This window comes from Neopelma chrysocephalum, unplaced genomic scaffold (assembly GCF_003984885.1).
Source record: "Neopelma chrysocephalum unplaced genomic scaffold, ASM398488v2 Primary Assembly neopelma1_97, whole genome shotgun sequence".
Lineage (NCBI taxonomy): Eukaryota > Metazoa > Chordata > Aves > Passeriformes > Pipridae > Neopelma > Neopelma chrysocephalum.
Genome location: NW_020897760.1, coordinates 2,252,007 through 2,314,245, shown reverse-complemented (window position 1 = coordinate 2,314,245; position 62,239 = coordinate 2,252,007). Strand labels below are relative to the sequence as shown.

General features: G+C 44.2%; 2 protein-coding genes and 1 long non-coding RNA gene across 8 annotated transcripts; 2 read left to right on the top strand and 1 right to left on the bottom strand.

Moving 5' to 3' along the window:
* The first annotated feature begins 8,172 nt into the window (after positions 1 to 8,172).
* LOC113972840 (retinoid isomerohydrolase) lies at positions 8,173 to 28,228 on the top strand. Of its 5 annotated transcripts, XM_027694309.1 has the most exons (25): positions 8,173 to 8,239; positions 8,758 to 9,023; positions 9,645 to 9,789; positions 10,390 to 10,508; positions 10,881 to 11,011; positions 11,608 to 11,655; positions 11,788 to 11,928; positions 12,403 to 13,269; positions 13,853 to 14,025; positions 14,778 to 14,954; positions 15,172 to 15,357; positions 16,893 to 17,026; positions 21,382 to 21,464; positions 21,817 to 21,967; positions 22,249 to 22,356; positions 22,446 to 22,587; positions 23,247 to 23,394; positions 23,656 to 23,737; positions 23,925 to 24,057; positions 24,180 to 24,319; positions 25,208 to 25,337; positions 26,194 to 26,308; positions 26,405 to 26,499; positions 26,589 to 26,700; positions 27,399 to 28,227. In XM_027694309.1, exons 1-25 carry the CDS (start codon positions 8,198 to 8,200, stop codon positions 27,548 to 27,550), a joined length of 4,020 nt encoding a protein of 1,339 aa, XP_027550110.1. In that variant the 5' UTR covers positions 8,173 to 8,197; the 3' UTR covers positions 27,551 to 28,227. The 5 variants fall into 5 exon arrangements, with proteins under 5 accessions (XP_027550110.1, XP_027550109.1, XP_027550108.1 ...); XM_027694308.1 differs by having other exon boundaries at positions 12,430 to 13,269; positions 26,194 to 26,499; positions 27,399 to 28,228; XM_027694307.1 differs by having other exon boundaries at positions 26,194 to 26,499; positions 27,399 to 28,228.
* A 127-nt stretch (positions 28,229 to 28,355) lies between these two features.
* LOC113972842 (methylcrotonoyl-CoA carboxylase beta chain, mitochondrial-like) lies at positions 28,356 to 39,844 on the bottom strand. The gene is made up of 13 exons (XM_027694312.1): positions 39,655 to 39,844; positions 38,814 to 39,093; positions 36,585 to 36,781; positions 35,522 to 35,700; positions 34,751 to 34,831; positions 33,638 to 33,816; positions 32,718 to 32,910; positions 31,638 to 31,729; positions 31,296 to 31,452; positions 30,417 to 30,539; positions 29,866 to 30,011; positions 29,487 to 29,568; positions 28,356 to 28,555 (listed from the first exon to the last, which is right to left on the bottom strand). Exons 1-13 carry the CDS (start codon positions 39,827 to 39,829, stop codon positions 28,472 to 28,474), a joined length of 1,968 nt encoding a protein of 655 aa, XP_027550113.1. The 5' UTR covers positions 39,830 to 39,844; the 3' UTR covers positions 28,356 to 28,471.
* On the top strand, positions 39,125 to 47,813 carry LOC113972843. 2 transcript variants are annotated; one of them, XR_003536034.1, is made up of 4 exons: positions 39,125 to 39,379; positions 43,147 to 43,237; positions 43,804 to 43,871; positions 44,902 to 47,813. It is a non-coding gene; the product is annotated as an uncharacterized LOC113972843 (long non-coding RNA). The 2 variants fall into 2 exon arrangements; XR_003536033.1 differs by lacking the exon at positions 39,125 to 39,379 and having other exon boundaries at positions 41,175 to 43,237.
* Positions 47,814 to 62,239: the final 14,426 nt, after the last annotated feature.

Genomic DNA, 62,239 nt, shown 5'->3' with positions numbered 1-62,239 from the left:
CTGGGGAAAATTCTGGGGAAAATTCTGGGGAAAATTCTGGGGAAAATATTAGCTGCAGTGCCTCGGAAGCTGGCAACAGTAGCCTTGCTACTCTACACAAATATTGATGCCATGATATCATTACATCCTGACATGAAAATTGCATGAACATTTATCACAATCAACATGTTGTCATTCAGCTGCATTTAACAAATCAAGCTGTTCTTGTTTCTCCAGCTGGTCCTGGAAATAACTTCTCGAGATAACTTCTAGGAAAAAAGCAACACCACCACCGTGTGGAGGGATCAACCACATGGCAGGGAGGGGAAACAAGAGGTCAGAACTTGAATCCAGGAAAGCAAGGGCCTGTTTCTTCAGACATCCTGCAGTAGATTCCCAAAGTCCCCCTTGTCCTGTCACTGTCTGCCTGTACAAAAGGCCCTCTCCCTTTCACAAGCCCCCAGTTGGTTTTGATATTGATCCCATTATTCCAAGCAGCCAGGCAGAAACAGGCTATTTTTAAAGCTTTTCTTCAAACAACATTCCATGAACAGGGTGGAAGCCACAGCTCACACCCAGGGAATAAGGAAACAATTAGGAAATTACCTTCCCAGAAACCTCTGCAGAAACTCGTAGTATTTGAAAAGACCATGGGCTATTCCCAACAACAATTTGTGCTTTGTATTTTCTTGATATATATTTCTCTTACTGGTTTTTTTTAAGCTGTTTGGGTCTTCCGAGCCTTTTTAGTAGGTCAGGAGAGAACTGTATTTAACGTTTTTAGTTTAAGCAGTGCAGCCTCAGCTGAAGGAAGGAGGACAGCAAACAACAGTAACAATCAGAACATGCAAAACCTGCTCACTCTGGCTGGAATCATTTAGGCACTACAGAATATCCAGGAAAATCCTGGAAAAATATCTTTGTAAATGTTTAGTTGTATTTCCTAGTGAACAAATCAGCTTTTTCCTTGGTTCCTGCAAACATTCCCAATTTTCCAGGCCTAAGCTGCCACCTTCTATTGGAGGACCATCTGCATTTCAGAGACTTGCAGAGAACAAGTGAAGCACCAAGAACCGAGATAAATGCCTCAAATATGGACAATATTCACATTCCCTCACTGCTCCCAAGTAGCACCACAATGAAAACCCTCCTCTGGGCATTCTCCCCTTTTAATTCCTTTTTCCTAACAGCCAGGAGTTGAGAACACACATGGTAAGAGCTCCATCCTCCGATGTATCCCATCCTTTGAGCAAGTGCCTTCCAAATTACTGCACTCGAAGCATTTCAATGGATTTTGTACAGATGGTTACAACCAAATGAATGATTTAGTTACAAAATGTTTGGAGTAAACCAATTGAGTAAAGCTGGAAGGGCAGCTGAAATCAGGCTGGATTTGAGCAGCAGCTGCTTCACATTTGTGGAATAATAGAGCTGGTGGACTCATTTGTGAGGTAACTGGGCACAGCTGTGCTCAGCTCACACTGAAAGGCAACACATCGGGAGCAACTGCACAAAAGGATCATTTTTCAGCCCAACTCCACTAAAACTGCACATAGTTGGGTCTGGTTTGTTTTTTTATTAATTAACTAGTTTGGTGGACAAGGGAACCAGACAGAAAACACCTACATCTGAAGTAACTGCTTGTTAAATGTTTGTGTTACAGAGTCAGAAAATTCATTTTCTTTCATAGTACAGGAGTAATTCAACGAAGTTCAGTCAAAACTATGTGAACAAGTAGACACATGGAAGGCAAATTTCACATTTTTTCCAAAGAAATACCATAGTTCTAATCTCTTTGCATAGTAAGTACAGATATTAAATTACCAAAGCAAGCTTCATTTTCCTGTTACACCCAATAGGAACCCATGCTTTGCATCTTTCCTTCTAAAAACCATCTCAAGAGTGGAAGTCACAAAATACAGGAATCACAGGCCACACATTCTATTCATCCGAATTCCCTCCTAGAAAGAAAATCTGATTAAATTCCCACAGAATTAGCTGCTTTCCCTCCATTTTCATCTATTTTACTTTACTAAGAAAGTAAAAGGTTGTCCACCCTTCCTGGAAGAAGCTGTTGGATAATTTGAGGCACTGACAGTTTCCATCACATATTTTCCAAGCCTTCTTAGATTAGCACAAGCAAGAACAACAGGCACTGATAAGTCCATAAAACACCTAAATGACTGTTTTTATTATTATAGCTGTAACAAAAATTATTTGATAATTTTTTTTCCAGAGATAAGCTAAATCTCCAGAGGAATTTTCTCCTGTTTTAGGCTGGATCCCACACCATGGAAGGAAGTAGTACCATGGAGTGAGTGACTTCGGAATTCAGCCAAACCAGCAAGAAGCAAACTCAGCTGTTTCCCTTTACTAAATTATACTTAACATCCACTATTTAATTAAATCTTAAGCCAAATGACTCAGGGGAAAAAGCACAAGTTAATTAACATATCATGACACAGGATATAAAAACCCTTTGACAGGCTAATAAATAATATACCAAAGGCAAAGTAAAGGGCTCTAATTTAGGATTGGCTCAAAAATACCTCAAGCTCACTCTGGCTGTATTAATTAAGCATGTTTGAAGCTAGGACAGCTCGTGTCTACACATGCAAAGGCTTTCCCTAAAGCCAGAGCTTCAGAGACTGAGTTAATATCAATACCTAATCTCAGGTATAGCAGCTGAAATCAGTATTTCCGTGGCATTTTTGTACTTGGCATCTTTGAATCCCATTAAAAATAAAGCAACTTTTCATTAAAGGCAGAGCCTTCATCTACCAAGACTGTTTCAAGGACTAGTTTTTAATTATAGATTAAACATTCCTCCAAGACTTTGAACTGTGCTTGAAACTAACCCAAATAAACTAAGCTCAGTGTTCCTGAATAGTTATAGATCACACAACTTTACCCACATTTTAATTGTTTGAATATATTTAATATCACAGGAATTTTCTCTTCCAAAATGCTCTCTTTGCACATCATCCTGTAGCAGGATAATGTTCACCTTACAACTATTCCTGCTACAGCTACATATAGTTACACACCATCTTCTCATCCACTTGATAGTTTTCTCCCTCTTATAACAGTTAATAAGTAGAATGTTGTGAATTATTTCAACACTAACTGTTCCAAACATTCCTTCTTGACATGTTTATTCAGCTCAAAATTTAGAGCTATTTACAGTTTAAGAAATATTTACACCCTTGAAGTAATAATATACAAATTAAACTCCTACAAGGTTAAGGGATTGTACAGCCATTAAAAAAAATATTTTTCAAGATTTCAAGGCTTTCCTTTATGGCTTCTACAACACTTCAGCACATTCACACATTTTTATAAGCTACTGGAAAAGAGCCACTCAGAATCTCATATGGGAGAAACAGGACTAAGAACAGTGAGGGAATAAAGCAACATTTTCCTACCAGATTTCAGGATAGATTGTCACCTCAGGGACCACTCCCAGACCTCCAGATAGAAGAATTCTGTCAGGAGCACCCAAAAAGGTCTGGGACAGAAAACATACCTCATAGCCTGGGGGTTACTTATATCAACCAACACCCTGGGGGGAAGTGACCTCACCCCTCAGCAGGTGGATCCGAACTAATCAGCAGAGGATGGGGCTGAAGGGCAGATCCTGAGCAGCTCAGGTTGCTCTTATTAACTCATTAAGGCAGGAGGAGGTGGGAGCTGGGTAAATACATTGATTTACATAAAAATTGAGTGAGGAAAGGAGCAGGGTGTTCCTCACTGTGCCAGGTGCAGCAGGAAAAGGTGCTGATGCATCATCACTCCAAAGGGAAAAAAATAATGCAGTGCTCAGGTTGTTTGAGTTTAAAGGGGGAAGATGCACAGAATTCCTTAACTTTTGTGGGAGAAAGGAAAGTGCTTGGGGATCCTGAGTTACTGAGGAGGAGAGCAGGAGATTTCAGGTAATCATTCAAGGCTGAACGACAACAGAGAATCATAGAATATCCTGAATTGGAAGGACCCACAAGGATCATGAGTCCAGCTCCTGGTCCTGCCCAGGACACCCCAACAATCCCCCCTGTCCCTGAGAGCATTGTTCAAATGCACCTTGAGCTCTGTCAGCCTTGGTGCTGTGACCACTGCCTTGGGGAGCCTGGTCAGTGCCCAACCACCCTCTAGGGGAAGAATTTTTTCCTGAGATCCAACCTAACCCTCCCCCAACACAGCTCCAGCTGTTCCCTCAGGTCCTACTGGATTTATCTTACTTATTTCATTTGGTTTTTCTACACTATTGCATAAAACCTCCCATCTAAGTGGCTTTTTGTACAAACTACTGACAGGGGGTAAAGTTCAGCAGGAGTAGAAAAATATATGGTTCCAAACCAAGATTCTTCTTTTTTCTTAAATTCCCACGCAATTTTCATGATCACCTTCATAGGCATTCGCCTCTGTTCTTGTTCCCACACCAATCCTTCTGAAAAGTGCCTGTGGAATGACAAGTACAGTCATTCCATCTCCAGAAAGCAGCAAATCAGCTGAAATGTTGAGAGCTAGAAGCTGTGAAATTCCAGAGAATTGCTTTTCTAAGAAAAAAACTTCATTGCAATGAAATGGTGGCAATTGGTGCAGTTTGTCTCCAATGCACATTTTCTCCCAGTCACATCCAGCCCAGAATAGGTTCTTTGTCTACAAAATGTTGCTCTTTTACAGTCTGTATTAAAAAAATGAAAAAAGTAAAATCCAGCTCTCAGTTTTTAATATCCTCCAAAAATGATGCATAATGTTCTGGGGGGCAAAGAATTGCTTAAATGTTTCATTAATGTACAGCTGAGTTCCTACCTGGTTATCTCAATGAGAACTTTGCATTAAGGACTCACATATCTTTCAGCTGTTACACATTTTTATGCTGTTTGTTTCATTGCACTAAATATCAGGCAATTTGTTTCGCCTACTCTGAATATAGAAGCAATCTCCCCAGTCACAACTTAAAGAGATGTGCATAAAAGAGTAGCAGCAGCACAGTAACAAAGCCTGAAACCTCCATAGCACTTCACAGCACTGCTGGGCCCCACTCTCAGCTTTCCTACTCACTGTGCTTACACCAAAAATCCAAATATTTCAGTTTTCCATCATTGCTCCTGGTTGTCCCAGCAGCAGAACTGTCATAGCTGTTACTACAGTTGTATGTGCTTGGCCTTACTAGAGATCAAACCCAACACTTGGTTGTGGTAAAGAAACACAAAATCACAAAATCCCAGACTGGTTTGGGTTGGGAGAGACCTTAAAGCCCACTCAATTCCACTCCTGGCATGGGTAGGCACACCTTCCACTATCCCAGGTTGCTCTAAGCCCCATCCAACCTGGTCTTGGACACTTCCAGGGATGGGGCAGCCACAGCTTCCCCAGGGAACAGTCCATAATCTAATTCCTTTATGTTTTTAAATCAGTCCCTGTTTGAACTTAAGGCCAAGGATGTTAATTCAGCTGCACTAAACATCAGGAGATCAATATTAAGTGTTTCCAATTAGCTTTATTCCTATGCCTAAAGCCCACTAGAACAAAGACCTACAGCATGTTCAGCTCACACAGTGAAAAACAATCCAGAGGTACGGCCATAACCTTGATATTCCAAATGAACTCTATTAATCTCTCTTTATTTGCCCTTCCACTGTTGCTGGTAGTAGACACAATCAAATAATTATAAATGAGAAGCAGAAAATAAAGGTTTACTCTTCCCATTACTTTCCTTTCTGTGTTTTGCTGACCTTTGTATGGGAAGAGTCCCATTGGTGCTCTCAGTGTGGATTGATACCTGGGTAGGAATTTGTAATTCTCTAATGAGAATAAAGGAAAGAAAAAGACTGAAGCATAAGGAAATCTCATTGTAAAGCCATAAAAACTGGCTCTAAGAATATTTTTAGTGACCTGAAGGTGCCCTCCAATCATTTTAAAGGCTGACTGTATTTCCAGTTGATTGCATCTATTCATGAGTGTGGAGGGATAAAAATACACAACACTTTTACTGTATTTGCCAGACATGTCCCTAAAATCTCTTCACTTGCTCTAAGAGATGAAGCTTTACAAAATGTATTACATCATTTGTAAGCAGGAGGTTGGATGTAAATACATCAAGCATTACATTTTTAAATGACCTGAGAGAAGGAGTATGGGAAGCAATCCATTTAATCCATTGTAAAACAGTTGAAGTCATCACTTTTTGCAGGCTTTACTCATGGGGGGATTTCCCTAAGATAATCAGTAAATTGCATAGGTTCAGAGCCTGGGTTAGTGGGAAAATCAGCATTTGGGTCTTGGTTGTTCTCAGTTTGATGAGAAAGGAAAACAGGAGGTGAGTGGTTGTAACATAAGTGATGAAAAAGATACCTAAAGTTTTTGAATTAATAAGAGAATACACATCTTTCTTATTCTAATCAGTAATTAATACATCTTCACTGAGTTTTGAATGGTCTCCAGCAGGTGCCACAGCTCAAACACCTGAGAGAAGTTACCAGAAACCGGCTTTGAGTGGCACCTGCAAATCCTTTTGCAAGCACATAAAAGCAGCACAGCCATCCCTCTCTATACTGGTTATACAGTTGGGAAACCAGTTTTCCCAGGGGTGTTTGAGCCCTGGTTATGCTGGGAGGCACCACCTAGGTGTCTGTGTGTTTTGGATTTTTATTTCTATTATTTTCCCTGGGCTGTAGCTTTGAGTCTGATACAGCCATCCATTCCTTCAGTCTATTTGTTATGCTGGTGTGTTTTCTCACTGCAGTGATGGTTTTATTCTTTCTTATAAAAGTGTCTGAGGTATTTGTGTGTCTTTATTGACTATAAAAGAAGTTTAAGTGGTGTGACTAAAGCATCTGAGCAATGGATGGCTGCATCAAGGTGAAATAAAACACTTGTGGGGTATTTATAGCTCCCAGGTTACAAATATACTTGGTCTAGAGGGTCTGAGATTAAAAGCCAAACAATGCAAGCCATGCTGTTGCAACATTTGTTGGGGTTGGTTTGGGGTTTTTTGGGGGAGAGTGGTCTCTAGAGTACCTGTATTTGTAGGAAATGCCCAGGATGAAGAGGGGAGCTGAAAGGACATATTTTTTAGAGCAGTTAATGTTGTATGTAAGCTCTGTATTGAACCTATGGGATCCAAGAGATGTGTCAGCCCCACCTGCCTCTCCGGGTGTTGTCTGGGAAGATGCTCCGAATCCTGAGCTGCATCCAAAGGAGTATGCCACTAGGCTGGAGATGATTCTCCCCCTCTGCTCTGCTCTTGTGAGACCCGCCCTGGGTAACTGGGTACAGTTGTGGTGTCCCCAACATGGGAAGGATATGGAACTGTTGGCACAAGGCCAGAGGAGGCCATGAAGTGGGTAAGAGGAGTGGAGCACCTTCCCTATGGAGAGAGTCTGGGAGAGCTGGGGCTAGTCAGCCTGGAGAGGAGAAGGTTGTGTGGAGACCTCCGAGCCCCTTCCAGTGTCTGAAGGGGCTACAGGGAACTGGAGAGAGACTGTTCATCAGGAGCTGGAGTGGCAGGACAAGGAGTAATGGGTTCAAACTGGGAGAGGGGAAATTTAGTCTGGATATTAGGAAAAAATTCTCAGCTGTGAGGGTGGTGAGGCCGTGGCACAGGTTGCCCAGAGAAGCTGTGGTTGCCCCATCCCTGGAAGTGTCCAAGGCCAGGTTGGACAGGGCTTGGAGCAACCTGGGCTAGTGGAAGGTGTCCCTGCCCATGGCAAGGGTGGGAGTGGATGAGCTCTAAAGTCCTTCCCAACCTGAATCATTCTGGGATTCTATGCAAAAGATAACATTTCATGTAGGTTTTTATCTCATTCTCCTCTGACAATGAGGCCAAAGTTTCACAAACAGAACGAGTTTTATTGACATCCACTCAGTCTCCTGAGGCACTGCCAAGCCACACCTTCACCTCTGGAGCGGCTCGGACATGAGGTGGGGCCAGGTGTCACAGCATGGTAATTAATGTTAAGTAATTAGCTGGGATTAATTGATTACTGCTCATCGCTGTTAGGTAATTAACGCCTATGACGCCGCTCAGAACCCGCTCGGGGCGGGAACCGAACCCACAACCACAATGCCCCATCGGGCCGCCCGCCCTGACGTCACGCATCACGTGCCCCAAGGCTCGCCCAATCCGCGGCCGCCGGCGGATTCGAACGGCGACCGTTGGTAGCGTGTGGGCCGACAGGGGGCGCTGTGCCCGCCCTGGGCCGGCGGAGGGGCCGCGATGGCGGGGCCGGGGCCGGGGCCGTACCGCGCCACCCGCCTGGTGAGCACCGGGGAGCGGGGCGCGGCGCGGCGGGGGCTGCGCCGGGGGAGCGGGCGGCTGCCGGGGGAGGGGGCTGCCGGTGTCACCCGTGGAAGCGCTGTTAGGCAGGAGGCGGCTCTGCCCCTCCTGGGTGCTGTCGTGACACGTGGGTGCCCTGGGACCCCCTGCCCTTGTCGGACGCGTGGGTGCCTTGGGACACCCCGTGCCATGGCATATGGGTGCCCTGGTGTCTTATGCCCGCTGTCACGACATGTGGTTATCCAGGGACACTCTCCCCGTGCCTGCTATCACGATATATGGGTACCTTGCTACCTCCCATCCTGTGACTCCTGTCACGACATGTGGGTGCCTTAGGGCCACCCACCCGCTGTCGTGACATGTGGGTGCCCTGGAACAACCCCTGCCCACTGTCACGATATGCGGGTGCGCTGGGCTCCCCTACGCCGTGCCACTGATATTCGCAATGCTCAGCTTGAGGCTTTAATTTTCCAATTTTGGCTGCTTTGTTTCCCGTGCAGTGGAACGAGATCACCAAGTACTTCCGAGCGGGAATGCCCCTGAGGAAACACAGGCAGCACTTCAGGAAGCACGGGAGCTGTTTCACTGCCTCGGAAGCTGTGGATTGGCTCCATGAGGTGCTCAGGAATAACAGCAACTTCGGCCCCGAGGTGACCAGGCAGCAAACTGTGCAGTTACTGAGGAAATTCCTCAAGAACCACGTCATTGAGGATATAAAAGGGAGGTGGGGAGCTGAAAACCTGGAAGACAATGGTGCCCTGTACAGGTATTGAGATGAAAATTATTTAATGGCTCTTCAGGTTGAGAATTTGATTTTAAAATACTCAGATTTAGGCTGAGCAGTTGGGCCAAAAATTTAATTATTAGCACTGTTTTGCCTCTCTTAGTGTTTTACTTTGCTCTGATTCTCAGTATACATCCTGTCTGCTCAGGATTGTTTCCATTCTCTTGTCTGTCCAAGCTTTTCATTGGAATACGTTCTGCACTCCAGTGCTTTGAAGGAGAGCCAAGGAGTGGTTTGTAGTAGCTCCCGGATGCACTTACTTCTCCTGTACCTTTTACAGAAAGTCTAAATGGGAAACGGAGCCAAACAGCTCTAAAATGAAAGGTATTAAAGGCCCTCACTTCTCAAATTCTGGGCTCAGTGCTCTGTAAGCATCTGAGCATCTTCAGCTTGACTTTGGCATCACAAAAAATAGCCCGAAGTTAATTTATCATATGATAAAGAAAAAGAAAAATCAGTGTTTTCTTTCTTATTTTCCTGAATCTTTTCAGAATCTTAGAGTCACACTGGTATGGAGTCACAGGGTATTGTTTTGCTTAAGTAACTTATTTTATTTCTAATCTATTCTGAATCTATTTCACTCATCTCTCCCACCCATTACAGATTCCCTTCAACATCTCCAGTTAAACCTCTACCAAGCCCACGTAGAGAGAACTTGGAAAACTTCCCTGCAGACAAAGAAAAACTTTTTAAACTGCCCCATTTATCCAAGAGGACTGTGAAAAAACACGAGTTACTGCAGTCCCTGGTAATAACTTCTGTTTCTTACATAATTGCAGTTGTCTTGTATTGTCTTTATTCTTCAAAAACATAAAACTAGAAGCAATCACCTTTTAGTGTCACTGTTCTGTTGTGGCATCTCCCCTTTCAGCTTGAGAAGTAATTTGGTAGTTAAGAAATTGAGAAATATTAAGAAATAAATTGGTATGGGAGGATTTTTGTTTTCTTCTGGAAGTATCGGGAGGGACAAATAAAAGACACAAATTATTTAACTGGTCAGCTTTTTGGAAAAGACTGAATGTGAATCCCTTTATTCATTTGGAATTTGTGCATGTGCATAAATTCTGAATTTAGATTCCAATCCTAAAGGAGGATAAGTCACTTACAAATACACTTGGATGTGAGATGTTTCTACCTTTTAAATTGCTGGTTTGGGGACTGATCGGTCTTTTTTCAGTATCCTCTTTTGCTTTTTAGTTGTGTGTGCTTACATTTCAGTGCTAAAGCTGAAATACCATGTGGAATTTATTGTTCCACAAAATTCCCTATACTTCTGATTCCAGTTTTTACTTAATTTTGAATTATCTTGAGTCCCATTTATCTTACATTATAAACCTCTCATCTTCAGGAAAACCTAGAAAAAATAAAATGTGATGTGATAAAAGAGAACAAGGAAGACACACTACAAAGGAAGGAAATAAGCCAGCAATATGTGCAAGAAACTTGGAGAAATATCATTCTGATACAGTAAGTAATAAATTATCAATAGCACCTTCTCATACAAGTGCTTTGAGTGTGAAATAGCCCATCAACCTTTTAAGTTGAAGATTTTTACTGACTGTTCTCTACATACGCTTCCTAGTGTGTTTATTAACACTGAATTGTTGCATTTAAGGAATTCTTGATTATTTGCTGAAGTATATTTGAGTACCACAGATGCTCTTGCTGTTTGTCCCAGAGAAGAGCATGTCCTCAAATTGTTCTCCTGAAAGTGAGAATGTATTAAACAAACAGCAGATGAGCTTTTTAAGCACATGGTTTTGAATAGATAGGGAAAGAACTGGCTTTTCCTTCATTATTACAAACCTTCTAGATACCCCCTGCTCTTGCTCCCCACAGTTTGCAGACCATCCTGGGCCTCCCGTCGCTGGAGGAGGTTCTGCAGCCGGCACAGGTGGTCCCTGAGCACGTCATGTACAACATGAGCAACACCAGCAAACACGGGGTGGTGATTCTGCAGAACAAGTCAGGTGAGATTGATTTCCTTGGTTTTGCGTAAAGATTCTATGTGATGTAATTATCTTTTACAATTTTTTCCCAAACCACAGTACAGTTCAGTATATTTGTCTAGAAGATTTGTAGGTATATTGCATTCACTCTTTATACAACGAGATAGTCACAGAATCCTGGAATATTTTGGGTTAGGAGGAACCTTAAAGCTCATCCAGTCCCACCCCCTACCTTGGTTTGTAACCCTCCCTGGGAGGGAAATGGAACTAGGATAGCAGGACACTTTCCATTATCCCACGTTGCTCCAAGCCCTGTCCAACCTGGCCTTTGATGCTTTCAGGGATGAGGCAGCCACAGCTTCTCTGGGCAACCTGTGCCAGGGCCTCCCCCCTCTCACAGCTGAGAATTTCTCCCTAATATCTAATCTAAACCTGCTTTCCTTCAACTTAAAGCCATTCCCCCTTATCCTGTCAAAATTACATGTGTAGCAATATTTAAAATTAATTTAAAATTTGAAATTTTGTAATTGAGGTGTTATTTGTGTGCCATTGTTTGTATTAGTCACTAAATCTTTGGGCTTATGTACAAATAATGTCATTGTTTGTTTATATTTTAGAAGACCTCCCTCACTGGGTGCTGTCAGCTATGAAGTGCCTCGCATACTGTAAGTCACTGAAGAGCTTTTAAGTTACAGAAACCTATTTTGAGTGTTGAAAGTAAATATTCATTATTATTTGTTTTATAATGCAATTGTGAAATTTTTTTGTGTGAATTTTCTTTCTTCACCTCTTTTCAGGGCCCAGAAACAATGACATGAGCCAAGCAACTTATAGTGGGTTTGAACGGGACGTGTTCAGAACAGTTGCTGATTATTTTCTCAGTCTCCCTGAGCCGTTACTTACTTTTGAATACTATGAACTTTTTGTTAATATTTTAGGTAAGTATGAATTTAGAAAGGATCAGTGAAACTGTAAGTTCATATCAGCTGGGGAACAAATCTGTAAATCAAAGCAGACCTTGGTCCCTCATCTGTGTGGCAGCTCGAATCTGAGGAGGATCATCACTGCTCTCACTCTGTATTACAGTATTAATTGAAATGTAGTTCTGTCTCGTGATTTCCTATTTAAATTGCTGTCTGAGCGCCCATTCTAAATATTCAGTAACTTAAAAATACAGCTCATTCTGTCTGTCCTCACTATTGCAGTGTGTTACCTTTTTTATTCTTGCATGTTGTTTGCAATTATCTTGTTGAATTGCTTTTGGACTGAGCTAAATTCTTCTTAGGTTTTACTAACAGTCAACTATAAATTAATATCTTCCCTTTGTTGTCTTCTCTGCTCAGGTAGCAGCTTTCAGAACTGGTCCATTTTCATACCACTTGCATCTTAACTTCTATTTCATTTTCTGATAGTTATGTGTGGCTACATCACAATTCCAGATCTGTGCAGTGGAAAACGTTCTGTCCAAGATGAGAAATGTGACCCACAGCCTTCAAAAACTCTTCACTTGAACTCTTTCAAGTCAACTGAGTCTCTTCTCCTAAGTCTGATCCACAAAGAGCCTGACAAGAAAAAGAAAGATGAAGCTTCCAGGAGGTTTTCTTCAGGAGAGCTGACTGTCCAAAACCAACATACAAAGAAATGGCAGCAATATAAACTGAGACATCAGCAAGGTAGTGCTGGTAATCTGATAGGAGGAAGCTGTCAGAACCTTTCAGGTTTCAGGAAGGAACAAGCTCCACGTGGAGCATTTAGGACAAGGTGTTACTCCTTGGAAAGAATTGGAGTTCTTCCTTCAAGTGTGTGTAGTAAAGGAGGATGTGATTCCATCAGGGACAGTGGTGTGAACACCATCACAAGAAATGGAAACCAGTCACTGCTGTGTGAGCACAAAGCTAAATCTGTGTTGGAGGTGGGCTGTGATAACATCTGTCAAAGACAAACCCAGGGCATCAAGAGAGTGTCTGCCTCAGCTCTGCAGGACGAGCTGTTGGATGACACTCACGGGTCAAAGCAGATGCGCCACTCTCTGAGTTCACTGGGCAAGAGGAACTGCAGAAGCTGCACAGGCATTAACAGACCAGTTGCTGAAATCACAGTAATGCCAAGAGCTCAGCTCTGGGGGCAAGGAAAACCAAATCCCTCTGAGGTGGCTGCTTCAGTGGACGTCAGGACTGAGGATTCCGAAATCACCATCAAAAAGAGACTCTGCAGAAGCAGCACAGAACTCTCAGAAAGCTCTTTCACCCCCTCCCCTTGTGTGTTGACTGGCACGCAAAGTAAGATGGCTTTCTACAGCATGTTGTACTGCTTGTTGTATGGCCTGACTAATCTCTGCTTCCTCCACCTCTGGCACTGTTGCTAGGTTTGTTGAAATGCATAGAACATGGGTTTGTGGTTGTTTTTTTTTAAATCTGGTTGCTGAATAGCATTTTTTAAATTGCTGTTGCTCTGCTAACAAATAGTAACATGTAGTGTCTTTTGAGTAAGAATTGATGTGTCGGTAACTGACCTTTCTGCTCAGGTAAGTGATGAGAGATCCTGCCCCAGACACTGAGAATGAGAATTTGCACAGACCTCTCTGTTGAGGATGATGTATTTTTTTGGTCTTTGAATAACATTTTCTGGGAATAACATTAGTGTCATTCTTTAATTGTATTACGGTCTTAATTGCCCCAGCAATTTCTCCTAATGAAGCAAGTTGAAGACCACACCAACAAAGGTCCTTACCTTATCTACTGTGTTACAGCACATTTCTCTGAAACATTGATAATCACCTTGGTAAAATAAGAGATTTTGTAAAAAATACGCTGAGAGTTGATTCAAATCTTAATGCCAGCTGTCTTTGCAATTGACTTGCAGATCTCCTGCAGCCTCACTTGGAAAGGATTGCTGTGGAAGCTCTGCAGATCTGCTGTTTGCTGCTCCCACCCCCAAACCGTAGGAGGCTCCAGCTCCTGATGCGGATGATCACCCGGATCAGTGGGAATGTTGACATGCCACGGCTGCACAGCGCCATGGGCAACAGGTCCTTGGTAAGAGAGCCGCAAGGGCAGTATGCCTGTATTGTAAGAGTATCACTGAAGTAATGCTCAGAATCACTGTGAGACAAGAACCTCAAGTTCAGCATGCTGCAAGTATTAACAGGCAGATTTTTCACCTCCAGAATACGCACAAAAATCTGACTTGAACAAGCACTTTCTTGTCTCCATCCTAAGAGACTTCAAATATTCACATTGCTTTTGTTTATGTTGGGAGGAGAAGAGAAATCACTTCTTAAAAGATTACTTTAGTCTGATTTCTCACCGGAGTGTCATTTGGAATTATAACATCCAAGAGAAGCTGTGGCTGCCCCATCCTTGGAAGTGTCTAAGGCCAGGTTGGATGGGGCATGGAGCAACCTGGTCTAGTGGAAGGTGTCCCTGCTCATGGCAGGGGGTGGAACTGGATGGGCTTTGAGGTCCCTCACAACCCAAACCAGTCTGTGATTCTATTCTGTGATTCTGTGAAGATGTACATTTTTCTGTAGGTTTCCATAGGTTCTTTATAATATATATTTCTTAATTGAAGGTGCTGTTCAGTTCAAGAAAAGTAGAAGTCTTAGGTTATAAGAAGTTACTTTAAAAAACCCTAAAATCAGTTTCCTTCCTTGCTTGACCAGTGGTGCAGGCAAGAAAAATTGCAGTGAAAATTGGTGTGAAGAATTTGTTGTGCCACTGTGTAGAGTGGAGAGAAGACAAATAAATCCACAACTGTGTGTACTTACTGATGTACTGGACTCTCCCAGCTGATCCAGACATTTTCCCGCTGTGTGCTGCGCTGTGCAGAGGAAGTGGACCTGGATGAGCTGCTTTCTACACGACTGGTTTCATTTCTGATGGACCATCAGCAGGAAATATTCCAGGTCCCAACTCACCTGCAGGTCGCTGTGCGAGACCACCTCGAATACGTGAGGGTGGCTCAGGTTGGTGGTACCAGGGGAGTTTAAATTCATTTGATGATTGTTCTGAAGGTGGGATGGGAAAATGCAAATAAACCCAGTATGATTTCAGTGTATAGATATTAATTATAATGTTTTGCAGCTGTGATGCCACTGTAAGTTAGTGGGTGTGGATGTTTGTGACTTCTTACTGAAATAGTACAGAATCAGTTGAGTATTTACAGACCCCTTTTTCTTCCAGTGCAAATGTCCCAAGGAAGAAATTTGTGCCATATTGCCAACGTATTCCTACTGCAAACAAATCACTCCTCAGGAGTTCGAGGAACAAAAGGTTTCTACCTCTCAAGCTGCAGTGACAGAGCTCTTGGAGAACATTATCAAGGATAAAAACTTGTCTGTGAAGGACAAAAAGAAAAAGTTAAAGCAGGTGAGGAACTTTCACCTGCTTCTGAAATGCCTTTGTGAGGGAAGGGCTCAGTCAACAAGAGCCTGGTGCAGAAGAGGGGGGGAAGCAGAGTGTTTGGTGAGAAATACTTGCTCAGAAGAGCTGTTGGATGTTTTGTGTGCTCTCTCTGGTTGGGATTTTAAAGACAGTGTCCAATACTGGGGGGAATGGCTTCCCACTGCCAGAGGGCAGGGATAGATGGGATATTGGGAAGGAATTCTTGGCTGTGAGGGTGGTGAGGTTGGTGAGGTTGCCTAGAGCAGCTGTGGCTGCCCCATCCCTGGAAGTATCCAAGGCCAGGTTGGACAGGGCTTGGAGCAAACTGGGATAGTGGAAGGTGTCCCTATCTGTGGCCGGGGGTGGAACAAGGTGAGCTTTAAGGTCCTTCCCAACCCAAACCTTCCATGATAACATACAGCATTTGACACTGGCTGTAGGGGTGTTCAAATAATGGCTTAAAACCCAGTATAAAGTTACTCTGAGATCCTGCCCTCCATTAAATAATACCTGATGGAATTATAGCCTGTGGTGCACTGGACAACAAGTCACCATTAACATGCCATAAGTGGGCTTAAAACCAATAGGTGTTAAAAGCAGTAATTTTTTGCTTTAAGAGACCAACCTCTTATCTGTTCACAATCCTGAATCGTTCTTTTTGTGGCCTTGGCTTTGTGTTTTGTAACGTTTATATTCCTCAAGATTATCTTGCACTTCTCTGGCCTACTAATATCTTGCCTAATACTAAAGCTAAAACACAGCAGTTCTGGCAGGATTTAATCCTGGAGGGGTTTTTCTTTTGCGGAAAAACCTTTGGCAAGTTCTTCTGCCCAATGGAATAGCTTTGTACTTGCCCTGGAATCTCCTAAGCAAATCTTGTGACTCAAATTTGAACAAGCAGCTTTTCAGAGCAGGAACTCTTTGGTGCCCCTCCTCCAGCTCCTGCCACAGAGTTTCATGTGTGTTGTGGAAACTTTCTGGGACTGTAAAAGTGAGGCTGGACTTTGGTTCAAGATCATTAAAACTTCCTGCCTGTAAAAAAGAGTTAATTGGAGTTGATTAAAACTTGGAATAAGTGAGCACTAAGATGTGATTCACAGCAACAGGTGAAGGAGGAGGAAGGAAATAAACTAAAATCTTTTAATAGTAAAACTTAAAGTAGATACTTGAATTTTTGATGAATTCTCACAAAGTCCAGAAGCAGATTGTACTGTGAGAGCCACAAGTGAGCAAAGCTGAGTTTTAAATTTCACAGAGCCATGTCATTATAGTCCTGCCATTTGAGCTGGGATAGCCATGGTGTGATAAATCACAACTTTTGCAGTGATTGTTCAGCTTTGGGTACTTGGGGTAGGTTGAATCCAGCAGTGGAAAGGTTTGGCTGATGTTCAGGTGTATTTACTGTATACCTCCAGAGCAAGTGAATCTTGGCTCTCAGTTGGGTAAAACAGACTTTTTTTAGCTGGAGTTTTTTGGTGGAGTGTGGGATTTTATTGTGATTGCTGCTTGTGTATGCTCAGTTCCAGAGGGAATACCCCCAGATCTACCAGAACAGGTTCCCAACGACGGAGAGCGAAGCGATGCTGCTGGAGAACAAACCCACCATCAAGCAGCCCATGCTCAGCCTGAGGAAGCCCAGGTTTCGGAGCCTGAGGTATTAGTGTCACCACACTTGAGGCATTTATCTCCTGGATGTGAGTCTGAATGATTCACCAGAGGAATTGCTGCAGGAATTTGATGCTGGCTCTGTGTAGAAGGAAGAAATGTTTACATGGATACGGTGCTGAAAGGTGCCAAAATACCCTTTTTTTTTAATGCAGATACTTTTGAATAACTTCTAAGAGAGAAATATTTATCTGTTTACAAATTATTACAATATAATGTATGTAGGAAAATGTGAAAATAAGCACAAAGCTGTGGTTAACCAAAAATTTATATATGGTTTTCTATGGGAAACTAATGACCTGCCCTTTTGTAACCTTTTAATATCTGGTCAGGAATTTGTGCCATTTATTGTAGTTTGTGTAGGTTTTAATGTCTCTGTATTGTGACTAAGTGCCTTCTCTATTCTCAAAATATTTGTCTTTTAACAAAAGAAGTTCTGTGAGTTCAGGACCAGGAGAGCCAAAAGTTCACCATGAACTATTATCTGCCTCCCTAAAATGCTTGTGTTTATCTCATCTGTAAAACTCCCATCAACTTTTCTATATTTATTTATATTAAAAGTAAAAGTCTTTAAGTATATTTCTGACACTTTCATGGAAAATTTATTTTGGATCTATGGGTGTGATTCTCAAAATAATAGGAGAGATGGATGATACATCAAGTGGGAACAATGGAACCAGCAACCACTAAATTTGCCTATTTCCAGAGTTAGGGATTTGATATTAATTCTGGTAAGACCAAGGCTCCCCCACAGGAGTATTTCTGGGAGAGAATAATTAATAATAATTAATTAATCTACTGCATGGCTTTGAGATCCCAGACTAGTTTGAGTTGGGAGAGACCTTAAAACCCATCTCGTTCCACCTTCCAGCAGACCACGTTGCTCCTTCCTTGTTGATGGGCAACATCTGGAACCAGCTGCTTTAGAGGGATGGGTGCTTTCCTTGGTGTTTGGCTGGTACCTAGTTCAGGTACCTCACCCAGTTCACAGCTGTGCATTGGAGGTGCATCCCTGGTGCTCTGTCATGTCTTGCCCCTTCCTAGGACAAGAACCTGAATTGTCCTTGTACCTGCACATGCAGGATTACAGTCATTGCCAAAAAAACACTCATCAAAATAAAGTAAATCTCAATTTTCCATCTTTTTACCTGCTTTGGGGTTGTTTGGGTGTTTTGGTGTCTCATGGGGAGGCTCTGTAAGAGTCTTGTGCAAGGTCCCAGGCTGAGTCAGACACTTATTCCAGATGAGGGTCTTGGTTGAGGATTGTCACTTCTACATCTGTGACCATGAGGCTGGGCTTCAGTTTTCTCCCAAAATATATCCTTTTGCTCTTTTTTTGAAGGTTTTGTAAGTGAGAAACCCAAATTAGCCCCATTTAACCTATTTTAATGATGCTTCAATGTCCTGTAGATAACTTTCCACTTGCAGGGCAGGTGCAAGATGTTTCTCCCTTGTAACACCTGCAGTCAACTCCTTTTAACACTCCAGTACCTGCCTGAACTTGATTCCAACACTTCCCAACCTGTTCCCTGTTGTGTAAATGCTTTGTTTATGTGTTCCAGTTAAGTAACTGATTAGGTGAGCAGCTCACATTTTGCAGGATTTAGCTTTTAAAGGCCTGCCCTCATTTTTCCCAGTTCTTGATCCAGGTTATTTAATGTTCCCTTCTAAGTTTTTGACAGAGCTTAACAAAAATGGGAATAAATGGACAAATTGACTCACTGTGGGACAATAAAACATTACAAATGAATGACAAAAATTCCATATATGGAACTTAAGGCTGCTCACACCTTCCTTTTTACAGCCTTTGAGTATTTTAATGGACAGAGGTCAATAACTGTTCCCTCCTTTTCCTGCAGAGAAAAGCAGGCAGAGTTGCTGGTGCTTGTGCCTCGGAGCACATTTTTTGCTAATTAGCACCAATAACTCCTTTCTAATGGTATTAATTGCAAGGAAGAGCAGTTCTGTAATGAGTTTGTAGGTTGTCTGCTGTCCTGTGCTGTTCTGGTGTTAGTGTCACACCAGAAGAGTTGCCTGGTCAGGCAAGATTCAGGAGGAGAACTTGGCTGCTGGTGTGTGGGACCAGAGATGTTTTGGGATCTCTGCCTGGAGGAGGATGTGGCCTGGGAAGATGCTGTCACCATGGAAACATGGAATTTTCATGGCATCAAGCATTAAGATGCTGTTTTGAGTCCTGGAATTAATTAAAAATCTCCACATGACTTGCAATGCTGAGAGGCCTTGATTTTGCACTCAAGTTTATATTATTTATTGCCAGGAGACTTCCACTGAGAAATTACCATATAATTATGGTTATTAATCCAAAGAGTTAATGGGAGGCCTCAGTCACAGCTCATGAAGGCTCAGTGCCTTCAGTGAGAAGCCTTAAATGAACCCTCAATCCAAATGGGAACACTGCCTTGAAAAGAAGGAGCAAACAAACAAAACCAGGGAAGGAAGCCAAGCTTCACGTGATGGTTGTGGCAGCAGATCAAACAGAGGGATGTTTAAAGTCTGTTTTTCTCCTTTCACCCCAGCTTTCATCACTGTTTCCATCTATATGGGAGGAGCACCCAAATGTACATGGTATTATGGAACATCTTCATCCTCTGCCGTGAGCTGCCCGTGAGGGGACAGCACTAAACTTCTCTGATTTCATTAATCTTTGAAATCACTCTTTACAGCACTGTTGTTTTCATAAATGTTGACTCTTGGTACAGGTGGTTCCTGATGATGAGCCTGGAGAAGGAGACTGAGGGAAACCTCGGGGTCTGCAGCTCCTCCTGAGGGGCAGCTCCGATCTCTGCTCTGGTGACCAGGGACAGGACCAGGGAATGGCTGGAGCTGTGCCAGGGGATATATAGTTTGGATATCACAAAAAGGTTCTTCCCCCAGATGGGGTTGGGTGCTGAACAGGCTCCTCAGGGCAGTGGTCACAGCAGCAAGGCTGCCAGAGCTCAAGCAGCGTTTGGACAATGCTCTCAGGGACAGGGGGGATTGTTGGGGTGTCCTGGGCAGGTCCAGGGATTGGACTCAATGATCCCTGTGGGACCCTTCCAACTCAGGATATTCCAGGATGTTTGACACTGGCATCTCCTTATCTCTGGATGTCTCTTATGTCCTGTCACTCCAAGGGGAGGCTCTGGAAGAGCCGTTCCCTGCTGCCCTGGGTCCATGTTGGATCCAGGCAGGTCTCCTGTGCTCTGTGGTGCCAGAGCAGGGCCCAGTGCCAGTGCCAACACCTGGCATGGCTCCAGCATGCTCCGTTTCACTCCTTGGGATTTTTTTCTTTGTAATCACTTCTGCTTGGGAAGAATTTAGGTCTCAGAAAAGCAGTCAAAGCCCTTTTTTGTGTGGAGGGCAGGACAAAAGCTCCCAAACCCGGGAGGATTTGGGTGGTGAAAGCCGGCTCTGTTCCCAGGGGGCTCTCACTGGCAGGGGCTTCCCTGGGTAGGGCTCAGCACCCCATAAATACCCTGCACACGGCTCTGCTCTGAGGTTGGCTGCTGGAGGCTCAGGCCCTTCATCGGGGAGAGGATGTACAGCCAGTGAGTATTCCTGAAGCTTCTGTCTATGGGAGAGGATCATGGATCACCATGTTGATGGAGCATTGGCTGGGGCAGCTGTGAGGTTGGGGGTCAGTGTGGTTCAGGGGGCAGGAGGAGGAGGGGGATGGTCTCCATGTGTCAGTGTCCATGCTGGTACTTCCCATCCCAAGGTGTGGTTCTGATCCAGGAGGATAGGCTCACCTCTGGGCTCCAGGGGATAGTCCAGAATTTGGAGTAGAATCATAGAATCCCAAATGGGTTTGGGTTGGAAGGGACTTTAAATCCCATCTAATTCCACTCCCTTTCCACTAGACCAGGTTGCTCCAAGTCCCATTCCACCTGGCCTTGGACACTTCCAGGGATGGGGCAGCCACAACTGCTCTGGGCAGAGCACACTGGTCTGTCTGCTGTGTCTTCATGGGCTTTGCAGTGATAAAATTGGAACCCAACAATTAATTCTTTGCTTAAAGAAAAAGAAAGAAAAAAGGCAAAAAAATGCTTCTCCAAGACATGGGAGATAAAAGCTGGATTCTGCTTCCTAATGATCTGGACTATCCTGGATTTATCAGTGGATGGGGGTGTTTTTGCTGCAGGGGTGCAGTGTGGGCTTTCCCCTCAGTGTTCCCTCTCCCTCCACACACTCAGCCTTTTCCCCCATGAAGTTCTAGTGCTTCTCCCTCCTGATGCCTCAAGTTCTTTGCAAATCATGGCTCAATCTGTCCAGAAGAACTGCCCCTCCCTGGCAGGGGGTTCCCAGCACTGCCCACCTCGAGCTAACCCAGCTTTGCCCTTCCAGAGTGGAGCATCCAGCTGGGGGCTACAAGAAGCTCTTTGAGACGGTGGAGGAACTGTCCTCTCCAGTGACCACCCATGTCACAGGTTGGTCTGGTCCCTGATCTCCTCCTGCCTGGCTTTGTTCTCAGAGCTCAGGGGCCTCCAGGGCTCGGAGACTTTACAAGTGCTGGAAGTAAAGGACCTCACAGGGCTGGGGATTTGGGGGGGAGGAAGGACAGATTGGATGGGAGAACCTGTGGATATTTCAGTACTGAATGTCTTGGTCTACAGCTGGTGTGGAGGGGAAGAAAACAGTTTCAAGACCTCATGCGTGTTTAAATAAGAAGTTGCATAAGCCTTAAAAAAAATTAGTTTGAAGTTTTGTTCTTTTTGTTGTCACCATAAAAATTCCTTGGTCTGATTTGCCGTGTGCATCCCAACGCTGTCTCTCCCACAGGCAGGATTCCCACCTGGCTGCGAGGAAGCCTCCTGAGGTGTGGTCCTGGCTTGTTCGAGGTGGGCTCGGAGCCCTATTACCACCTCTTCGATGGCCAGGCATTGCTCCACAAGTTTGACTTCAAGGAGGGGCACGTCACCTACCACAGAAGGTGTGTGGCAGTTTTCCAAGAAACGAATAAATCAGGAAGCATTTGCTTGACTGCGAGTGCTGGGACAGGCTCTGGAAGGTACCGGTTATCTTTAGTCCATGGGATTATTGGAAGATCTGTATCAGTGATATCATTAAACCAGCTCCAGATGAAACATGAGGCTGTGGGGACCCGGGGCTCTCATGAGCTTTATCACAGGAATATTCATATTTATTCATATTTAACTGCACAGCCTGTTGTGATTTTATGTGTAAGGGGATTTCTCCTCCTTACCCTCCCAGGTTTATCAGGACTGACTGTTATGTGCGAGCAATGACGGAGAAAAGGATTGTCATAACGGAGTTCGGCACCTATGCGTACCCAGACCCCTGCAAGAACATCTTCTCCAGGTACTGGGGTCCTGCAGCCACTGCTGCCATGTCCCACAGAGCTCCTGCTTCCCAGAGGCCCTGACTGCCTGTCCATTCTCTCTGCTCAGGTTCTTCTCCTACTTCAAAGGTGTGGAGGTCACAGACAATGCCCTGGTTAACGTCTACCCTGTGGGTGAGGATTACTATGCCTGCACTGAGACCAACTTCATAACCAGGATTAGCCCAGACACCTTAGAGACAATTAAGCAGGTGGGTTTTTGTCCTGGGCTGGAAAAGTTATGGAGCAGTAAACCTAAAATGAAAATCATGTAATCACATACTGGTTTGGGTTGGAAGGGACCTTAAAGCTCATCTAGTTCCACCCCCTGCCATGGGCAGGGACACCACACCTTCCATTATCCCAGGTTGCCCCGTCCAACCTGGCCTTGGACATTTCCAGGGATCCAGGGGCAGCCACAGCTTCTCTGGGCAACCTGTGCCAGGGCCTCACCACCCTCACAGGGAAGAATTTCTTCCCAATATCCCATCTAAGCCTGCCCTCTGGCAGTGGGAAGCCATTCTCCCTTGTCCTGTCCCTCCAGATCCTTGTCCAAAGTTTGTCTCCAGCTCTCTTGGAGCCCCTTTAGGCACTGGAAGGGCTCTAAGGTCTCCTTGGAGCCTTCTCTTCTCCAAGTGAACACCCCCAGCTCTCCCAGCCTGTCTCCAGAGCAGAAAAGTTCCAGCCCTTGGAACTCCAGCTCTATATTTGTGCTTGGGTTGGAGTTTGCAAATTGGAGCTCAATTGCGGCCTTAGAAAAGAACTTCTCACATCCAATGCAAGGATGTGTTGACTCGCAACAACTTGCAGAGCCAGTGATTCCCCATCTTCTGCCAAGGAAGCTCCTGATTGTCTCCATTTTGTTCTCCAGGTGGATCTCTGTAAATATGTGTCCATTAATGGGGTAACGGCTCATCCCCACATTGAGAACGATGGGACAGTTTACAACATTGGTAATTGCTTTGGAAAAAACTTTGCCCTGGCCTACAACATCATCCGGATTCCTCCACTGCAGGCAGGTCAGTCGATCCCGCCCCTGAGCCACCTGAGAAAATCTTAGGAATCATCTCTTTATCCTTTAAATGAGTTTTGCCATTGAGGATTGGTTTTTTTTTTCAAGCTTCTTTAGATTTTATTTACTTTTTAAGTGTTGTATTTAAAACACTTTCAAGTGGTTTCTAAACCATGAATTTCCTTTGTGTTGAAGGCAGACATTTGCTGGGTAAATAAGTACAGACTATGTGAGACCTTCTGTTAACCCCTCACCTATCCCATTCCAGATAAGGAGGACCCGATCAACAAGTCACAGGTGGTGGTGCAGTTCCCTTGCAGTGACAGGTTTAAGCCGTCCTATGTCCACAGGTAACATTCCATGGGGTCAGCAGGTCAGCTGGACTTGTTCTCACACATAATCAGCAACAAAAACTAGGTGATTTACCAAAATCAGGGTAATTGTAGGGGATGATCCATGTGATAAGATGAAGCACTTCGTGGTTGTTGTCCAAACTAAGCCGGTGAGCCTGATGTGTCCCCCTGCATTTCTAAACAGCTTTGGGCTGACCCCAAACTACATCGTGTTTGTGGAAACACCAGTGAAAATCAACCTCCTCAAGTTCCTCTCCTCCTGGAGCCTCTGGGGAGCCAACTACATGGACTGCTTTGAGTCCAACGAAACCATGGGGGTAAGCAGAGGGTTGTCCCCAAATGGGCTTGCCTGGGCAGCCAGCCCGACATTGGGAGGTCCATGGGATTGGTTTCACCTTCATTTCCCTGAGCCTAAGCGAAGCTGCTGGTTGGTCCTCAGGTGTGGATCCACGTGGCTGAGAAGAAGAAGGGCCGGCTCCTCAACCTCAAGTATCGCACCTCGGCCTTCAACCTCTTCCACCACATCAACACCTACGAGGACAACGGGTTCCTGATTGTCGACCTCTGCACGTGGAAGGGGTGAGTCCGAGGGGCCCTGGGCACCACAACTCCCCCTGCACGAGCTGGGGGGGCCAGTGGAGCCCTGCACCAGATACTGTTGGAATCACCTCTGGCACTTGGCACCAACCCATCTAAACACTAACACATGGGGACATGCAGACTACACAGCATGGAGTTATCCAGAGGTGCAAGGAGCCTATTTAACATTCATTTTCCAAGAAAAAAAATATTTCTATCTTTTATTTACTTTAACAAATGTCAGTGACTGCTGAAGGCTGATGCTATTTTGGCTGGGGCTGCATTGAGCAGGGTCTGGGTCAGATTTGAATGCTGCTCTTTGTGTAAACACAGAAATGTGGCACTGAAATGATGAAGCCCAAGCCTGTGTTGGCTGCATACCCAGGACACTCTGAGTTGAGTTGATCCTGGCATAAAATCATAGGATCCCAGAGTGGTTTGGGTTGGGAGGGACCTTAAAGCTCATCTCATTCTACCCCCTGCCATAGACAGGGACACCTTCCACTAGACCAGGTTGCTCCAAGCCCCATCCTGTGCTTGTGCTGAGCACCAGCAATTGCTGGTTTTCCTCCCAGGGGAAATGGTGCACACACAGTTCAGCTCTGCCAAGGAGCTGGACTGGGACTCGTGTTACTCTGTGTGCCCAGAGAAACTGTGGCTGGCCCGTCCCTGGAAGTGTCCAAGGCCAGGCTGGATGGGGCTTGGAGCAACCTGGGCTAGTGGAAGGTGTCCCTGCCCATGGCAGGGGGTGGAACTGGATGAGCTTTAAGGTCCCTTCCAACCCAAACCATTCTATGAATCTACTGAATTTTAGGAAAAAAAATCTGCACTTCAACTCCCACTTGCAAATCCATTTCTGTTTCTCTCTGTGATGCTGTTTCCCTGCAGGTTTGAGTTTATTTACAATTACCTGTACTTGGTCAACCTCCGGGCAAACTGGGACGAGGTGAAGCGCCACGCAGAGAAGGCCCCGCAGCCTGAGGCCCGCAGATATGTCCTGCCCCTCAACATCGACAAGGTACCCACTCTGGGCCAGCACAGGGCTCTGCCTGGTTCAAATTCAACATTTTCATGAGAAGAGGAAACTTAAAGTAGGGGTCCTCAGAGAAACCTTATTTTTGCTTTAGCTCATCAGTGTTATTCTGGTTTATTCTCCATACAACTGCTGAGAGCGGTTGTGGCTGCCCCAGCCCTGCAAGTGTTCAAGTCCAGTTTGGATGGGGCTTGGAGCAACCCGGTCTAGTGGAAGGTGTCCCTGCGCATGGCAGGGGATGGAAAGAGATGGGCTTTGAGGTCTCTCCTAAACCAAACCCTTTGATGATTCCATACATTTCTGTTCATAGCAGAGGCTGTGGGGCAGCAGTTAATCCTGGAAGGTACCACTCCTGGGAGCAGAGAAGGGGGCAGCCACAGCCCAATCATGTGTGGTTCAATCCTCTAGCTCTCAGTGTGAGGTCCCTGGAGCTGCCAGCCTGGCACAGAGCTCACTGGCTGGCAGCTGTTGGGTTCCTTTCCAGCTCTCCTGGTCCCCGGTGGGTGGGCCAGGGGCTGTCAGGGCTGTGCTCAGCTGAGCCGCCCATGGAGCTCATTGAGCTGCGGATCAAGTGAGAAGTGCAAGCCCACGTGGCAGTGCTTAATGAAAACCTCTGAATGCCCCAAGGAGGGGAAGAAAGTTATGTTTATGAGCACAGTGATGGCTGAGGAGCAGGACAGTTCTGCACCACTGCCAAGAACACGGCAGCGGTCGCCTCCCTGCAGCTCCTGAGGCTCTGCTGTGTGCTGCTGTCTTCCCTGGTCGATGTTTGCAACAGATCTGTGCAAAGAGACTCAAAAATGTGTTCCTCCAACCTCCTGGGTTTTTCTCTTTGTGCCAGGCTGACACAGGGAAGAACCTGGTCACCCTGCCCTACACGACAGCCACAGCGACGCTGCACAGCGACGAGACAATCTGGCTGGAGCCTGAAGTGATTTTCTCGGGGCCGCGTCACGGTACAAATGAGACCCCAAATCCCAACAGCACAAGTACTACCTGCACTCCCTGTCCCACTGATCCTCATGCTTTTATATATTTATTTTTTATTGTAGCCTTTGAGTTCCCACAGATCAACTACAAGAAATACAGTGGGAAGCCGTACACGTACACGTATGGGCTGGGGCTGAATCACTTTGTCCCAGACAGGGTAACTGTCAAAGAATGGGTGATGGGTTCAGTTTGAGGACAACAAAGAATATTTCTGAGCTGGGGTTTTTGGTTTTCCCCCTCCTTTAGCTTTGCAAGCTGAACGTTAAGACCAAGGAGACCTGGGTGTGGCAAGAGCCGGATTCGTACCCGTCGGAGCCCATCTTTGTTTCCCATCCAGATGCTCTGGAGGAAGATGATGGTAATGCTCATGGGGTTTGGGTCCACGGCATTGGGAGTGGGAAGGTTTGTGTCAGCTGGCACCAGGCTGGCTGCAGGGCTGGGCCAGAGGTGGGCAGGGGCAGAGCCCACAGGCAGCTCCTGGACCAGATGTGCCAGGTACTAACAGGGGTGCAAAGTTTCTGAGGAAATACAGGAAAATTAAGTTTGAATGAAAACAGAGGAGAAAGACCTCAAGGTCTAGGTGAACTGTTGTCTTCATTTTTTAGCTTTTTGGCAATTTTCTCACAGTTTTAAAAAGAACTATAGGAGCTGCTGTGCCACAGCACCACAGGCTGGCAAAGCCAGCAGTGGCAAGAACCCAAATAGTATGAAAAATAAATATACAATCATAGAATCATGGAATGGTTTGAATTGGAAGGGATCTTAATGATCATTTAATTCCAGCGCCCTGCCGTGGACAGGAACACCTTCCACTATCCCAGGTTGCTCCAAGCCCCGTCCAACCTGGCCTTGGACACTTCCAGGGATGGGGCAGCCACAACTTCTCTGGACTGCCTGAGCCAGTGTCACTCACCACCTCCCTCAGCACCATTGATCACACAATTGCAATGGGATTTAGAGTGTTCTGAGTGCAAGTGGCTGCTCTCCCATGCCCAGCCCCAGGGACAGACACCTCCCACACTCACCTGGGACATCCCCTTTGTGTTTTCACTGCAGGGGTTGTGCTGAGCATCGTGGTCAGCCCAGGCACGGGGCCCAAGCCCGCCTACCTGCTCATCCTCAGCGCCAAGGACATGAGTGAGGTGGCCCGGGCCGAGGTGGAGGTGAACATCCCTGTGACTTTCCATGGGTGCTTTAAGAGAGCATGACCCTGCCAGCCATGCCTCACGTGGGTCTGTTCCAACTCCCAAAGGGGCAGTCTCCGTTTACAGCCACTCCAGTGACCTACAATCCTTCAACATCCCCTTTCGTTTGTGTGGCTGCTTCATTCGCATTGAGCACTTCAATTTTGGCCACGATTCTTCAATATGCTTGATCAGGTATTTTTTAAATACAACCTTTGCCATAATTTCCAGTTAAAACACCACAAGTTTGGTGTGGTGGTGGTTCCATTCTTATAAATTTAATCCTTGTAGCTGCAACAGAGTGAAAGATGCCTGAAAGAGCAGAGTGTAACCTCAGCACTTGTACATGTGGTAACATTATGTATAACAGTCTCTGCTCCATTACACGTTTGAGAATTTTTAGCCTGTACTGAAGTATTATGGATTTAAATCCCCTCCTGGTCACTGCTTTAGTATCCTCAGAGCAATGCAAGTGGAGCCTTTCCACAGCTGCTTTGGAAGCCTGAACTTGGTGGCCCAGAGCTGGTGGCACGTAGAGTTTTGTTCTTCAGTAAGGCTGCAAACTGCACACACTCCCTTGTGTGTTTGCTCTTTCTCCTTTCTTTTGCCAAAGTCCATTTTCTTAATTTCTGTATTTCATGCTAAAACACGAACATGAAAAAAATCAAGCAATTGTTATCCCTTGGGCTGATTTTGCTTCCTTAGAGTGCTACAGATGCTCAGCTTTATCCTTCCTTCTCACAAAATAAACTTTCAGCTGATGTTAAAAGAGGCTCTGGTTGAAAATAAAAACTTCCTGCTAATAGACTTAAAATCTGGCCTTCTTGTGTGTCTTCAATTGTTCAACATTTTTATTAATAGTATCAAAGAATTAGAAAATCCTTTACACTGAGAGTTCTGGCAGGTGGTGCTGGCTCTGCAGGGCTGCTGGTTTGAGGGTGGAGATTACATCCTGATGATGGGATAGTGACATGGAGACACAGCCTGGTACTTCTGCTGTTCCATGATGTCCAAGCACTGGGCAATCACCTAATTAAAAACCAAAAAAACCCATATAAGCAATGAGCCTTAAACAAAAAAAAAATCAGTAAAACTTACCACTTCTGCACTTATTTGTTCCCTCTTTTTGTGAAGCACTGAACATGCTAAAATGAACAGTTCAACTCTCACATATTTTCTTTTCATGTGTAGCTCCCAGAGAAGGGAATTTCAGGGCTCTAGGACTAAAAAACACTTCTTGGTGCTTCCCCATTATCAAAGTTCCCATAAACTCCACGAAAAATATTTGAAATCCACATAGTTCCATAAATATGTACCATACTTAGAAGGGTTGTGTTGTGGTTTAACCCCAGCTGAAACCAGGACAGATTGAGATCTTCAAGTATTTGTGATCTTCATGTGAACAAACTTCAGAAGTGCAAAGAACATTTTTATTGCTAATGAAGGAAAAATAGAAGAACAAAGGCAGTGGCTTTTAGAAAGAATGGAGGGATGTCTGCCAACTTCAAATAAATACAAAGCCAGGGGAGCATCCCAAATGGACACAGCAAATTACAAGCAAGAAGAGAAAGTTGCAAAAAGCAACATCCTAGGACAAAAGAATGGAAACAATGGGGATGGTGAGGAGCCTGAACTTCAGAGAGTTGAAGATATGGGTGATTACATGAAAAAAAAAAAAGGATTCAGATACAGAATCAAAGGGTAAACTCAGTGAAGATGTTCAGTGAGGAAATGCTCTGGTCAAGTAACCAGAATTCAACAGAAACTTTGTGGATAAACGAATGGGGAAAAAGAAAGGATGAGAATTACAGAGCTAAATTCCACAATAAAAGGAGTGAGCAGTGGGAGCCCCAGGTCTGGAATCAACATGCTGCTGATCTTGAGTGAGTCATGGGCTTATACATTTGCTGCCAGATCCTTGTGAGATCTGGGAAAAAGATGTACTAAAAGGAAAACCCACCTTTCTAGTGTTTTGAGGTAGAATGATTCCATCATCCCAGAGTCTGGCAGAGGAGTAAAATGCACTGCTTTCTTCCTCGAGCCTGGAGGGGACAGAACAGGCTTAAAAGCATGATGAAAACATCAGGGCAGTGAAAAAGTCATAGGTGAAACAAGCAAATAGTTCCATGCAGTACTGCTGTTAAAATGAATCTGAATGCAGAAAATAATACAAGAGACCTGACCATTCTGCAGCACAGACCAGCTTGAGAAGATCCTAACAGAGAGACATAAAATTACATGGAAATTTAAAATATTTTTCAGTAGGTTCAGGTTTGCTTTATTAGTTTGGGATATGTTGCTCTGTAAGATGAACAAAAGTAGGCAATTAATGTCCTTACTTTGTCTTCAGCTGCTTCAGCTCTGATTCATCTGTAGAGTCACTGTCCCCAGCTTGTGGGACTGTGGAGAAATGTCTTGAATCCACAAGACCAACTCTTGCATTAGGCCACAAGAACAGAAAGTTTGGACTGAACGATCTCCCACACTACAAAGAAAAAACAAAAGCACGGTGAAACTCACTGAAGTCAATCACAAAAGGTATCTGTGGGATGGCACAATGAAGATCAAGGCAGAATGGAAAACACTTGGATTTGTAAAGCATTAATGACACAGCTCCTGTATCAGCACAGGCATCCAGCAGTAGGAACCGTCAACAACCATCCCCACTGCCTTCAATATTGCTATTTCGCTATTTGAGTTTTAACTCCAAGGACTTACATGTTTCATTCTTACATGTTTAATTTTCAGTAATCATGTCCTGTGCTGCATTTCTTACTTAAAAAGCAGTTGATAGATCGAGGTAACCGACTGTTTTAAAACTGCAGGGGTGTGAAGTTTTAGCACAGTGTGAAAGGTGTGTCCCAAGCCCTTGGGCTGATTCCACCCCTACCATGACGTAGCTTTCGCTCCCATAACAGCCCCCGATGACAATGGTGATTTTGGGAACAGCAGCACAAGCAACAGCAGCCATCATGGAGGCCTGGGCTTTCAGCCTGTTGGAATGAGCCTCTGCCTGGAATAAAAAGAGACATTTTAGATCCTTTAAGACTTTATTCTAGATCCCCTCTGCTCCCACCAAACTCGTATTTCTAAACATTTATTTATTTACAATTCTGTGTGATCATTTCTTCCACACCAGAAATGCAGCATCATTAACTGACTGGTATCATTAACTCATACATATCATAAATAACTCATATAATTAACTCATAAGCCCATTATGCACTTATTTTAATACTTTAATAAGTACAACAATTACAGCCAGGTGCAAATGCCTCCAATGCTGAGCAATTCATTTGTGCCAGGCTTTGTCTAAGGGCTGGTGACCTTGGGAGGAACAAGACTACAGAAACAGATCCGGGAATCTAGCGGAGCTTTTACTATGAGGCTTCCCCCAGCTCAGGACAAAACCTACTGTACTTTAATGTCTACACTTTTCTAAAAGAGAAGTAGCTAATTTTCTGGAGTGCAGTGGTGTCAGAAGAATCAATATAAACTATTTCAATGTAAAAAGCACTTTAAATTATAGGTTTTACAGCCTGCATTGCCAGCTGACCACTATAATTTTATATAGGTATACAAGCCTGCTTAAAATTCAAGAGAGAATGGAGAGATTTAAGAATAAAATCATTATGAAGCTTCATGATTTAAACCATCAAGAGTGGTTTAAAAAAAAAAATTTCCTAACAATTAATAACTGTGAAAAGGTAACTTCAGGCACAAGAAGAACTAGGAATTGTTTAAGTATATGGAAGCAGACATGCCATACCTGTGAGATGCTTGTTGGCTCTGCTGGCTGTGGAGCAGTATTTTGGAGGAAGAGGATGGGAATTCCCCGCTGGCCACAGAGCTGGACGAAGTGGCTGCCCTTGAGAGCAGCATCGTGAGCCAGCTCCCCGTTGTTGGCCACTATCCCCACCAAGTGCCTACAGAACAAGACACACGGACAGTTGGACTCGATCATCTTAGAGGTCTTTTCCAACCTTAACCATTCCACAATTTTCACTTTTGAACCCTAGAAATTATTAAAATAGTGTAAAACCTGATGGTGATCCAAAAGCTGTTCAGACACGTGTCCATCCATTTTGATAGTGAATATTCACAGCCTTACCCTTCCACATGGCCAAATCCTGTTACTAATGTTGTTCCAAAATTAGCCTTGAATTCCTGGAATCTGCTTCCATCCACCAAACGGCTCAGAATCTGCAAAGAAACATGCAGATTTTACTTTACTACAGAAACTGAAGTGAAATAGGATAATTCTGCTAAAAGAAATGCTCTGTTCAAATAGTAGGAGACCTGTGTTGTGCAAGAAATCCACCTCAATGAACACAGAAGGTCTTTTGGTGTCTTTCTAAATACTCAATATGCAGAAAACATCCAATTTGTGTTTAGTTTAATTACCAACCATGTATTTTGAGCCAAGTCCAACTCAAAAATTATTTCAGTGTTTCAAAGCACAGTTGTTCATATGCATAAAAATGTAAAAAACCCCAGCATGTGCAGTTACAGATTTTGTGCATAAGAAACACTCTGTTGCATATTACTCAGGCTTTTTTCCAATACAATTAAAAGCCACATCCAAAGCTACTCTGCTTTCTACAGTCAATCCCCTTAACTGCAAGAATTTACCACTGGAGAAGATACTGGATTCACATCCTTGGAGACTAAATCTCATCTAGAACACAACGAAAATAGCGTGGGCAGCTCTGCATTGTCTCTGCTTAAGTATTAGTGTCTGTCCCAACCTCAAACAAGTTTAATTTGAGCTGTGTTGTTTTTTCAGTCAGGCATTTCTGTTGCATGACAGTCTTGATTGCCTGGGGTAAAAAAAACAAAAAACAGGAGGAGGGGAAAACCAGACTTTAAAGGGGTGCATGTTCTCAAGGCAGCCAACACAGTACAAGCCATGCTGACACAACAGCATCTCAACAGTGCATGGAAACAGATGGGGATCAGCTGGCATAATCTAGAATTATCTAGAATGTATCTTATCTCCAGCAGGATTTCAATTTAAATATTTTCTATAATTCTACAGAACTGTTGCCATCCTGCTTTGTTGCAGACTCAAGACAGGCTGGCAATGGATGAGGTAAAAATACGTATTCTTCAAGAGAGAACAATTTGCTAATCTGGAGCTATGAGACAGAGCAGACAGAGGGATGAAGGAATGCAGTCCCTGTCCCCTTACCAGTTTGACAGGAAGAGTACACCTATAGTCCTGTGGTGCCAGTCCCAAGAGCTCCTCAGAGCTGTACAGGGGACTGTCGTGCTCTGTGCCCTCCTCTGGCACTGGGTCATAGTTTAACGTAGAGATAACATTGCGAATACATTCATAGGCCTCCTTTTCTGAAGGTGCAAAATGGTCAGTACAGCCACTGACTCTAGGATAGAGAGCAACATTGATTAGCATTGAATGCATTAAATGTAAACTCTGATAGAAAGCCCAAACCAAAGGAAAAAACCTTAATCTGTACTGTGGCTCTCCAAACTCCCTGCAAATAAACTGTGTGATTTTGTTCTGGATGAATGAGCTGAAAGCAGTAGCTCAAGGGAATTTCCATGCAATCCAACCCAAATTCACAGTAAGGAGAAGTTCTTCCCTGTGACTTTTGTGTTTATCTGGATTAAAGAAAGACCTTTGAATGTATTTTCATGAGGCTGTTGTTACAAACAATATCGAAAAGGGAAAATGGGAAAACAAACATTAGGAATTATTTCAAAATAAGCGGTTCCAGCTTGGATAAAAAGTAAATAAGACGTAGTTAATTAAATATATATATCCTGGAAAACACTAGGAAAACAAGTGATAGTATCTCTCTTCTGAGCTGGTCCCTCTGAGGCACAGAGAAACTGACCTGCCTGAAGTTGTTCAGGAAGTATGCGGAACAATGGAAATCCAAATCCAATTGGTCCAGTCTCTGCCTCACCCCATAACAACACGTAATTTTACTTCCATTTGGCTGATTTAACCAAAACCTCTGAATCTGAGAAGGAAAACCAGTGTAATCACAGGTTCCCCTTTTGGCCCTGCTCTGAAATGACAATGCCATGTTCCTATAAAGCTGAGGATGCTGAATTCTCTACTATTTTTGAGAATATTCCACATACTGTGAGTGAAGTTTGGCTCCTCCAAGGTCCTCAGGAGACACATATTCTCCTGTAGCAGCTTTTACAAGTGGTGGGCCAGCCAGGAACAGTGTCCCAATTTTATTTATGATCACAGCTTCCTCGGCCATGGTGGGCACGTAGGCACCTCCAGCAACACAGGAGCCACACACCACAGCCACCTGAGGGGACAGAAACCACACAGACAGTGCTGGAGAGGGGAGAGGAAAAGCCAAACCCAAAGCCCAAAGTTGCTCCAGAAATGCTCAAGGTGCTAAATCACAGCTTGGGGAAAAATGAACTGGAGATATAAAACCAGAAGGAACAACAATGCTGGTTTGGAGAGTTCAATGTTTACCCTGAAATAACCCAGTGATTTGATGCTTTTCCATCACAGTCAGTCAGGAAACAGAAGATCCTTAAGGCTGAAATGTTCCCTTATGTGAGATAATGTACCTGGCACTGGGGAGGCCCCACCTCCAGTCCTGTGTTCAGTTCTGAGCCCTTCTCACCAAGAAAGACACTAAGGGGCTGGAGTATGTCCAGGGAAGGAAATGGAGCTGGGGAAGGGTCTGGAGCACCAGGAGCAGCTGAGGGAGCTGAGGCGGCTCAGCCTGGAGACCTTCTTGGTCTCAGCAACTCCTTGACAGGAGGGTGGAGCAAGGTGGGGGTCGGGCTCTGCTCCCAGGGAACAAGGGATAGGACAAGAGGAAATGGCCTTAAGCTGCACCAGGGGAGGTTAAGATTGGATATTGGTGAAATTTTTTTCACAGAGAGGGTTTAAAGCATTGGAACAGACTTCTCAGGAAAGTGGTGGAGCCACTATCCCTGGAAGTTTTCAAAAATCGTGGATATGACACTTGGGAACATGGTTTAGTGGTGAACATGGTGGTGGTGCTGGATTGACGGTTAGTCTTGGTGATCTTAGAGATCTTTTCCAACCTAAACAATTCCATTATTCGATACCATTTGAGTCTCCCTTCCCCACAAATAAATTTAGGAATTTTTCTGCACGTTTGAGAGTTGTTCCTAGAAATTGTATTGGAACAAATATTTTTTTCAGAACTCAATTGATCACACAGACCACCCTCACTTGCCCTCCCCATGACATTGTACCTGAGGGATTCCCATGGCAGACATGACTGCTTCATTGTAGAAAATCCTGCCACCATGCAGCTTGTCAGGAAACAGCTCTGACTGATGTACACAGAAAAGAAAAAATGAATTTTAATATTAACTATAAAAGCTGGTGCCTCCTCTTCACTCCATTCATTCCCAAATATGTTGTAACTGAACCTGGGAAGGTCCTCACTCACAATCACACCTGAACCTTTTATATACAGCATGCACTATGGTACTTCTTCCAATGTGAAATCCCAAAAAAACACCCATGTCTTTCAAAAGAGGTTTCATGATTTTTTTGTGAAACTAATTTATTCTACACAAACTGAGACTGTAAACATGGAGAAGTGGAGGTTCATGTTCCTACTTTATCTGTAAAATGCCTTCAGCAGTTTCCCTTTTTATTTAGTTTTTGAAACAACTCCTTAGTCAGGTAAAAGCTTTTCCTGTGTGCTTGCTTTCAGTGTGGAGAGGATGACCTTTTCCATTGGAAAGGAACCTGTGCAAATTCTCCTTTTGTATTAAGAATTGCAAAAATTGCACTTTTAAAGGCCATGGACATTGGTGCATTGCTAGCACAAACAAGGCAATAAAACAGAGAAAACTATAGATTCTGAAGCCTCTCACACTATGTACTGGTTTATTAAAGACAAAAAAGCAGCTCTGCACACTCATTCAAGTTTCTAAACTCTGAGTAGATGCAAGATTAGCCAAAGGGATGAAATAATACAGATGTTTTCTCCTCTGCAGTGATGCCAGCATTACCTGCAGTGGTAGGAATGCTCCCCCGCTGTCCACAAGGTGCACAGACAGCAGTCTGTTCTCCATGGCAATTTCTTGGGCTCTTAACTGTTTTTTCACTCCAATTGGGTAAATAGTTCCTCCTTTCACAGTGGCATCACTTGCCATGAAGACACACCAGATTCCACAGATTTTGCCAATTCCTGTAATTCAATTCAAATCAGTTCCACAGATACTTATCATGACTCTCTAAAACAACAGACAAAACAAGGGGGACAAATTATAGCCAAGAGGTTTTTTTTCAGTAATACTGTCTCAAGAAGATCCAAATCAACTTGAAAATACCACAAAGGAAAGAAATCTATCCCTCTTCTCTGGAATAACCATTACATTTAAAAAAGTAATCCAAATGACAGAAGACAGAACTTCAAATAAACTTACATACTCCTGGTGACAATGAAAGAGAAAAACTTACATACTTTGACTCCCAACTCTTGAGATAAAAAAGGGGAGGCAATTAAAAATTACCCCTATAAAACCGAAAAAGGTAACAATCTGTGATAAAAGAAGGATTTCATACTCTGCTCTTTTAGGTTCTTTTTAAAAAGGAATTTTGAAGAGTGCTTTTTTCATTTTAAAATGAATTTTGAAGAGTGGTTCCAGTTTAAAAAGACAATGTTTGCACAGACAATGCAATTGTCTACGATTTGAAAAACATTACAAAATAAACACCACAGCTCCTGTGTCTCACAGTTACTTTGTACCCTCTCCTTTAACAGGCAACAGCTGATTTGACACATCACCCTAAATTTTTTGAGACAAAAATCAATAACTGGTAAGTAGAATAAATTATTAAAACTGGAAGAAATCAAAGACTTTTTTAAAAAAGGTTTCTCTCAGATTTCCCCCCAAAAAATCACATAATAATAATACAGCAGGGCTGAACTCTTCCCTGTTGGGAGCTGCTCCTGGCCAGAACTGATGTTCACCTTTCCTAGGAAGGCACAGATACTAAAATATTCCATAAACCTTATGACATGCACCCTTTTTCCTTTCCTTTTTCCTTTGCCATTCCATTTTCCATTACCAGTGAGGCACCCAGCAGCAGGGACATCCCCGTAGGGCATGTTGAGCCCTGCCAGAGGGGAAAGCTCCAAGAAAGACTCATCATCCAGCAGCAGCTTCAGGCGCTCCCGAACAAACAGCTTCTTGTTGCGCTGAGTGTGGCGCAGGATGGCGTTTTCTCCCCCTCCTTTCCTCACCCTCTCCAACAATTCCAAGTATCTAATGCAAAAACAAAGTTTCAGTTAATGGAAACAAAGCTGTGTGGTGTGGTCACGCTGGAGGGGAGGGACGGGGTCCAGAGGTATCTCAACAGGCTGCAGATGTGGGCCTGGGGGAACTTCAACAAGGCCAAGTGCAGGTGCTGCCCCAGGTCTGGGCAATCCCGAGCACAAATCCATGCTTGGCGGGGAATGGATTGGGAGCAGCCCTGGGGAGAAGGACTCGGGGTGTTAGTGGATGAAAAGCTCAACATGTCCCATCTAGAGAAGGCCATGGAGATGCTTCCAGGGCTGCAGCCCCTCTACTCTGGAGACAGGCTGGGAGAGCTGGGGGTGTTCACCTGGAGAAGAGAAGACTCCAGAGAGACCTTAGAGTCCCTTCCAGTGCCTAAAGGGGCTCCAAGAGAGCTGGAGAGGGACTTTGGACAAGGGCCTGGAGGGACGGGACAAGGGGGAATGGCTTCCCACTGCCAGAGGGCGGGGTTAGATGGGATGTTGGGTAGGAGTTGTTGGCCGTGAGAGTGGTGAGGCCCTGGCACAGGTTGCCCAGAGAAGCTGTGGCTGCCCCATCCCTGGAAGTGTCCAAGGCCAGGTTGGACAGGGCTTGGAGCAACCTGGGATAGTGGAAGGTGTCCCTGTCCATGGCAGGGGGTGGAACGAGATGGGATTTAAGATCCCTCTCAACCCAAACCATTTGATGACTCAATGATTCATTCTAAGTTACCTTTTAGTAGATTGAACATAACAAAATATATTGCACAGTTTTCATATAAATGGTAGGAGAAAGAAGACGAACTCACATTTTTGGATTACTTTTTCTTACAAAGTGTAATAAAAAGCAAGGATCTGTTATGTAAAGCACGCATTTTACTTTCCTTATTCAAAAACTGTCTAATAAAGGCAATAATATAATATATAAAAATAAGTCTAACAATGTGCTCATCCTATCTCAGCATGAACCTCCATTTCTAACTACTCTAGGGAAGAACCCAAACAAAGGCTTCCTCTGTCAACTCCCTTTAACAAGTTTATCTGACAAAAATCAGTAACTGATAAGTAGAATAAATTACTAAATCTAGAAGAAATGCACACTGCTGCATGGAAGATACGCTAACAGTAGTGAACATTGCAGTGGGAGGAAGTGATTACCAAATGTTATTGTCAGGGAAGCCTCAAGTTTAGATAAAGAATTGAATAAACTGTAAACAAATGTGGTCTCTCAAATAATTTTGGTCTTAAATAAACCAGGCTTTTCCTTTATTTCAAGCACAGCATTTTTCCCCCAGATGCATCATCTTTAACTATAAATGCTGTTTGACACAACTACTTACACAGCACTCCGTGTGTGACTCCATTATCTTAGTGTGGCTCCCTGCAGACCGTGGAGGTTGGAAAAGCTCTGAAGGAAAAAGCTAAGGATTTTGTTAAAGTCCTAAATGCCACCACAGGAGGGCACAGTGTGTTTTCTGTAGCTTTGCTTCCAGCTCATGGATCTCTCCCTGAACAAAGGCCTTTGCATTTTTGCCATCTGATCTTTCAGGACAAATATATAAAATGCATTTTCCTGCTTTTATCACTGAATCACGACTGACTGCAGTAACTGTCTCCTACTCTGTCAGGAGTGTGTGAGTCACCATTTATGTCTTTGCATTCAAAATCCAACACGAAACAAATGTTATGAAGGTCTAAAAAAAATACTTCTTACCAATATATGCAAAACAACACATGACACTATGTTAAATACAGTTTGCACTTCGATTTGGGTATTTCAGTCAACATTTCACAGAAGGGCTTCGGTTAGGAGGGACCTTAAAGATCACCCCATTCTAACCCCTGCCACGGGCAGGGACACCTTCCACTATCCCAGGTTGCCCCAAGCCCCATCCAACCTGGCCTTGAACACTTCCAAGGATGGGGCAGCCACATTTTTCCATGGGGCAACCGTTGTCCATATGTCGAAGTGCCTGTAAGTAATTCTCACACCATGCTACAAGCAGCAACACTTTTAAACCCCCACAAAACCGGTTTATTACCTTTTAACCACAGCCTCGCTGTTCCTTAAATTCTGTTCGAACACATGTCGGTGCACAGCGAGGACACGTCCGTCCAGAACCGGGTACGTTCTGGGGTGCCGCCTGTTTTTTGACTTATTACTCACAAATCGGCGTGGGAGCAGGTGGTGTGTCCTTCCCCAGCCCTGGCCATGCAACAGGAGCTCCCGATATTCCCTCTGGAACAGGCGGGTCAGGGAGGGCCCGGGGCGGCTCCTGCCCAGGGCGCACAGAGGGGCCGTGCTCCACATGGTCCCGAGAGCTGGGACACAACAAACAGCGTTTAGTGACGGGAATTACAGTGTGGATTCTCTCGGTTGAGGGGGAACGCGGCCCCCTCGCCTCGGGCGGGAGCCGTGAGGGGACAGCCCCGGTGCCTGCCCTGCCATGTGGGCCCTGCGGGGACACCCCCTGATGGACGGGGATCGTGAAGGGACAGCCACTGTTCCCGCCCTTCTCCGAGGGTCGTGAGGGGACATCCTGACTCCAGTCGGTCGTGAGGGGACACCCCTCTTTCCGCCCTTCCACGGGGGTCGCGAGGAGACACCGTAAGTTCCTGCCCCGCCAGGGGCCTCCTAAGGGGACACCTCCGGTTCCCACGGAGGTCGTGAGGGGACGCCGCGGCTCCCCCTGCGCCCGCGGGCCGGGCGGGCCCCGCCGGGCCTGCGGAGCGCGGCGGGGCCGGGGCCGTGCCAGGCAGGGAGCGCGGGGCTGCGGCCCCTCCAGCGGGGCTCCCCGGCCTGGCCTGGCCCTCTGCCCGCCGCTGGCTCCGATCCGCGCCCGCCGCGGCCCGGCCGTATCTGTCCCACCGCCCCTGACTTACCCCGTCCTGTCCGGGCCCGCCTCACGGGGCGGCTCCGCGGAGCGGCCCGCCCCGGTGTCCCGTGCCCCGGGTGTCCTGTGCCATGTGTGCCCTGTGCCCTTGGTATCCTCAGCCCCGAGTGTCCCGTGCCCCGTGTGTCCTGTGCCACATGTGTCCTGACCCCTGGGCGTCCCATTCCTTAGGTGTCCTGTCCCCTAGGTGTCCTGTGTCCCAAGAACAGGGGTTTCCCGTGCCATGTGTGTCGTGTGCCCTGTGTCCCAGGTGTCCTGTACTCAGGTGTCCTGTGCCCGGTGTCCTGTGCCATATGTGTCCTTTGCCCAGGTGTCCTGTGCCCCCAGTGTCCTGTTCCCTGGTTGTCCTCTCTCCAATTAAATTCATTATTAAAATATTAAAACTAGTGCGTTTTATTTTTCTCCTTCCATACCCCATCCCATCCCTGGGCTGCTTCAGTTTGCTACTGTCAGTCATGTCATAACCTTCTAGAAATTACTGTGTGTTGCCTTTCAGCGCCTTCATTAAAATGCATCCCTGCCAGAGAGCTCTTTATCCATATTATACATATTAATAAGGCTGGGTTGTGATAATTAAGTGATGACTAATATGTTCGTGAGTGAAAGTATCCAGCATAACATGGAATTTGTAGGTAAATAAGTTATATATGTTATTAAAAAATCTTGAGGATAATAATTAAGATTTGCTGAGCTATTCTAATTAAAAATATATTTTTTTTGTCCTTCCACAGTTAGAGCAGACAGGACAGTTTGGTGCTGTGCTCCCTTGTATCAGAAACTCGATGCAGGTGGAGCTGTGGGAAGTGACATCACTGCCTTGAGTGGCTTCAGCTGTCCCTTGGGAAGTGCCAGAGTCCCTTCTGCTGTCCCAAACCCTGTGACAGGGAGATGAAGGTCTGTGCTGGACCTAGGGAGAGCCCTAGGGTTTCTGTCAGAGAAAATGTAACACTCAGGGATAACAAGACACTGCAGAGGGTCAGGCTAAGTCGGGGATGGGATGTCTGCATATGTAAATAATCCCTTTAAAAAAATAGGGTCCCAGATCTGATTTGCATTTTCAAAAATGCTCATTAATTCTGGACCAGTCAAAACGGGGCATTTGTTACTGGTAATCACAGAATGCCAGGCTGGTTTGTGTTAGAAGGGACCAGCGCACCTCATTCCACCCCCTGCCATGGGCAGGGACACCTTCCATTATCCCAGGTTGCTCCAAGCCCCATCCAACCTGGCCTTGGACACTTCCAGGGATGGGGCAGCCACAGCTTCTCTGGGCAACCTGTGCCAGGGCCTCACCACTCTCACGGCCAACAACTCCTACCCAACATCCCATCTAACCCTGCCCTCTGGCAGTGGGAAGCCATTCCCCCTTGTCCCGTCCCTCCAGGCCCTTGTCCCAAGACCCTCTCCAGCTCTCTTGGAGCCCCTTTAAGCACTGGAAGGGACTTTAAGGTCACTCTAGAGTCTTCTCCAGGTGAACACCCCCAGCTCTCCCAGCCTGTCTCCAGAGTAGAGGGGCTCCAGCCCTGGGAGCATCTCTGTGGCCTCCTCTCAACTGAATAATGAAACTATTAACAAGCACACTAATCTGGACACGTGTTGTGGCACTGATGCAGCCATGAGAAGTTCCTGATGGAACCCATGGATGAATTCAGCAGCTGCTGCATCATTTGGTCTGGTTTGGGGCATTTGTGCCTTGAGTTGTTGCTCATTTCAGTTCACATCTCCCCTCCTTCCCTGGTATAGCCAGGACTCTTTTCTCTCAACAGTTTGAGAAACTTGTGAACAGCTGAAGAGGAGAGACAGAAGTAATTATGGAGATTTGCATAGATCTTGCATTTCCCATGGGATTTAATGTGAATTTTTGTGCTCTGTGTGGTGCAGGTGATAATGGGGAAGGAAAGAGTGGTGACAGAAATCCATGTAAAGCAGCAGAATACATTTGAGGAGGTGTGAATTTCAAAGAGGTGTTGTAGCAGTGAAAATGCTGCATACTCGTGTTTGGCTTGCTGGAGAAGGAATTGCAGGTGCAAATGCTTGGATATGTATTCCAAGTGAGATTTGGGCTTCCTGTTATTTCTGGGCTTTTTTTTAAAGCTGACCCATATATCATTTCATGGATTAGTAAGATTTTTTTCCTACTCAGTTCTGTGAATGTATCAGTGACTCCTGTTCCATTTTAATTTTCATGGTTGTTATTTCATTTTCCGTAATTAAGTATGTGGCTTCCATAAGAGACACTATCTCTAAACTGCTGGTGTTGTGTGGCAATTCCATCTTATGTGATTTTAATTTGCAGGTTTTTTTAAAATACCTCTTGCAGTTAATTTTTTATTGCTTATATTGTGGTGGCCTTGGCAGTGCTGGGTTAACAGTTAGACTTGATGATCTCAAAGCTCTTTTCCAGCCTAAATGATTCTGTGATTCTTTATTATTGTACAGGTTTTCCAGTAGATAGAATCAGTGTTTACAGGCAGGATTTGCTGTATGTAACTCAGGTGCCTTTTACTCAGGCTTAAGTGAGTAATTTAATTTCATTCTCATGAAAGCTGAATGCTGTTTGCACAGATTAAAGGATAAAGAAATACTTTTCCCTGCATTTCAGCCCCCACATATATGTGAGTGGATGCTTATCACAGACAGAAGGTATCAGCCACCAGTTTGTACTGGGAGACAGCTTGGTATAAATAACAAATCCTCTAATTAAAAGCCAACAGATCCTATTTGACTTATTTTAGTCCTCAAGCTGGGATCAGCCTTTCTCTCTTGCTATGGCATGGAGCATCCTTTGTTTAACAAACACCAAGGGGGAATCAAGTGAGGGAGGAAAAAACAGCCCTTCTGAGAGGCTGCAGCCGTGTGCAAGTGTTTGAAGTTGTTATTTTAAGAGCTTATTTTAGCGACTTTTGAGCTGAGCATTGAGAATATATAGAGCAGCATTTAGGGAAAATGCTAATGTGGTGGTGGCTTCCTTTACCATGAGCTGCAGCTCTGCCAGAAAAGCTGAAATGTGCCATTTAAGGAACACCGAAGCTTTGAGGGAAGTTTGAACTCAGCTGGATTTAGAAACTTGCTGGAGTGCACCGGATGCTGGGGGAAACCAGAACACACTTTCTGGATTGTCAGACCAAAGGCAGGAAGGTTCCCACAAAGCCCTCCTCCTTGTGGAGCTTCTGTTTCTTATTTAGATTTTGTTTTTTAATACCCAAAAAGCTTTTAGTGGTGTTCTGACAATGGGGGCCTGGAAATTGGGCTAAATTAAAACAGGTTTTGTTTGTTTACTTAGAAGTGCTAACAGACTCAGACAGTCCCACTGCATTTTCAGGGCTTACATCATTCTAAAATAGATTTAATAGATTCAAAACAAATTTGATAATGAAGTAACTTCCACTTGGTGTGTTTGCATCTATTCCAAAGGAAAAGCTCAGCCTTGTGAGGTGTGCTGAACTGCATTTGATATGAAATAGTAAGAAGTTTATTTTAGTTGCAGGAAAATTTAAGAGAACACGAGGAATAAATGAACCAATTGGAAGATGGGAGACTAAATGCAAGAGAAGTTGGGAACCTGATCCTCAGTAAGTAAATTTAATTTCCACTGAGAATGTATCAGATGCTCCCATACCATTTAGCTTCTTATTTTGGATGGCTTGAAGTTTTATAAATCCCCACATAGAGAGATGTGCAGAGCCAGGTAGGCCTTCACAAACTGTGCCAAAAGATGAGGGTGAGCAGCTGAGTCATGGAAGTTTTCTGCACATTTCTTCAAGTACAGATGTATTACAACACCTGTAAAAATACCTGTTAGCATCAAACCCTTATCCACATGTATTTTTCACATCATTTAACATAGTATCACAGTATTTTTTAACTGTAGTTTAGCCTTCCCAGGTTCCCAGTCTGTTGCCACAAAGACCTGACAAACCCATGAATAATTGCATAATAATTCCAATTGTGGAAACACAGCTGATTTGGAGAAGACAAAGAGTGTGTACACTTGCTTACATTACTGAAAAATGGGAGTTTCTGGTTTGTCTTACTCCTGCAAAAAATGCACAGAGCAAAAAGAGCAGAACTATCTTCTGGTTAAGAGATAATTAATAGTGCATACATAATTAATAGTGTGTACAATTCCCTGTTGCAGGGCCAGAGTCTGTCCTGAATTGCACTGCTACGAGCTGAAGAGCACAGAATTCCATTCTAAGAATGCAGGTAACTGGTGATACCCAAATGAGAAAAAAAGTAACTTCGGCTTTCCTGGGTTGAAGTGGCAGAGCTGCCGGATCACCTGTTGGTTTTACCTGGACAGGTAGGTGCAATCACTGAGTGGCTGCTGAAAAACTTGTACAGCTGCAATATGCAACAACTGTGTGAAGATCTGTTTCTTCCTCTGTTTATAAGGCCTAACCAAGAGTCTTCTGAAGTCATCAGAAAGCTTTTTGTAGGTCAGAGGAGCTGCAGATTCAGTTGCAAACCCTGGTGGATGATTCTAGGAAAGTGCTGATGGATTTATTCCCCTGTGTGAGCACTTGGCGCTGAGTGGTGACACCAAAGCCTCAGCCTGTGTCCGACTGTTTGGAGTGCCTTGAACATGGTTTTGTAAGGCCATTGCTAGCTAGTAATTGGGGAGTGGATGTGGTCAGGGCAGTCAGATAAACACATGGAGGGAGGGGATGAATCACTGAGTAAATACACTATCGATGCTGTAGGAGCTGCTGTTACGCACAGCACGTCGGGGGGATGTGACGTGTTTGTTTCCTGCTCTCAGGAAAATGTTACTTGAAAGAGGAATTGAGGCTAAATGTGTAGTTCCAAATTTGCAGCTCCACACCTTCCTCATGCCTATCTTGTCTCCTTTAGACTCTTAACCAGTTGCTAGTTTAACATACCCCCCTTCTTCTTACAAATCCCCTTAGAATTGGATCCCCCACTCTGAGGTCATACCAGAAAATTTTCCATTGCTGTAAACATCAGTGTAATTGCATCATCAAAAGCCCCTAAAGCAGATGGTCTGGTTTAAAGCAAAAAGACATTTATGCCAGTGAAACAGCATTATAGTTATTAGTGCAGTGTGTTGGCAGTTTCTGTCAGCAATTTTTGCAACCATGTAATATCTGAAAGGATAAAAACACTATATACTGTGATTTGCTTGCCACATAAAGATGCCAGAGTGATATAGTACCAAAAACAGGGAGAAAAGCCCTGCAAGTAGTCTTTTGTCCTCCCTTTTGCACATTACCAGGTTCTTGGTGGATACACTAAATCTACTTGAAGAACCTTATGCTCCTTGTGGGGACTGGGACACCCCCTTATCCAGCAGCCTCCAGGCAGCCTGAGCCATCCTGGATGATGATTATGATCTTCAAGATTCCTTCCAACCCAAGCCATCTTTGTGATCCTTGGGCATATGGAACCATCAGCTTTGTAAGGAGCAAAGAGGAACCACAGCAGGATGCTGGATGCCAACGTTTGTGCGCATCCAAGTAAAGGTCTGTTCATTCCTGTTTACAGTGTTGAAGATTTACCAATAAAAAGGCCTAATTAGAAGACAAATTAGATTTTTAATCACTCTGTTGCAAGATAAAAAGCATGGAGATACATATATATATATGATGTGTATATATATGCCTATGTGCTGAAATGAATTCTCCAATCCTCTAGTGGTTTTTTTATTTGTAATTAAAAAATCTTTGTTCAGAAGAAGGAAAGATCAACATTTGTTTCAGCAGTGGTCAGTACATTCTCTTCTCGTACCCTGTGCACCTAATTCACCATTTCCAGCCCCCAGTTCCCAAATGCTTGCTTCCTCTTTGCCATGGCAGAGTCCTCAGTCCTGGATTGTTCTGAGATCATGGAACACATTTTAATCTCAAAATCATGGAACACATGGAACACATTTTTGAAGACAAAAACCTCATTTCTGAGCTTGGAACTACATGAAATCTGCCATGATCTGTAGAATATCTCTACCTTGAGTTTTGGTGCCAAGGTTCAGCAAGGAACTGAGTATTAAGCAACAATACATATAAAATCACAGACAAGATGCTGCAGTAATACCATAAAATCCTTCTCCAGTTCCTGCTTTCCTGATCCACTTGGCATAAAATGTCTTCTTGACTTCTACTTACTATTCTAATAAAAACCACGGGGGTTTCTTCTCGCTGCTACTTGTTGTGTCAAAGATCCAGTAATTGGTACCATGTGAATTAACACTTTGCAGTGACAGAACAGAGTGCACAAACCACACTGAGAAATGGGGTTCTGGAAAATCACTTCAGCATTTCAATCTCTGGCAAACATCAGGGCTGGAAACCCACATCAAGTAGCTTATGTTAGTCCTGCTGGTAACCACCTATATGAGTATTTACAGCTCAGATGTAATCATGATAAAAAATTATTAAATTGTTATATTTTTGTGAAAATTCTGTTGTATCTTCATACTGGAATTGTTTTATCCTTGGTTTGCATGTACTCCCTTGCAATATTATACGCTTGTTATAATTTTAGTTATTGGTAACATGTTTAGCTTAGTTTGGTGCACTAAAAATTGAGTCTGTGGTTCATGATATTGACACTGTGAAACACAGTGAACAATTAATGACAGCAGAAAAAGAATGAAAAAGAAAAATCAGAGTCACAACACCCTGCAAAGTCTTATGGTATATTTTAAGAGATTGATAGAAGGGCTTGAATTCTCCAGCCTCCTGTGGGTTACCTTTACTCTCCAGGCTACTTGGATCATCTTCTCCCTGATGTCCTTGACTTAATTGAGCTGTAGTGTGAGAAACACTTGTTCAACAACTGCAGGCGCCGGCGCCGCAGGGGAGCCCTTCAGCTGGGCTGGAGAGGGAGGGCTCTGGGATTCTCCAGGCTGCTCAATCCAGCCCTCAACACACAGAGCTGGATAATGCCTTCTTGAAACCCCTCAGGCACTGGGTAGGTCTTTTGATTGGAAATCTTTTTGAACTAGAGTCACCTATTGCAGCTCTCAGCCTTGCTGTTGCATAAAAGAGGCCTTCAAATTTCCCCCCTTTTGTCTGACAGGATCCTTTTTTCAGCAGTCAGCCTACATGGCCACAATTTAATCATTTAAGGTGACAAAAAAACCTGACAATGGGTTCTCAATTCTAATGGAGTCATTTTTAGCTGGTATTGTTAGAAATGAAGTTAAAAAATGAACACAGGCTTTCAAACTGGAAGCAACCGGGTACTTTTAAGAAGCTGTTCTGGAAAACTGGCTGAGCAGTGCTAAAGAAAGGGAAGGAAATTTCAGTGTTGTCAAGACAAGTTACTTTAATCCAGTAAAATCAGGACTGTGAGAGCAAGAACTCTGTAGCTGGACATGGCAACTTGCTGGTTCCAGACCTGGCCCATCACTTAATCACCTCATCTTGGTTTCCGCTGGTTTTGGTGCTGGATGAGGAGTATCTATGAGTAAGGCTGAATATACCCATGATATGGGAAAAACGAGATGGAGCAGCAGTTTTGCTGCTGGCAGGTGTCACTGAGAGCTTCCCGTGGCACTTGAGGCTGGGGCACTGACTGTGCAGTTCTCTTTGCCCTCCCAGTAAATCCAGTCCAAACTGGTGACCCAGGGAACAAACAGGGAACTTTGGAACATTCAAAGAGAGATGTTATAGAAAGCCCAGAAACCATGGCTGAGATAAGAATTTAGCAGAGGGAATTTTTCCACAAAAACCTCCAAGAGATTTACAGTTGTCATGTTTTTAGCTTGGAAAATACAATCCAACTCTCTCATTTTCAGGTCTCTGACCATTATCCTCTGGTCTCAGCAGAAGAGGAGAGGTGTAATTAACAGATTCATTAATGCCAGAGTAATAATTATGAACTGCAGGAGTGGCAGGAATGCTTATTGTAGAACTGAATTCTGATTTTTCAGAACTCAGGAGAAACGTAGGGAAAAGTAAAAAAATTAGTGAAAAATATTATTTAATCTGAATCTAAAAATGCCAATATGTTTAAAAAAGAGGAAATGTAGCAGGTAGCTTACACAGTGTGTCTGTACATAAATTTCAATTATAACAGTACTTAAAATTATGTATTTTTATTTCTTTCCTTGCCACAACATTATCAGAACCTGTCTGCTATGAAGGGCACCAGGGCGGAGGGTTTGGGGTGGCACCAGGGCTGCGGCTGGAAGAGCCCGTGGCCCTTCCTGTCCCTCCTGAGCTCACCTGTGTGAGAACAGCCCCGGGCAGCGGGTGGGACAGACGGGAGGGCTCCGTGCCCGGCCCATCGCCTCACTGCGGCACTGCCCCTGCTTATTTGCTCTCTGTATCACTTCTCCCCAGGAGCTCAGAGGAATCAGCAAATCTCCCCCAGCAGAGCTACGAATCCCCAGTCCAGTTCATTCAGGCGCAGCGGGACCGCCGGGAATTAATCCGAGGGGGAATGCTGTGAATTCCTGCGCTCTCTTTCTTTGCTGGGCGCAGCTGGTGGCGGGGCCACTGCCAGATGAAAGCAGGGCTGTCAGCTCCCAGCAGCCTGGCTCCAGCTGCATTCCAGGGCACGGACTGGCCTCAGCTGGTCCCCGGGTGCCGCTTCCCTCTGCCAGGTTAGACACAGAAGGAGTACAAATTCCATACACCTCACTTTTCTAACTTTCAGTCTGTTTTTTGGAGTTACCAAATTCTCTGAGACAAAGCTAGAACTGAGCTATTTTTGAATGCTAGGCCACAGCATCACAGACCCCAGGGATGGGAGTATTTATTGACAGCCCATCATCTTACCACTTTGGAGTTGTTCTTTTTCTGATCTTCAATTCTCTAACTGAGATTTCCATGATGTAACAGGGAAGCTATTCTTAAAGGGCTTTTCATAGGGAATTCTGTTTTCTTTAGGATGTCAGTGCTTAGTTACTGGAACGCTGGCATGGGTTGCCCAGAGAAGCTGTGGCTGCTCCATCCCTGGAAATGTCCAAGGCCAGGTTGGATGGGGCTTGGAGCAGCCTGGTCTAGTGGAAGGTGTCCCTGCCCATGGCAGGGGGTGGGACTGGATGAGCTTTAAGGTCCCTCCCTACCCAAACCATTCTATGAGTCTACAATTCTATACATTTGGGATTTGAAGATTTATTTACATTTTAACATATATAATTCCAAAATTATATTTCATTGCTATTTTGTCACTCTGCAGCTATTTTTTCTTTCTGTCTTTGATTTAAAAGGCCATTTCATGGCCCCTTCAGCACCAGTCTTTGCAGAACAAAACATTTACCACACAGCCCCTTGTGCCGGGGTGGCACAAGGCTGGGGATGAGCAGCTGGAGATGTAAAGGTGTTGTACCCACTGCTGCCATTGAAAACTCTCTCATGAAACACAATCTGGGGGGAGGGAAAAATAAGCATTGGGATGAGATGAATGACATGGGGGAAGAGATTTTTAAATCAGCATTGCCACTGTTTTTGTGCATTTCTGCTGTATCCTCAGTGTCCTCAGGCTCCTGAACTTTTTGGCTGGGAAGAACGGAACAGGCCTGTTTGCTATTCATTATCTTTTTGTGCTTTCTTCGGTGTTCCTGAATATATTTATCTTGTACATGCATATGTAAAAACTTCTTATTCTAGTTATTTTTTACTTTCTGTCCTAAGGCTTGTGTTCCTACTAGTGAGGACATGCTGGAGACTAAGCAGGCATTGTTTAAACACTTCCCGTCTTGCTCCACGGGGACACTTCAATCTGTCTTGCTAAAGAAAAAAAAGAGATTAATCATTCTTGGTTTTTGTTTTTTTAGAATACTTGATTCTGACAGTGAAACAAATTTGTGTGGCTTAACTGTGTTGCAGACACTGTTGCTTGAGTCATACCATCTTATTTTATCCAAGTTCTTCGAAATAACTCTCTGAAAGGTCAATCTTACTTTAGTAATCGGGATTTTGGGGGTTTGGTAGGAACAATCTAGTTTCAAATAATTAACCTGGACAGCATGTTGTTCAAGGAAAGAAAAATAAATCCCCCATTTCTCTGCTTTCCTCTATGCACAGGTTACCAAGCCCGGGGGTCTCGGAGTGCAGGTGAACACTGCTCACCTGTTTACTCCTCTGGAGAGGTGAGGAATGATCAGAATATGCAACTCCTTCTGCACAGTGGAGGAATTATTTACTGCAGATACAGACTGACAATAAATTAGTACACCCCCAAGAGTCTGGAAGGAACAGAGGAGGAACAGTGAGTCACTCCTGAGTCATAGAGCCTCCCCGGATTTATCCTGGGATGATGTACTGCACGCACCACTCCTTGATCTGGTCTGTCTCGAAAGGACAACCCTGAATATAATTGTGGAAAAATAAATGCTAGCAGCAATCATTCCTTGGCAGCAGCAGACTTTATTATGTTTTGTAAGAGCCTCCCTGTATCAGGTCAGTATTTTGATAAGAAATAGTGAAAAAAAAAGCAGAGCAGGTTGGTTTGGCTGCTCAGTCAGTCTGCAGTCAGGGGCTGTCAGATCACCCCTCTGCAGCCCTTGGCATGAGTCAGGGGGGCTTTTTGTGATGGTTTTGGGGAACAATCAGAGATCCCTGCATTGTTAAAACCATGGGCAGAGGCAACACTTATTGTGCTTTTTCTTTCTCCTCCATTCCTCTAAAGGCTCTGCCTGCTGGGAGCTTTTTCCCTAGTCAGCACTGCTTGATGCCTGAGGCCACATGGATCTCCCAGCCCGTGGTGTGCTGGGGACCTGCCCTGCTCAGGTCCCATTCCTGAGGGCAGGGGATGGAAGTTCCAGACCTCTGGCACAAACAAGGCATCCTGTAATCAAAACCATCTGGGTTTTGCTTTGGGTGGGAACCACCACTGGAGAATACCAATTGTGCCAGAAGCTTTCTCAGTCCAACAAAGCTCATGTAAGGGATTTGTTACAGTCCTGCACTCCTGGTTACAGGAGCAGAGGTATCCAGAAAACTCTGCAGTCTCTTGTGCTTTGGGCTTAAGTGTAATTCTGGCAGCCTCACACCCTTGTGTGGCACAGCACATAGGAATACAAAAGCTGCTTTAAAGTCATGTCCCTGTTCTTTGCCAAAGCACAGGAGCAGAGGGGCTGAAAATGTGGAGTTTAGACTTTGTGATGTGTTCTGAGGTGGGAGCAGTACAAATTCCTCATAACCTCATCAGGACTGCTCACAGCATGTTCCCATCCTAGAGCTGTGTCTATGTCTGTCTTACCAGGAACCAAAATCAGGATTTGAACCCCTGTTTAAAGTATTTTGGTTGAAGGTGTTTTAATCTCTTTGCAGTGCTGACTACCCTTAGCTGTCAGGAGAGCTGCATGTTGGATTAGATATTAGACAAAAATCCTTCCCTGTGAGGGTGGTGAGGGCCCTTGCCCAGAGAAGCTGTGGCCGCCCCATCCCTGGAAGTGTCCGAGGCCAGGTTGGACAGGGCTTGGAGCATCCTGGTCTAGTGGAAGGTGGCAAGGAGCTGTGTGAGATAAATGTGTGTTTTCTGCTTGGTTTGCAGCTGGAAGGGCCCAACAAGCATCAGAGCCAGCACATGATAAGCTTCAGGAATGTGTGGAGGAGGAGAAGTAACGGTTCCTTTCCCTGTAAGGATCAGACGTGTATCAGATCAGCTCCTGTAATTTCACCCTGAACCTCCCACCATGTTCCAAAATTGAACAGGCAGCAGGTCAGTTAAAACTGAACAGGCTTTCAAACTCAGGTGCCGGTGCAGGGTGAGGGACCAGCAAGTTGTAACAACCCCAGAAATATAACTGAGGGTGCAAATGGGCCAGGAGGTCCTGATTTCTCCTTGTCTGACAGACCTCTTATCCTATCTCTTTCCTTATGAAAGTTTTATGAATCTTAAGTACATTAAATGTCAGCTATCTTGGCAGGGGTCTGTCTTAATGACAGATCTCTTTTAAAGATGATGAATGTCCACTGTAGACATTCATTTTCCTTCTTCCTGTTGACTGAGAGGGGTATTGAAAACAGTCTCAGGAGAAGAAGCCTATGACTAAATGTCGTAGCATTAAAAATGTATCTAAAGAAACAAATACCCTTATTCCTATTTCTTTTACACACATCACATGTGGTATAAATGAGAAGTTTGGGTTAAAGATTAGTGCTGAGTTTGATTTGAGAAGATTTAATGACACTGTGCTGAACCATACAGTGTCACCAGGAGTGAATATAGCTGGACAGGAAAGCAAAATTCATTAGAACTGTCACTGCATAAGAAGGGACATTTTTTTCTGTGAATTTTCTATCAGATGGAGTCCTGGTCCATGACCAGTTCTTGCTTCCTGCTGCACGAACAGCAGTTGTCAAAGAATCACAGAATCCTGGAATGGTTTGGGTTGGGAGGGACTTTAAAGCCCATCTCATTCCAGCCCCTGCCATTGGCAGGGACACCTTCCACTGGACCAGGTTGCTCCAAGCCCCTTCCAAGCTGGCCTTGATCACTTCTCATTGCACATTCTAATCAACTGATCACTCTGAGGCAGTAACAAACTCTCAGAAACCACACAATGATGTAACTTGATTTTATATATACATATTCAAATAATTTTATTAAGCACATGTAGGAACTTTGGCTGCTGTTTTTCAAAATAACTGAATCCAAAATAAGTTGCTACACCTATAAAAATAGCAGTTCCAGACAGACTCCAGATCAGAATGTTATTCACAACATTAGACTTGTGATCAATAGCTGGAAGAGTGTTGCTAGAAATAGTCCTGCCATGGGAAATGTACACGGCATTGGCTTCCTGCTGGCTCAGAACAGGTCATGCCCCAGTCCTTCTGCAAAATTTCTGCTGGATTTATCTTCAAGTACACACAGAATAAGCAAAGCTTCTTGACTCAGTGGAGAACTCTGTCTGATTCCATCTGCCATACTGTCTGTAGGGCTGCTGAGGAGGAACCTGGAGGGTGCGAATCCTCAGCAATACCTCTGGGAGAGGGGGACTGGGATTATTCTGTCTGGAGCAAACTGGCAAATTCTCACTTCATCTTCTCAGCAGCAGTGGGCCCCTTGAGGCATGATGATCCCCACAGAAGGGTCACAGAATCATGGAATTGTTTAGGTTGGAAAAGCCCTCCCAGACCATTGAGTCCAGCTGTTCCTCAGCACTGCCAAGGCCACTGACCCATGTCCTCAAGTGCCACATCCACACTGCTTTTAAATCCCTCCAGTGATGGGGACTCCACCACTGCCCTGGGCAGCCCGTTCCAATGCTTCACAACCCTTTCCAGGAAGAAATTTTCCCAATATCCAACCTGAACCTTCCCTGGCACAATGTTTCCTCTTGTCCTGTCCCATGTTCCTGTATCAGTAAAACTGTTTGTATAGCCGAGCTGTGAATCAGGTCAGAAGCACTAAAATCACTGACACCCTCTGTTTATTTTGAACAGGGATGAACTCCTCATCCAGTCCACCCCATTTGTACAAGAATTTGCATAGCCTCTTGATGAACCGGATGGGAGATCAATCCAGCTGGAAAAGCAGAAACCTACATCCCCATTCCTACAACAAAAAGGATCTCCCAGCCAGATGATTCCTCAGTCTGTACTGTGCCGTGTGGAGACAGGACAAAGTGCTGTCTGAGTTATGCCTGAAGCAACACAGCCTGGGAATGCGAGACAGTCTGAGGCTACACCTGGAAACAATTTGCTCTCCATCCCTTTTTCTCCTCTCTCTCTCCCTGCAGCTGCCTTTTGCTTGGTTTCCCTATACAGCACAACAAGCACGGAGCAGGGATTATTCCTGTGCCCAGGGCTGGGGAGAGCTGGGGCTGCTGCCAAGGAAATGTCTTTGGAACTGGGGCCAACTAATCAGGTAAATGATTTCAGTCTGCCCATGCCAAGCACTGTCCTTTGCTATTCTCCAAATATTTATATCTTTGCTAAACACATAAACATTTCAACAGTGGTCTCTTATTTCCAGCACTTCATGTGAAGTTGCTGTTTCCATGCTCCTAAACCTCCTTCAATACGACGAATTCACACTGGGGGAGCTCCTGACTTCCCTCACCAGAGGCACAGAGCCCCAGACACAAACCCACCCAGAGGACAGATGGGAAGTGGTGATGGGATGGCTGCACTGCTGCATGTTCCATACCTGCAGCTGAAGTTCCTTATTCCTCTTTTCCTTCCTTTTTTCCTCCCTCCTCCTTCTCCACATTGTTTAACATCAGAATTTGAGGTTTAAAAAGTGTTTGCCTCTGAACTTTCCAAAAGGAGTAAAAATGCAGAAGTTGGGGAAATTCATGTAAATCAGCTGGTTAATGTAAATTTAGTCATTCAGTTAATGTAAATTTAGTCATTCAGTTAATGTAAATTCAGCTGGTATATGAGAGCTTGGTGTTTCATCTACTATTTACTAATAATTTACACACTTAGTAAATCTTATCTTAAAATCCTGAACTCCCCAGTGATCTACACATAAGAATTTTCCCAGTTGGTTAAGTAATGGAGGAGCTGAATTAATCAGCATTGTGTGGTCTGTGGCAGCCAGGAGATAAAATTCTCAAGTCCCCGTTACTTCATTTACTTTCTGCAAAAAGCCTTCCCGTGATATTTTTAGAGCTTAGAGGATGGCACTTACATAGCAAGTTACATCTAAATAACACACTCTCCAAAGGTTTGCTATTTTCTTAATGTTCATGAATATTTCAGGAGCTCCTGCTAAGAGGTTTTGGTGCATTCCAGGACAATGATTCCAGGTTTCTCTTTTGCCTTAAGAGGAAATGTGGCTTGACTGTGACACACTCTGCATTATTCTTTTAGGGTTTATTGCTATTACGGAATCAGATCTCCTGAAAATATACCACCATCTTGAGTCCTTGATATGAGATGGGCATCGTTTTGGCTGTTTTGAGAGCAAAGAGCTCTCTAAAAATTCATTCATTCCCTTAAACCTTGAGCAACACTGGATTTAAGGAACAGAGTTTACTTTTCTCACCCTTTCAGCTCATTGTTTTTCATTGCTTGACCTGGTAAATACACTTTGATAAAAATTTGCGGTGACAGCAACACACAAGCAAATTAGTCTTTTCCAGCTGAAATGTCCGTGATTTATTGTAAAAAAACTACAATGACTTGCACCAGCCTGTGGTTTAGCATTTGGAAAAGGTTAGCTTCATTGTGGCACAAGTCGATTTAAATATTTAAATAATTTCATTACTAATCTTCCTTTGCTTGTATTGATGCATTTTTAATATACTATATGACTTCTTAAAAATAATATTCTGTTTAACAGATACATCTGCTGCCTACAAAACTGAATGAGTGCTTAAATAACATATAAAATCCGTGTCAGAGTTCACAACATGGGCTTACACTGATTGTTTTTCCTTTAAAGAAATGCCTGACAGCAAACTAAGGGAATGATTCAAATGTAAAAAAAGAGTGTGAGAGAAGCCAATAATAAAAAGTATCTGGGTCATTTCTTCATGCAGTGAGAGCAGAGCCCTCACAGAAACTGAGAGACAAGCTTGAGTGAATTCCTCCGTCAGAGTGTAACATGAACTTGCCCTACAGCTGGTGGAGGTGGGTTTGCACCAAAGTCATGGAACCATTTAGGCTGGAAAAGACCCCTAAATAGGGAGCTGTGACTTGGGGCAGCTGAGGTGGAGCCATTCTGCCAACTCTGCTTTTGGGAGCAGCAAGGCAGAGGGTGAGTAATCGCCAAACTGCTGGATAGGAATGTGAATAACTGCCTGGAGATTGGAGACCACAGATTATCTCCCCCTAAATTGGACATCTGCCTCATTAACTCTTTCAGACTCTGAGTAAAATGAGGATTTGTGCAAAATGAGGATGATGGTGCAAAGTCCTTGCACCACTCTTAAGTGTTTGCTTTATTTAGCTCAGTTAAATGGTGCTGGAATAGTCAGTGCCACAGGGACAGCAATTTACTGCTGCAGTTACAAGGCACCCAGGGACACAGAGTCATAGGAAATCCTAATTACAGGTGGATTAATCTGTGACAACAGAGGCACTTACTCGTGCCAGCTGCACTCTTCTGCCACGGGTCACCTCCTCGAGGTTTGGGATCTGTCTGTGCTCTTTGGCCAGCTCCATGTACGGCCCAATGTTGTGATGCAATTTGAAATCAGGGAATTCAGGGAATCAGAACACAAATGTGCTGGGTGGGGAACTAGGACAGCTGAGGAGCAGGAGGTTCCTTGACCAGGATGTCAAGGGATGGAAACCTCCAAGGAACACAGCTCACAGCAATAATTGCTTTAACCACCCCACCTCAAATCATCTGCTCTTCGAGTAGAAGCCTACACTTGGCTCAAAAGGAAACTATGAATAACAAGAAAACCATTTTTCTTTCTAATTATTTTCCCTGTACTCAGACTTTTATTTAAGAGGATAAAACCCCTTAACTTGATAATTTTAATTCAGTCCCCAGTCTGTGGGGCAGCTTGCCTTGATTACATCCTCCTAAATTACTCATCCTGGATAGATCCTTCTCTTTATTTTCTCTGGCAAGAGCCAAAATGTGATATTGCTTGGCAAGAGAAATGTGTATCTAAAATATCAAATCACAGCTCGTAACTATTACAGGATAGTTTTGGCGATAGCCCTTTGTGACTGTTCCAAAACAGATTTCTCTTTCTAGGAGACCCTTAAACCTAATCCATGCTTTATGTTTGGGTTTAGGTGGCACTTTGTGCATGTCTCCCAACGAGAGCATATATTGCTTTGGTTTAACTTTAAATTTCTAATTTCTCAATAATTATGAGGCTTCAGATTGCATTAACTGATAATTCTGTGTGTACATACAGTGCAATGTTGAGTCTTTCAAATAATTTCTTACCAAATCCAAAACACCGACCTACAAAATGTGTGTTATTTAACATAACAGAGGAATAAAATGATAAAGCTGGTTCATATTGGTCAGCTTTTTCATCTGAACACAGATAAGACTGTTACCACTGGAATGAATTTGATTAAATCTCTTGTGCCTTTGCCACCTTAATTAACTGATACCAACTTCCACTAAAATTGAATTAGAGCATGTTGCTTGGTGTTACCATTATAAAGCAGGTATCACCAGTACCAACAGTCAACCCATGTGCATTTGTTCACTTCTTATGGGAATATGAAAAAATGGTGCTTTTTTAAATTTTTTTTTTTAAATTTAGCATCTACTAATTTGATTTTCAGTGCTAAATTTGGGATGGATTGGATTAATGGGAATATAAAAGCTTAACAGAGAAATTATAGGAATCTGTCAAACCCTGGAATTTGTTGTATTCTGAACACTGATGGGAGCAATTGAACCATGAAGATTTTGCTATAATTGTACAATTCAGGCTTTAAAAGGAATTTACCTTTGCTAATCCTATTGTGCCAAGATAGGATGCTGGGCATTATTTTTAATAATAAAGTCTCCATATCTGTTAGTAATACAGCCTTCTCTGCTTTCTTTTGAGGAGGTCATGCACCAGAAAAAGCAGTCTTCAGCCTGGATGGATGCTTGAAGCCATCTTAATATTCCATGCTCCCATGTGTGGTGCCTACTGGGATATTCAATGCCTTGGAGCCCCTTAATCCAACTGTGCTGTGTCTGAGCTGGTATTGGTGATGTCCATCGCTGGAGGGGATGGAAACACAAACAAGTAGGTAGAGAAATGCCAGACAGGAATGGTGTTTGGAAAGGAAAGCCATGAGGGATGCAGATGCCAGACAAGGTTTGGGTCGGGTTTGGTGTGGAGGTTCAACACGAGGCAAGAAGCCCTGTGAGAGGTGGAGGGGGTGACCATGGTAAAAGTCATCACAGAAGTTCGGTCCAAGGTGGGAGACTCAGTCTGAGGAGAGGCCCAGCTACAGCGACAGTCCAGATGGAAAATAAAAGAGCAGAGCTTCAAGCTTGCATTCCCATGAGAACTGAGGAGAGGCAAATGGAAAAATGGTCCACAAAAAAGGTTGTGAGAGGCTGAGCACATCTTTGGCTGGTTGTACACTGATCACCCAAACCTAAACCTTTGATCTGGCACAAGTTTAGTCCAGGCCAACATGGAGCGTTGTCAGCCCCTGTCTGTGGATTAGCAAAACCTTCTGAGTCACCTGAGTTCTATGGCTTTGGAACTGTGGCTTTTTATAAATTGCTTTTGTAGAGGTGGGAGGGAGCCATGGGAGGGTGGGGGGTGTTAGGAGTGGTTTTGGTGAGAGAAGTCTTTTGGGCCTCCAGATGATTACTCAATCAAATAGAAGGATTCAAGTAGAGCTGTTCTTACTGCCAGATAATCAGTATGTTACGGAAGAGGTTTGGATGGAAGAACTTGGAAGTTTAGTGATTGATTAATGATGAATCTTCCCTATAGTTGTCAGATATCCCATTGCAGGAACTCTGCCTGTTGATGATTGCAGTAATGGTTGAAAAAGACATCTTGGCAGACTTGAATAAAAGACTTCCACAGATTTGGAGGGCTTGAGCTATTTAACCACATGATAATTGTAAAGACTATAAATAAAACTTTAAAATCTGGTTTGAACAGTCTTTAATAAATTATTTTAATGCGCTGTTATTGGGCTCTCCTTCAGGATATCACAAGTCTGCACTTTCAGACTGTCAGGCTGAAATGTGCTCTGTCAAATCATCAGTTTGCTTTTGTCTCACATACTGAGTGGAAGCCTTGATGCCTCTATTTGTAGATGTGGCACTTGGGGACATAGGTTAGTGGTGGCCTTGGCAGTGCTGGGGGAATGGTTGGATTCGATGGTCTCACAGGTCCTTTCCAACTAAACCATTCTATGATTCTACTGACGCTTCATCCTTATGTGAGAAAAGCTTTGTCACCTGATGGAAAGCATATCAGAGAAAAGCCATCAGGAGAGTTGTCAGGGACTGTTCTTTCAGTGTTTTTTAGATGCTGGTCCACACCTGATGAGTTGTAGCTTTGCTTGCCCAGTTCCTCACTGAGGAAGCCCAGGACAGGGACTGCGGAGTGGAGACAGTGGCTCTGAAGGACCTAAGCGGGACAGTGTCACCCTCCCAGTTCTGCTGAGGAGTCCAGTAAGTGCAGAATGACAGGGAGTGTGTGTTTGGGGAGTTCTGTGTAGGTCTTCTGTTCTCAACTGTTTGTGGTCGTTGTCTGCTTTAAGATTAAAGATTCAAATTCTAGTGGAAGGTTCCCTGCCCATGGCAGGGGGCTGGAATGCGATGATCTTTAAGGTCACTTCTAACCCAAAGCAGTCTGTGATTCTATGATTAAAATCAGGGTGGCTGGGTAGTTCCCTTACAAAGTGTTCTTTTCTTTCTTGCCATATTTTTATCAAAGAAATTATGTGAGGAGTCTGTGGCTCCTGGCAGAGATGGAGCTTTGGGCTGCCTATTTAATGCCTGAAGAGCAGCATGAAATCTCAGACCTTGCAGGATGTGTGGCACTTCAGTAAAAGGTCTCGTGTTGGGTAACAAGTGACAGGACAAGAGGACATGGCCTCAAGCTGCACCTGGGGAGGTTCAGATTGGACTTCAGGAAGAATTTCTTCCTGGAAAGGGTGTTCAGGCATTGGAGGGGCTGCCCAGGGAGGTGGTGGAGTCCCCTCCCCCGGAGGTGTCCAAGGAATGACTGGACGTGGCACTCAGTGCTCTGGGCTGGATGACAAGGTGGGCATCAGGCACAGGTTGGACTCAGTGGTCTGGGAGGGCTTTTCCAACCTCAAGGATTTTGTGATTCTATGAAATATTAAGTCTAGCTCTGAGTTCCCAGATGTAGGAACAGTGGCAAAATTTAGCTTTCCTGGTTCCTAATCAGTGAATTAATGTTTGCCTTGAACTACAATGGGGCTTGGAAATCACTCACAATATTTGCACTCTAGAGTGGGGCTCCTTGAGATGAAACACTGCATTCCTGTCGATTTTCTTCCTAATCCCAACCACAGTGGGCACTTACAAGTTGTATATCTCTGTCCTCTCACCAATCTCAACCCCCCCACACTGATTTTGATCTGTTTGCACTAAGTTTTACGTTTGGGTGTCTTTATAAACCATGGAAAAGGCTTTTCTGACAAAGAGAAAATGTTCTTCACCATCCCTGTGCTGGAAATAACAAAAAACGCCCTTTTCCTGCTTGGTAAGAACATTTTCCATGTTATCAGTATTTGCAGGAGAACAGAACTAGGAGTTTACCTTTAAAAGCAGTTAATACTGAGAAATAAACAGAGCTTTTGAACACTTTCAGTCATTTTTAAACTGCACCTTATTTACTATTACGAGGAATTTTGTAATGTTTCAGGCATATCCTAAACCAAACAACAACCTGCAGTTGTAGCATCAAGCAACACCCTGAAAACCAGAGTCCATATATCCTTTTACAGTTGTATTTGGAAAAGACCATTAATTTCTGGCTTTTTTTTCCCAAATTATTCCTATTAACCATCCAAGTGACGTGGACAAGAGGATAAGAAATAGCAAAACTTTGAGAGAGGTAGTTCTGTGTGCAAACTGAGCATCCAAAGAAAGTTTTCTCACAAGTTCTCCAGTAAGTTGTAGTACAGACATGCAGCACCAAACCTTAGGAGCATGTGGAAATCCCATTGAGCCCTTACCCACAGCTTTAGGCAGCAAAAGCCCTTTGAAAATCTGGGCTTTAGGCCCAGCCCTGCCAAGAGTTCTCTGTGGAAAGCTCCTCCTCCTGCCTGGGGCTGACCCTGGCACAGCTATTTTAAAAGCTGAGATTTCCAAACAGCCTAAAGCAGGCAGGGAAAATAATGTCAGAAGCAGCAAGTGGATGAGTTCCCAGATAGTTGATTCTGGAGACCTTTCAGAGACAGGAATTCTGATTCGTGAACAGCTGGAAAGCATGGTTGGTTCCTCTCTGGTGCCATTCTGTGTGTGGCCACTTTGGAATGTGCTCTCTATGCCCTTTGAACACGTGTCAAAAGTCACATGTGATTAATGTCTCCAAACTTTGCAGTATTAAAGATGTAGGAAGGTAGTAGAAATGGAAAGTGCCTTATAAATGTGAAGAATTGTTTCCTGTGGTTTACTTATTTTGCTTTTTTCACTTCAGATTTTTTTTTCTGATGGCAGGATCTGAGCCTTACCTCTTACATTTTTGTCCCAGAAATAAATTGCTTAGAACAAATGGGACATTTAACAGAATATTGCCCCGTGTAACTTTTGTAGGGTCATTAAGACAGATTGGATTTAGCAGCACTCGTGGCTCCAAAGATGTTGCCCAGAGAAGCTGTGGCTGCCCCATCCCTGGAAGTGTTCAAAGCCGGGTTGGATGGGGCTTGGAGCAACCTGGTCTAATGGAAAGTATCCCTGCCCATGGAATGAAATGAGTTTTAAGGTCCCTTCCAACCCAAACCATTCCATGATTCTATGTTTGGTCACACAGCTCCCTGCATTTAGATAACTGGGACCTCAAAGAGTGGCCTGGACTTGTATGACTCTCTCCTTGTCAGCAGTGGTTACAGACTGTGAGGGGACAAACATAATTCAAAAGCTTGTCCCATTCCCAACAGAGAAAATAGCAAAAATCATCACTCAGAATCAACACTGTGTTAGACAGGCATCCAAAAAATTATTATTAGATATTTCAAAAGAAGCCTTTATAATAGCAATTGTTCCATGTGGGATTTTTTATTTTATTTCAGTATAAAGTATTTGGTATTTTAAGTCTTTAATTGTGTTGGCAAAAAGCCACTAAGAGGCTTTGATTTCGGAAGCATGTCCATGTGACTGATCCGAGCGGGTTCATAATGGCTGCAAGGACTCGTCCATTAAGAGCTATTTTTAACAATGAAGTCAGATCTGTAATGTGAAAGTAAAGCTAAAACTAAACTAAAAAAAACATTAAACTTGCAATACTCTAAGAGATTAAACTGTCCCTGCAGTTATCCCTGATGCCTTTATCCCAACTTATATTATTCCCAAACTTCTATCAACAAAACACCGAGCATGGACAGTTCTAGTGCTCCTATGTTGACTGGTCAAGGACTGGTGGGGTCTTTCCCAAAAAGCCAAGCCCTGTGTCCTCTGTTTCCCTGCTCTTTCCTGAATTCCTATGTTCATTTTTGGTGCTGTTGACTTGTGTCAGAGTGAGCACAAGGCTCCCATGAGGCTGGGCAAGGCAGGTCAGCACACAGGGGTTCTCTGTGTCCTGGAAAAACTGAACATGAAGCCTGGAAGTTTCAGCTACAGGGTTACCACACAGGGTTGCCAATCCCACTCCTCCAATCCCACTGTGATATCTGCTGGGGTTTTGCATTTGTTTCTTCTAAACTTTTTTTTTTTTTGTTATTTGCTTCAGTCTGTTAATGGTTTGTGATTCTTAATATTTGACCCCTCTTTTATTTTGATAGCTCCTGTCCATATTTTTGTCACCAGTTGTTTCCTTTCATGGCTTATTTGTCCCCAAGGAGTGTTTTTGTCAACTCCCCATCTAGTTTCAGTCATACAGGATGATATTCTGCATCCATCATTCCACATGTAACTGTGAAGTGTAACATAGGTGTTTGTGGTATCCAGTAAATTGTTGGAAGGCATTAATGCTAAAACCCATAGAATCACAGAATGGTTTGGGTTGAAAGGGACCTCAAAGCTCATCTTGTTCCACCCCCTGCCAGGAGCAGGGACACCTTCCACTATCCCAGGTT

Coding starts and splice junctions, on each gene's coding strand:
- LOC113972840 (XM_027694307.1), top strand. CDS start 8,198: ATGGCGGGGCCGGGGCCGGGGCCGTACCGCGCCACCCGCCTG. Junction 14,026..14,777: donor CCATGGGCAACAGGTCCTTG/GTAAGAGAGCCG, acceptor GGACTCTCCCAG/CTGATCCAGACATTTTCCCG. Junction 17,027..21,381: donor CCCAGGTTTCGGAGCCTGAG/GTATTAGTGTCA, acceptor TTGCCCTTCCAG/AGTGGAGCATCCAGCTGGGG.
- LOC113972842 (XM_027694312.1), bottom strand. CDS start 39,829: ATGGGACGCCCAGGGGTCAGGACACATGTGGCACAGGACACACGGGGC. Junction 33,817..34,750: donor CTGCCATGGGAATCCCTCAG/GTACAATGTCAT, acceptor CTGTCCCCTCAG/GTGGCTGTGGTGTGTGGCTC. Junction 31,730..32,717: donor GTACTCTTCCTGTCAAACTG/GTAAGGGGACAG, acceptor GTTTCTTTGCAG/ATTCTGAGCCGTTTGGTGGA.